This window comes from Lactuca serriola, chromosome 5 (genome assembly GCF_051521515.1).
Source record: "Lactuca serriola cultivar US96UC23 chromosome 5, Lser_US96UC23_V15, whole genome shotgun sequence".
Classification (NCBI taxonomy): domain Eukaryota; kingdom Viridiplantae; phylum Streptophyta; class Magnoliopsida; order Asterales; family Asteraceae; genus Lactuca; species Lactuca serriola.
In genome coordinates this window covers 333,242,193-333,314,281 of record NC_136412.1, presented here as the reverse complement: position 1 = coordinate 333,314,281, position 72,089 = coordinate 333,242,193, and the positions used below count along the sequence as shown (strand labels likewise).

General features: G+C 37.2%; 1 protein-coding gene and 3 long non-coding RNA genes across 7 annotated transcripts in view; 1 reads left to right on the top strand and 3 right to left on the bottom strand.

Annotated features, from left to right (window-relative positions):
• LOC145055260 (uncharacterized) overlaps positions 1 to 1,415 on the bottom strand; it is a 5,796-nt gene extending 4,381 nt beyond the window's left edge. For 2 of the 3 annotated variants that reach the window (XR_013685120.1, XR_013685122.1), the window contains exons 1-3: positions 984 to 1,415; positions 795 to 891; positions 57 to 140 (exon numbers count right to left, since the gene is read on the bottom strand). This is a non-coding gene — a long non-coding RNA (uncharacterized LOC145055260). Of the gene's footprint in view, positions 1 to 56; positions 141 to 216; positions 348 to 794; positions 892 to 983 lie in introns of all 3 variants that reach the window. The other variant, XR_013685121.1, reaches the window with a different exon arrangement.
• A 45,608-nt stretch (positions 1,416 to 47,023) lies between these two features.
• Positions 47,024 to 57,694, bottom strand: LOC145055261 (uncharacterized). Its single transcript, XR_013685123.1, has 16 exons — positions 57,473 to 57,694; positions 57,299 to 57,389; positions 56,256 to 56,726; positions 56,094 to 56,177; positions 55,208 to 55,275; positions 55,031 to 55,127; positions 54,700 to 54,796; positions 54,496 to 54,584; positions 54,104 to 54,184; positions 53,628 to 53,990; positions 53,516 to 53,562; positions 52,763 to 52,865; positions 51,806 to 52,690; positions 51,433 to 51,720; positions 50,839 to 51,325; positions 47,024 to 50,654 (listed from the first exon to the last, which is right to left on the bottom strand). It is a non-coding gene; the product is annotated as an uncharacterized LOC145055261 (long non-coding RNA).
• An 848-nt stretch (positions 57,695 to 58,542) lies between these two features.
• On the top strand, positions 58,543 to 59,962 carry LOC145051993 (uncharacterized). Of its 2 annotated transcripts, XR_013683893.1 has the most exons (4): positions 58,543 to 58,656; positions 58,834 to 59,064; positions 59,146 to 59,207; positions 59,371 to 59,962. It is a non-coding gene; the product is annotated as an uncharacterized LOC145051993 (long non-coding RNA). The 2 variants fall into 2 exon arrangements; XR_013683892.1 differs by having other exon boundaries at positions 59,146 to 59,962.
• Positions 59,963 to 64,780: 4,818 nt separating this feature from the next.
• On the bottom strand, positions 64,781 to 69,920 carry LOC145055259 (pumilio homolog 2-like). Its single transcript, XM_079003554.1, has 9 exons — positions 68,591 to 69,920; positions 66,796 to 67,976; positions 66,552 to 66,693; positions 66,360 to 66,467; positions 66,064 to 66,276; positions 65,858 to 65,968; positions 65,564 to 65,758; positions 65,283 to 65,457; positions 64,781 to 65,194 (listed from the first exon to the last, which is right to left on the bottom strand). The coding sequence occupies exons 1-9, from the start codon at positions 69,260 to 69,262 to the stop codon at positions 65,157 to 65,159; spliced, it is 2,835 nt and encodes a 944-aa protein (XP_078859680.1). The 5' UTR covers positions 69,263 to 69,920; the 3' UTR covers positions 64,781 to 65,156.
• Positions 69,921 to 72,089: the final 2,169 nt, after the last annotated feature.

The following is a 72,089-nucleotide window of genomic DNA, read 5'->3' as shown; positions in this document are numbered from 1 at the left end:
TAAAGGTATCCAGTAACAAAAATTTCCACCAAAAAGAAAGAGATGAAAATCCATACTTTTTTCACATAATCAGTTCGGCTGAACTAAAAGGTAACCATAAGATGCTTGTTCAAGCATATCACAACTGAATGAAGAGGTTCCTGCAAAAAAAAGGAATTTTTTAAACAATATTTTCATATATAATGATTTTATTCACCAAAGAGACTTGATTATCACCCCATCAGATATATAAAAGAAAACATCAGCATCATTAAGAAGAAGAAGCAGGGTAAATGATTCATGTTAAAAAGATCCACAAACATGTTGATACTTAGAATCCATGTCAGTTGAAGAAACAACAAAAAGGCCTGCACATTCATTTGGATATTAAACAAGTTACTTAATAGGAAAGGAAAGCATTATAACATGTGATGAATGTTGTGAACATCTAAACAGATTTGATTGTGAAAGTGGAACATCTCATGTACTTTAATTTAATTGGAAAGGAAACATAACTTAATTAAACAGAAACACACAACTTGATATGAAACTTTTAGTTAGAACCAAAGTACACTTCTATTTCTAATTGAATTAGAAACACAAACAATAAATTATCTTTCCCTAATTGAATTTCTAATAATTCAATAAGTTGTTTAATATTTTAATTTGGTTTGTGATTATTTACTTCTCTCTACATAATTTAATCCGACAACATTTTTACCCTCAAAACAAAGCAAAACAAGTCTTTAGGTTAATTAAGACATTTCATCAAACACCTAAACTGCACAGATAAACAATCTACAACTACGAAATACCTTTTGGGTTTCAAAACTATTTAAATTTTACAGACATCACAACTTGCTTGACCAAATCATCTTCGTTTGATGGATGCTTTGGTTTCAATTTGGCGACCTGATTCAAAAAACCATCGAATCAAAAGTTGCCATACACTTAGCCTAAAACACGTCACATTATTATTGAAAAGATACAAATAAACACAATACCTAGAAATCAGAGGAAAAAGATATATACTCTTTTTCTTGATCGATGATGATGGTAAACCAAACTGACTGATGAATCCATTAATGAACGAAGAGCGACCTGAATAATCTTCTTGGCCTATTGAAAATACCTAACAAAAACAAAATCAAAATCAATAATACACACAAAAAAAAATTCAAGAACTTTAACTAACAGACGAGGAGGAAACACAGAGGATTGTTGAACGCCGGATAAAGAAAGAAAGAGGAAGCGGTGGTGTCGCTAGAAGAAAAAGAGGAGAAGGTGGTGCCTCCAAATAAAACCCTCTTCTTCTTCTTCTTCAAATAAACATGTCTCCGGTGGTGTTTGAAGAACAGCCGGATGAGTGAAGAAGGTATATATTAAGCGCCAATACACCGACTAAACCCTTTCGACTTCCGAATTCCAACGGTTATTTTTTATAAAACCTTTCCAAAAGTAACGCCTTCCTAAATTACGATACTAACGCTTTAAATCATTTTCCATTTAACTTTAAACTGTAAATTTATCTTCTATTGCAAAATTGGTACCTTTGTCTCTCATTTTACATTTTAACCCATTTTTTAATCTAATTTGGTCCAAACTTCTTTTAGAAAAATTTCCAAATATTTTTTAAATCATTTTTATAAAATTAGTTATTTTACTTAAAAAGTGATTTGTGTTGTATGTATGTTTCTAAAATTCATTTATTATAATAAATTATATCTTTTTTAATTCGTTTCTTGTATTTTATAAAAAATATTTTTTACAATTTTTTAATATTTTTTTATCAAATTGGTTTTACAAAAGTAGTTTTTTTTAAGTTTTTTTTTAAAAGAAAAAAAAAGATTTAGATCTTCTCTTTGATGCATGTATTTTAAGATTTTCCATGTATTTATAAATATATTTTTTTCAAAAATCCACTTCTATTTTTTTACATATTCATTTTTATGCATTTGTAGTTGTAAAAATATGTTAAAAAGTTCTATTTTTTAACATATTTGTTTATAAATAAATAAATAAACTAAAAGTGCACCATAAGGAATGCACTTTCATGATATAACTTAATGTAACCCACCCTATATCGTAAATTACAATTATGTCTTGTTTGTTGCACATGTTAAATTTTCGACAACGTATATTATACATCATGCAATTTCCTTTGTTTTACAATTTTGGACCAATTTTTTTTTCAAATTTTTGCAAACCCGAATTATTTTCAGTGGCATCATCGGAAGGGTTCTGAGTGGACTTGGGAGCCGGAGTCCGAGATGCACGAGCAGTACCCTTAGTTATTTCCAGAAGATGACTTCGAGGGCGAAGTCTGATTCTAGTGAGAGAGAATTGTAACATCCCTATATCAGGTATACCTCATCAACCCTTGTTCTTTTGGTAATTGTCAAGTTTGGCCCTTTATTAGAGAAAAGGTGGTAAGTGAGTACGCGGGGCGTACGCGTGTGTACGCTCAGCGTACTCATGTACGTGTTTTTGACGCGAAAGCCACCTAGTACGTTGGGCGTACCAGAGGGTACGCTGGTCGTACTAGGCCTAGAGTGAAAACCCTAATTAAGGGTGTGTCCATATTTAAAGGACATGATGGCCTCATTTTTTGTCACCACTCCCATACCTCAACCCTCTCAAACCCTAATTTCTCATCCCTTGAGCTTGTGTGTCCATTTGTGAGTTATTAAGTGTTCTTGTGGTTTCTTTGGAGTGAAAAAGGAACTTTGAAGAGGAAGGAGTGGGGGTCCAGGCTTTGGATTTGAGCTTATATGTGGTTTGAGCTTCAGTTAGAGGTATAAAGCTCAAAGCTTTCTCATCCTTTTTTATCTGTGCTTTATGTGTTCCATTTTAGGGTTTTTGGTCCCAAAGCTTGAAGCTTTATGAGTTTTTGAAACTCCAGAGCCTAATATCTGTCCCTTAGAGTGTTTTAATGGAGTGGTTTCATAAAAATGGAGTCTTGGACATCAAAACCACCCCATGCATGAGATATGAACATTCTTGAGAATAGAAAAGCGGGAGTTTTGGTGTTTGTGACTTTTTCAGCCATGCAAAGGCTTAAAGTCACAGACTTTATGGAGTGTGACCCTTTATGGAGTCTAGATCTGAGATTTGAGCTAAGGTCTTAACAAATTAAGACCAAATGAGTAGGAAGAGCAAAACTGGGACGTACGTTGAGCGTAATCCCAATACACGCAGCGTAGGGTCGAGAATCCCCGATGCATACATGGCGAAGGAGTACGCCCAGCATAGAGGGCTTGTACGCAAGGCGTACGCGTTGCCATTAACTTTTAGTTGACTTTTAGGGTTTGGTCAATTTGTGGACTATTAAGGTCATGGAAGGGTAAAATGGTCTTTTATCCTTTTGTGAGTTTGTAGAAGGGTTTAGTCTAGCTTCTTTGAGAGCCGTTATTAATTAGAGATAATTATCATATGTGTTAGGCGGAGGATAAACCGGTGATTTGAGTTCGAGGTTATCCGATTTCTTACGAGGCGAGTCTTCTCACTATACTTACCTAGAGTGGTAACTTTGTGTGTGACTGAAGGGTCTTATGTGTTTATATTGAGTATTGTGATATCCTGCATTATGTCTTTGTGATTTATGTTGTGTATTATTTTGAGCTTACTGAGTTAGGACCGGAGGGTCCACCCGAGTTGTGGGACCGAAGGGTTCCACTGAGACACATTAACCGGAGGGTCTTATTTGAGTATAGCCATGAGAGACTAATGAGTTATGTGTGGTATTTTGGGGAACTCACTAAGCTTCGTCCTTACCGTGTTTTGTGTTATGTGTTTCAGGTACTTCTCGGGATCACGGAAAGGCACCGGCTTGATTGTACACACACGAGTTGGAGATATGTTTTGGAGGATCCTGGATTGTGTTTTAAACAATTAATGAACATGTGATTTTGATAACTCGATATTTGGGGATATTTATGGTTGTGATAATGAAATTAATGTGATTTTTAACTGAAAATTTTGTTTGGAAATATACGGTGTTACACCCTGCATGCTAAAAGAAGGTATTTTTGAGTGCTCTGGAGTACGCATGGTGCAACTTGGAGAAGAAGGAACTTCTTGGAGAAGTGTTGGTTGAATTGGAGCTTGTAGATCTGGACTTTGTTCACCTTGATCCATCTTCTAGAGGTATAAAGTTTGAATCTTGATGATGCATTTGTTAGATCTCACTAGTTTTGGATGTTATGAGTTTTTGGTAAGCAGGGCGTACTCCACTGGAAAGAGATATTAACTTTTGGACCTTGTCCATTTGAATTTGACTTTCACCAAGTTGGACCTTGAGGGTATTTTGGGTATTTTGGGGAGTTTGATTGTGTTTGGTCTTTTGGTTGGAGTAGGTGTTGGTTTGAGAGTTGGGATCCGGAATCAGGACCTCATCAGCTTTTCTCCGGATTATGAGTTGAGTTTTCCTCACTATACTTTCGTGTTGAAGGCACCAAGGCTGACCCATTGGATTGCTATCCTGGTTTATCGCATGTTGGTATGTTGTAGTGATATGTTAGATATGTATCCTGGTATATAGGATGATGTTATTCTTAGTGATCTGTAAGATTTTCCTGATTGTCTATTGACTGGTTATATGTTTAGCTATGTATATGTCGTCGTGGTGTGGGTGGGTTGAGACTGTATTGTTTTGTGTTGTCAGTTAACAAACCCGATAATGTTTATATCAATATGTTGTTATGGTTTACTAGGCTTATATGTGTATTGGATATGTATATGTTAACATGATATGTGATGGTGTGTTGGGTTGAGGCAGTCAAGTTGTGTGCTGAAGGCCAAGAGACCCAGGGCGCCCCGGATAGACTGCAGGCCAGAGGGGTGTACCAGTCAGGCTGAAGGCCCGGAGAACGGACCATATAGGCTGAAGGCCCGGTGAGACGGTCCGTTATTGCTGAAGGTTCTATGAGCGGTCCAGATAGTTTGTAACCCTGTGAGGCAGCCCACTCATGCTGAAGGCTCTATATGCATGTTATTGTTTGCTAGGTTATCTGTTTTTGTGGCGGTATTCTGGAGGAACTCACTAAGCTTTGTTTTACAGTTTGGTTTATGTTTTCAGGTACCTTAGTGGATAGTGGCAGGGTAAAGGCGTGACCGTACACATCCTTGGTTTTACAACTAATTGGATCTTGGGAGACTCTGATTTTAAATAATGTTTTGGAGATTATATTTTGTAAACACTTTTATTAATAAATGGGTCGCTTTTTAAAGGTTTAAATTTGTTGAAAATTTTGGATCGTTACAAGTTGGTATCAGAGCCTTGGTTTGAGTGAATTGGAGGAACACCCGTGTGAATCCAGTCTCAAACTAAGGAAATAAAAAGGTTTTTAAAAAAATGATTTTCAAACTTGTTTTCAAAATAATAAAGAAAGGATGTGATGGATACGTAGGCCCCAAATGACCACACTGTTATTTTATATCGTAATATGTTAGAACAACATGCTAGTGATAAGCTAAGGATCTTAAGGACTCGCATGATAGAATTGCTTGATTATATGATGCATGATAGGCATGTTTATTTCTTATATGAAATTGACATCATTATTGCGGTCACTTAGTGTGTGCATCATAGCTGTACATAACAAAGATTCTATATTCTAAGAATGTTTGATTTAGCTTTACTTCATATTCTTGCCTGATTAAGGGCTTAGAGTAGAGTCAAGTACTCGAATGTTTATGGTATCCAACGTTATGTATGATTACAATGCACGCGTGGCTGTAGGGTTGGTGGAAGTTTCATGAGCGGGTGCAGTTCATAGTGGGTCAGCATGAGGAATAACTAGCCACTCTCGAGAGTGGGAGAACAGGACGGAGGTGTATCCGAGATGCTAGGAGATAGATATCGAGAATTTCATGTGAGGATCTATCTGATTTTATTGTGTCTTAGTTCCAATTGACTCCTCTGCTCGAATGTTGCTTGCTTTGTGCTTTGTGGGACCCATATTGATGTGAGTTAACCATCAAATGAATATATTAAATTACATGCTATGAAGGTTAAATAATCTTAGAATGACGGACTTGAACCTATTCCACAGCTCTTGTTTGAGTCCAACCGTTGTATGGTTGAGTCCTTTAGTTGAAGATTTTTTAAGCTTTGTTGCATGTAATTGTATGCATGAAGTGGTTAGCTGACATTAGTAGGGGTTATTCACAGCTGATGGCAGGGGAGGTGGGGGGAATCCTAGGGGAGCCTAGGAGGTATCTTAAAACGATTTTTCATTGTTGAGCAGGCACCGGGAGTATTATTATGAGTAGGTCTTAGAGGACCCGGGATAATAGGTGTGGAAGGTAGTATTGGGCCCATACTATTGGAAGCACAGAATCCATACTCGAATCAAGGAGAGTTTCGGGATCCTAAGGGTTAGTCGGGGAAGATGCCATGGTTTGATACCATGATTCATGGCAGCGATTCTGTATTTGTTGATCTTATGGTAGGGTTGCACACACATGATGATGGGTCTGGAAATTGTTTTGGGCCCTAGTGGCGATATCGGGTTGTGTTGAATGGTGCATACCTGAATGAGTTTTTTACTCTCAAGGTTGTTGCTCAAGGTCGTGCATTGAGTCAGTGGACTCAAAAAGGAAACGATTGTTATGATCGGCTAGGTGATTACAGTTGGAAGTTGAGTGGTTGATTGATGATTTGTAATGTCGCCACACTTCTTAATTCCAACGGCTCTTTTATAAAACATTTCCAAAATTAAAACCTTTCCAAAATTAAAACCTTTCCAAAATTCCAGTGAGTAACAAAGAAAACATTTCCACTTATCTTGTAAGACCCTGTTTATTTATTAAATAAATAAATAAATTAATGAATGGCTGGTAGCCCTGAAATAGATAATTATATGTCAAAGGATGGTCTCGAAGGGCTAATTGTCATAGTTCTTGAAGTTGGGGGTTAAAAGTGTAAGTTCCAGACTCAGTTTATAATTATTTATGAAGTCAGGGGCTCCGTGGTAATTATTTGGATTTAATTTAAAAGGGAATGAGGTGGAAGGGCTGATTATGTCATAATTAAGATATTGGGGGCTGTTTGGTAAATTTTGTCCCTAAGGTGTAAAGGATTTTAATGTTGAGGGTTTAAATGGTAATTTCTGGATTTAATTTGCAGTGATTTTGGAAAGCAGGGTGCAAATGGTAAATTTTGGACTTAAGTTGAAGGGAATTTAGATGGCAGGGGTTAAAAAGGTAAATTAGGTATCCGTTTTGCACGAAATATGGCAAGGAAGGACCATTCGTGTAATTATGGGAAAATTGGTGATAACCGGGTATAAAGCTTCGCTATTGTTTAAACCCTAAACCTAACACTTCTTTCACCAGCCGCAACCATCCTTATGCCCCCTCCATTTGCCCGTCACCGTCTCAATGACCACCTCCGGTCGCGGTTGCCTTGCCAGACTCGACCACCACCATAACTTGTTGTCGCGCGTCATGAACGGAATAGGAGAACCACCGAAGGTCGCTGGAACCGTGCCCGCCGACGTCAGCTTAGGCCATCGGGACCATTGCGGTGGCAATGACGTTGTGAATGGGTCCGCTCGATTGCGCCAATGCCACCCTCTGTGTTCTTCTCTCTCTTCTCTGTTCCTTTGCTGTTGTGGCTGTCGATTCGAAGCAACCATCGACACTGGGGAAGGTTTTGTCACCAATGGTCGTCGCAGCTGCCATCGTTGCACGCCACCATCGCCGTTTGCGTCACCAGATGGGGCCGTTGGGCTCGTCTTTAGTCAAGAAGAGCGTGTGTGTGTGCGTTTGGGTGGCTGGTGTGGGTAGCTATGAGCTGGGAAACCAAAAGAGACCACTGCCACCACCTTACGGTGGTGGCTACCACCGTTAATGAAGCTGTTGCCGCCGTTTCTTGTGTTGTTGTCGTCGATGCCTACCATAGGTGGGCGTTGGGTTTAGTTTCATGTCATTTTGGGTGTGTGTGTGAGTTTCAGCGTGTCACACAAGCTCGAATGTCTCGGATTGCTGCTGCCGGAGAAAAAATCAAGGAAGAACCACCATGCCGCCGGCTATGGTGGCTGCCGCGTCAAGACCGCCATGGAGGGTGTGTATGTTGCTGTGTGTGTTTATTAGTGTTGTGTGTGTAGTGGAATATGACATTGTAATGTGTAATCCACCGGAATAGTAGAGAAAACCCTAACCACAACCGTGAGGTGGTGGCTGCCGCCACCGGCCGCCGTGTCGGGTGGCGGTGTGTTTGCCTTGTGAGTTTGATTCGTTTGGGGTGCTAGCAACCCTAATGGGCCTAAAGAAGCCCTAATGGGCTTATTGAAACCCTAATGGGCTCAAAGGAGCTCTAATGGGCCCAATGAAGCTTAATGGACTCTAATGGACCCAATAAAACCCTAATGGGCTTAATAATATTTTAGTGGGCTTAATAGGCCCAATAAATCCCTAATTGACATAAAAGGCCAACTAATTGATAAATGGGCTAATATTTGGATTGGAAAACCCTAATGCCAATGAAACAATAACTTTAAGAATTAATCGGGTCGCACACACACAAGAATTATTTAATAACTTGAGATATTAAATGATAAACTTTGGCAAAGATTAATCTAAGCGATAATGGACTTAATGGATTAAGTCCTTAATGGGTTAAGTAGGAAACTTAACCCTAATCATCATTTTATGTGAAACCCTAATTTCACTTGGGTTTATTGTTGGGCCTTTTTATCGGGCCTTGATGATTTGGGTTATTAAATGGACTATCCAAGATCAAGCAAATGGCTAGAGTAATTTAATGGGCCTAGGGTAAGGCCCATGTAAGGGGCTTGGGCCCAATTTGGAAAATTGGGCCATAGATGGGCCTGAATGATTATATGATGTTGGGCCTCAGAATGAGACCATGTATAGGCCTAGGCCCAATTCGGAAAATTGGGCCATGTGTTGGGCTTTGATTTCCTAGTTGACTTTGGGCCTATGGATTGGGCCTTGGGCTTGAATAAGCCAAGCCAGGGGTAATGTAGTAATTACCCAAAGAATATACGTATGGTTATGTATTGGGACCCAATTATTAATTGGGTGTTATTTTGGTGTTGACAGTTCGGGAATCTGTCAGCCCGCAGCTGGGGTCGAGTCTACGGGACTTCAGCAAGTGTGGGATTGTGTCTTCGGGACTTCAGCAATGTGAGGTGAGTTACCTTCCAGTAGCGGTGGGTCTAAGGCCACAATGCCGGCCCACCAGTAGGAGACGTATGATAGATGATTGTCTCTGTGATATCATCTAGGTTTGCTACTACCTGATATGTTATATGCTAGCAGGATATGTTATATGTGATAGTAGTAGAGTTCGGTTGTTAGGACCGGAGGGTAGTCAGACACCCCAGATACGTCTGACAGTATGTGATGTTATGTTTATATGCTAGCATGACCTGTTATATGAGTTTGAGGTAATAGGAGGGGAGCAGTCCCCGAGTTCGGTTGTTAGGACCAAAGGGTAGTCAGACACCCCAGATATGTCTGATAATATGTTATGTTATGATATGTGATAGTAGTAGTAGTAGTATTAGTAGTAGTAGGGGGTGAAATAGTCCCCGAGGTTCGGTCGTTAGGACCGAAGGGTAGTCAGCACCCCAGAACGGCTTGACATGGGTAGTCAGCACCTCAGAATGGCTTGACACGGGTAGGACGGCACCCCAGAATGGCCGCATGGATAGTCAGCACCCCAGAATGGCTTGACACGGGTAGGACGGCACCCCAGAATGGCCGCATGGGTAGTCAGCACCCCAGAATGGCTTGACACGGGTAGGACGGCACCCCAGAATGGCCGCATGGGTAGGTCGGCACCCCAGAAAGGTCGTACCGGGTAGGTCGGGCACCCCAGGAATGTCTGGCAGTATGTATGTTATGTGATTGTATGGTATGTGGCATGATGGGGGAACTCACTAAGCTTCGTGCTTACGGTTTTCAATTTTGGTTTCAGGTACTTTGTGTTTAAAGGAAAGGAGACGGCTTGATCGCAGCGCATCACACTATGGTTTTTCGCACATGAGATCTTTGGGATTACACTCTGATATTGTTTTATGATAAAACGTTTGATTATTCCTACTCGGTTTTGACAAGACATGGTATTACAGATGTTTTATCACACTGTTGGTTTTATAATGACGTATTTAAAACGAAATTTTTGGCCTGTATTTTTGGGATGTTACATATCTTACGCTGCGTAACCCCCCTAACTTTTCACTTTTACCATTTTAACCTATAAATTTATCTTTTATTGCAAAATTGGTACATTCCTCTTCCGGTTTTTATTTTGACCTACTTTTTTTTATAAGTTTTATTTCTAATTTGTCCAAACTTCTTTTAGAAACTTTTACACATATTTTTTATAACTTTCTTTTTATATATTTCTTAAAACTTAGTTTTTTTATTAATTTTGTTATAAGTATGAAATCATATTTATAAAATTAGTTATTTTACTAAAACAATTATTTATGTTGTGTTGTATGTTTTTTAAATTCTTTATTATTATAAATTAAAATTTTTAATTTATTTTTTGTATTTATAAAGACTATTTTTTACAACTTTTTTTTTATTATCTTTGTGTTTTTATCAAATCGTTTTATAAAATTAGTTTTCTTTTAAAAATAATTTTTACAAAGATTTAGATTTTTCTTTTCATGTATTTATTTTAAGATTTTTTCTATCTTTAAAAGGGGTATCTTAAATGTACTCCTGTGTGTGTGGGTGTAATGTATATGTGTTGACCTCCACACACACACACATGTTCCATCATATGGGGATTTTTTAGCAACACCTACAACATGTAAAAATTATACTCTTTTTAAAATATTCGTTTGAAAAAAATCAAAAATGCACCTTAAAGAGTGCATATTTATGCTATAACTAAATGTAACCCTAAATCCTAGAGAGTAAATTATGTCTTGTTTATTGTACATGGTATATTCTCCGCAACATATATTCCGACCCATACATTTTCCTTTGTTTTACAATTTTGGACTAATTTCGTTTTCAAATTTGGTCCAAAGCTTTTTTACAAATTTTCCCTAACTTTTTTCTTTCAATTAATAAACATTTTGACAAAAGAATTTAGCATTTGAGAAAAGTTTGAACATGTTTGATATTAATGCACAAGTATAATAATGCTAGTTACAACTTATTATTATACAACCAACATATTAAATCATGTGTTTATTCTTTTTTTTAAGAGTTGAATTTTATTAAACTAGCAAGAAGTTATAACAAACAATTACATGATAATATAAGAAGAATTATGAAGCCAAGTAGACCAACTAAACTTAGCTTTGTTACATCTATTTGAAATCTAAAAGAACGCCTTATCAACTACATCATCAAAAGGCAATGCCTTTTAAGGATAATAGTTCCAAAAATGGTAGCATTTCTAAAAATCCAAATGCCCCAAAACGTTGTCATAACAACTGCATCAAAAAGCTTACGTTGACCTGCCCTCAACGTGATCAGACCAAGAGATAAGAGAGTGCACATAAATTTGTTCAAGAAGACGTAAACCCCATCAAATAGCAATGTGTCTCCATATATCCTGTTAATACATGAAAAGTGCCCCTTAGTCAATCTAGTCTTTTGAGCATTTTCGAAGTAGTCTAGACTTTAAGATGAAGGTATTTCCGACATGTATAGATTTCCGAGAAGCTATTACTTCGGAATCTGATCAATGTTGTAACGTTCTAAATTTTCAAATAAAATTTTCATTTTTAAAACCACACAAAACACAGTTTCACATTTCTCTAACCCAATTTTATAAGTTGTTCAAAACACAAGACAATATAAATGTTTGACAATATTCCAGAATCCTCAAAACATAATCTCTAGCTAGTGTGTACAATCATTTCAGCGCCTTCCCGCGATCCTGAGATGTACCTGAAACACATTTCACACAACACTGTAAGCACAAAGCTTACTGAGTTCCCCAAAATACCATACACAAATAATTAGCCTCTCATGGCTATATCTCGATAAGGACCCTCCGGTCATATGTATCAGTGAAGACCCTCCGGTCTCACAGCTCGGGTCGGACCCTCCAGTCCGGTATCTCAGTGAAGACCCTCTGGTCTCACAACTTGGTTTGGACCCTCCGGTCCTAACACAATATTACCACTCATGTAAGTATAGTGAGAAGACTCACCTCGTAAGTAAGCAAATATGTTTCGTACTCAATGGTAGGTCTAGACTCTGCCTACATATATCATAATCATTTCTAATTAACAATTTATAATAACAACTCCAAAGATGTTCGACTGTTCCTTTACTAACTCTCGGAAAGGGTGAAAGACCATTTTACCCCTTCATGGTCTCCTAAGTCCATAACTTGACCAAACCCTAAAAGTCAACGAAAGTCAACCCTCAAGTCAAGTGTATCTATGCGACTCGTCGAGTTCCTTCATTTCTCTAAAAAATCGGGAAAATCCAACTCAACTTGCCGAGTTGTCTCATCAATTCGTCGAGTTTGCACACCGTCCAGGATAATGGGGGAAACCCTAACCAACTCGTCGAGTTGGCTAACCAAGTTGTCGAGTTCCTTCAGCTCAATGACTCATTCAGATGCTTTTTAGCGAGACTAAAGCCCCAAACTCTAGATCTAGCTTCCTAAGGCTAAAATACCACGTAAAACTGCAAGCTTTACGTCCATGCATAGCATCTAGGGCTAAGTTTGCCAAAATAAAGCTCAACAAAGGGTTTAAGGCATGGAAATTGGCCAAAGCTTGAATCTTTAGTCCTAAGGGACCTAGTATCGTCCAGATCTAAAGTCTTAGCTTCAAGGTAAGCTCAAAGCCAATAAGGACCCAAGGGAAATGCTAAAAATGGCCATAACTCTTTAATGGAGAGATATAATAATCAAGTGATCAAGTTAATGGCTTTTTTTTACCTCCAAATGGCCGCTAACACTGAAATAATGTTGAATCCAAGGACTCCTTCTCGTTCCAATCCTTTTGCTCCTCAAGCTCCTTCAAAGAATGCACCAAAACACACACTCTTAGCCTTTCTCTATCTCTCTCTCTCTCTCACACACACACACACACACACATATGATAATAGCTCAATTAGGGTTTCTCTCAGGGTGTTAAGGTGATGAGGGAGGCGAGGTAAAGGACTTAAGGTCCATTAAATAGGATGCAAACCCTGAAACTTATGGTTTTCACGCTCAGCTCCTACTCGTCGAGTTGGGTCCTCCAACTCGTCAAGTTGCCATGCCAAAATGAATATAAAACAATTTAAATTTGTACCTGGGAGTCGGGATGTTACAAATGTATTATGACATAAGTGAAAGTACCAGTTTGTTGTTTAATGGTAGTAACGTAGTGTCGTACATCCGACAAGAGCAACAGAAACGGTTGTGTCACGCTGTTGATCTTCAGTCCATGTACACTTTCCAGATATTTGTCTTTTGCAACTCCTTTGCCTATAAAAAGAGTTTCGACCTTTGTAATAGAAATAACTTTAAGGAACAACGTCACTTCTATAAAATCAAATAACTATCAACTCCATTTCTCTATAACATTCTTATTGTTCTTATTTACTTTACATTGTTTATACTTTATATTAATTATCTTGAGCACTTTGTTGAGTTATGTATTTCAAGGCTTGACTGGTGTATCCAGATTTGAGTGGATCTTTTATTATAAGCAATCATTGACGTTAGATTAATTCAAGGTTTAAGTTTTCAAACCTTGTCCATGCAAATATTTAAACCTACAATTAGTATCAGAGCCTAAGTGATTGTCCTTTGAATCCATAAGAACATATTATAGTTGGTTGAAGATCACCTTTCTATCTAAATCATTATGTGTTCAGGATAAAAGTTCTTTATATACCACTTCAACTCTAATATTTAAACATCAATGGATGCTTCTAATCAATCTCAACAAATATATTCAATGCAAATTGCAAATAGCATGGGTTGCCCATCGCATTTACCATTGCTAGTTGTCAAAGAGTATGATCACTGGAAAGTCAAAATGGAGATATTTTTGGTTGGAAAAGAAAAAGGTGAAGAGATATAAAGGTTAGTGAAAGAAGGTCCTCATGTTCCTGCTAGGAAAATGGTCAGAGATGTTGTTGCTACTCTTTTGGGCCAAGAAGAGCTCTAGCCAACACCTTTAACCGCAAAAGATGTCGAGAAACTCCATGCATGCCAGATTGCTTTTTCCAAAATGATGTTTGGTGTTCCACCATCTCTCCTTGAGCACCTTAACTTGTGTAAATCCGCCAAATATATTTGGGATACACTTCAAGACTTGTTTGAAGGATCGGAAAATATGAAAGACAAGCGTCTGACGCCTGTAGTAAACGACTTCAACACTTTCACTACCATACATGGTGAATCCGTTGCCTCTACATCAAATAGGTACAAAATCGTTGTGAATAACATGATTGCACATGGTGTTATTTGCACTCCGCTTGAGTACAATCTGAAGTTTATCAATAGTCTCAGAAAAGGATGGGGAAATGTTAAATCTTGTCTTTAGAGTAATGGATCTCTGAAGAAACTGAAGCTCTACCAACCGTTTGATGAATTGCAAGGCTACAAATCTAATGTTGTTCAAACAATGAGAGAACTCTTTGGAGGTCCTCCCGCTCTAGTCGGTTTGGTCAATCCACTTATTCAGAACCTATTCGTCTCGGATCCCTTAAGAGCTATTATGACATCCTTAATTTAAAGGCCATAAAATACTGATTTATTTATGCTTATATAAAATCAGAGTATCCTTTTTGAAAAAAAAAATACTGCGGAATTTGTTCCCAAAAACATGATAATGATATTATCAAAACATTTCCAAATAAATGTATTTATATTAAAAATATTGGGATGTCATCATCAATACAATACATAAGCATAAATGGAAACAATACAAGCCTTACAAACATTTGTAAGGCCTATAATCTATAAATCTATCATCAATCATCACACCATTATTGAATATGTCACAACATTATTGCTGAATTTTTAGTTACCCTTAAACTGTCATATCTACTAAGTTATGAGTCCGTTCGGGCTGATTTTTTTGAATTGTAGTTCACTGTTTGACAATAGCTATAGACTCCGAAAACACCTTATTTGCATATGTACGGAGTCATTTATAGCCCACCAAAAATGATATATCAAAGCTTTTTTTATAACATTTTTTTGATAAATCGTTCCTTTGCACGAGATTTGGCTACCCCTGGGAGTGATTTGTAACTTGTCGAGCAATGGTCTCCTTTCTTGAGAAGTTCAAGGTCAAAAAAGAGGACTTTGTAGTTTATTGCAATGCGTCGAATCAGGGTTTAGGTTGCGTACTTATGCAGCGTGGGAAGGTGATAGCTTATGCATCCCGACAACTAAAGACACATGAGGTGAATTATACAACCCATGATCTAGAATTGGGAGTTGTGGTCTTCGCCTTGAAAATTTGGAGGCACTACCTTTATGGTACAAGGTGCACCATTTTCACGGACCACAAGAGTCTCCAACACATCTTAAATCAAAAAGAGTTGAACATGAGGCAACGAAGATGGGTAGAGCTATTAAACGATTATGAGTGTGAATTAACTACCACCCAGGCAAGGATAATGTGGTAACCGATGCCTTGAGTCGGAAAGAATACTCGAATCGTCGTGTAAAGACTCTCTCCATAACCATTCAATCCCACCTGACCTCATAAATCAGAGCGACCCTGTCCGATGCCATGAAGATAGAAAACAAAACAAGCGAAGCGTTACGTGGAATGGAAAAGAATTTCGAAGTGAAGGAGGACAGAGCATATTACTTCATGAACCGAATTTGGATCCCTAAACTTGGAGGATTCAAAGAAGTAGTCATGAATGAAGCCCACAAGACATCGTACTCCATCCATTCGGGTTTAGATAAAATGTACTTGGACATCAAGCAACATTATTGGTGGCCCAACATGAAGGCAGAGATTGCCACCTATGTTAGCAAATGCCTCACGTGTGCTAAGGTAAAGGTGGAATATCATAAGCCCTCGGGATTGCTACAACAACCAGTAATTCCCGAGTGGAAATGGGAAAGGATTGCAATGGAATTTGTGACCAAACTACCCAAGAAAACAGACGGTTTGGATACCATATGGGTAATAGTCGACAGGTTGACAAAATCCGCTCATTTCCTGCCAATCAAAGAGTCAAACAAAATGGAATGTTTGACAAGAACCTACATCAACGAAATCATGAGACTCCACGGAGTGCCAGTATCTATCATCTCAGATAGAGATAGTAGATTCACTTCACGTTTTTGGCAATCACTTTAGAAAGCGTTGGGAACACATCTCGACATGAGCACTGCTTATCACCCACAAACGGATGGTCAAAGCGAGCGAATCATCCAAATGCTTGAAGATATGCTTCACGCGTGTGTGATAAACTTTGGAAAGTTGTGGGATACCCACTTGCCCTTAATCGAATTCTCGTACAACAACAGTTATGACTCAAGCATCAAAGTTGCTCCTTTCGAAGCACTATACGGGCGTAAATGCAGATCACCGTTGTGTTGGGCTGAGGTAGGTGATACTCAACTAGCAGGTAGACAAACATCAAGCAATTCATTAACGGGACCAGAGATCATACGCAAAACAACAGAGAAGATAATTCAAATCAGAGCTCGGCTACAAGCATCACGAGACCGGCAGAAGAGCTACGCTGATAAACGGCGAAAGCCCTTGGAATTTCAAGTCGGGGATCGGGTGTTGTTAAATGTCTCTCCCTGGAAAGGGGTTATTCCTTTTGGAAAACGGGGAAAACTAAACCCACGATACATTGGACCCTTCGAGATTCTTGCCCGAATCGGTCCAGTGGCTTATAGACTACAGCTACCTGCCGAGCTCAGCAGTGTACACCCCGTGTTCCATGTTTCCAATCTGAAAAAGTGTTTATCCGACGAAACCCTCGTCATTCCATGTAACGACCCGTGTCCGGTATGGTAATCCCTTGGTATTTATTTTGTAATTTTGCAAGAGGGACTCGGCGAGTTCATAGCCTGACTCGCCGAGTAGGGTCGCGACTTCGAGCACGTGTGAGCCGGGGACTCGGCGAGTCCATATCCCTGACTCGGCGAGTCCATCCGACTGGGTGAAACCCTAAATCCCCGGGTTACCCACTATTTAAGTCACCTTATAGCCCCATTCTCGCCTCCCTCACCCTGAGAACACAGTGAGAAAACCCTAATCCACCCTTGAGAGCTTATAAGTGTTTTTGGTGCCATTTTGTGAAGGTGTGAAGAAGGAGAAGAAGAAAGAAGCAAGGAGAAGAGTGGTGGTGCGAAGATCCAAGGGCAAATCTGAGTTATTTGAGGTATTTCCGGAGTTCCCCTCTTGTTATATGCTTTAAACTTCCATTAGGGCTCTCCTAAGAGCTAGTTGATGCTTGTCCCAAGCCTTATGTTTGCATGGATGCCTTAATAAGTCGAAATATCTTTAGATCTGAATGATGGGGCGTTGTAGAGCCCAGATCTACTGCCTTTTTGGAGTTACTTTGCATAATAACCCTAGATCTACCCATTTTGTGCATCTTTTAGCCTTATTTCCCTTATTCATGAGGTTGTACACGTAAAGTTGGAAACTTTACGTGGTAAATCAGCTTATTGGACTCAGATCTATCAATTGAATGTGTTGGATTCAAACAAAATCGAGTAAAAATCAGTTGCATGGCGGCAACTCGGCGAGTCGGGAAGAACGACTCGGTGAGTTGGGTCGCGAGTTCCCGATTCCATCATTTTTATCAGTGTCGAGTGGATCCAGTGAGTTAGAGAGTGGACTCAGCGAGTTGAGAGTAGACTCATTGATGGAGGGACTCGGCGAGTTGTTCATACAACTCGGCGAGTCCAAGGCAATCTTCTTAAGCTCAAGAACAACTCGTCGAGTTGTTCATAGGGACTCGGCGAGTCGGATGAAGATTGTCTGAGTTCTTGGATCGGGAGAGTACTCGTCGAGTCGATGCCATACTCGACGAGTAGCAGCGAGTTGAGTCGAGGAGTGAGGATAGGGACTCGGCGAGTTGGCGGCCCAACTCGGCGAGTCAGGTCAACTATGGGTTGACTTTGACCGAGAGTTGACTTTGTCTGAGAGTTGACTTTTACCTGGGGTAAAAGAGTCATTTTACCCAGTGCAGTGTTTAGTATTTGATTGAGTATGTTTATGGACTTGTAGCCGGGGAGATACCGGAGCAGCAGCAGTTAGCCCTCAGAGCTATTCACTCAGCAGCCAATTCACGAGGTGAGTTCCTTTTCAGTAGGAGTGGGTCTAAGGCCACAATGCCGGCCCGTTTAGCTAGCAGTAGTATCCAGATCTTTATCCGACGCAGTAGTTAGCATGTTTGAAGCCTTCGTGGCTCAGACAGGATTATGTGTGTTCATGCTAAGTGATACGTTATGTTATGATCAGTTAGCTTCGGACTCCGGTTCGATGTCAGCTTCGGACTCAGGTTCGATGTAGGGGACAAGGTCCCGGTCAGCTTCGGACTCCGGTTCGGTGTCAGCTTCGGACTCAGGTTCGATGTAGGGGACAAGGTCCCGGTCAGCTTCGGACTCCGGTTCGATGTCAGCTTCGGACTCGGTCTGATGTGAGCTTCGGATTGCGGTCCGATGTAGGGGACAAGGTCCCGGTCAGTCAGCTTCGGACTTCGGTCCGATGGAGGGGGGCAAGGCCCCAGTATGTGCTTGATATATATCTTATTGTATGGTATGTGGTAATTTGGGGGAGCTCACTAAGCTTCGTGCTTACAGTTTCAGTTTTGGTTTCAGGTACTTCCGCTAGCAGAGGGAGGAGCTCGGGTTGATGGCATTGCACACACCACAGTTTCAGCTTTCATCCTGGGAGTTGATTTAGTTCCTGATTTTTATATGTCATGGATATAATACAGTTTTCCGTACCGTGGTTTATTATTATTTTGAGATGCATTATGTATGGTTTCATGATATGACACTCAAATTATGGTTTTTGGTTATGTAAAAAAAAAAAAAAAAAAAACGAAATTTTTGGGTCGTATTTTTGGGTCGTTTCATTCCACTTGAAGAAATTGAAATCAACGAGAATCTCCTGTTCATCGAGGAACCAGTCGAAATCATGGACAGGGAGGTGAAGCGTACTAAGCAAAGGTCGCATTCTGATTGTGAAAGTACGGTGGAACACGAAGCGTGGGTCAGAATTCACATGGGAACGCGAAGACCAGATGAAGCAGAAGTACCCTCACCTATTCTCGCATTCTCGAATCTAGCTTTAAAAAGAATTTTGGGACGAAATTCCCTCTAACGGGGGGATGATGTCACAACTAGGAATTTTGATGCTTTGTAACAACAACAATGATAACATTTGTGAACCAAAAATGTGAAAGCATGTATGATGCTTATTCAATAACAACAAAACTTCCATCAAACATTCTATACAAGCACTTCAAATAGTCAACAAAGAATTGGAAACCCTAGAAATCCCGGTTTAAGTCCATTATGGACTAGGACTTCCTTATTGGGCCTAATGGGCCAATATGTTTCTAATTTGACTATTCTAGGCTTAGAACTCTTATATGGGCTCTAAATGGACCCGATTTCATGAAACTTAACATTTTGGGCCATAATAGATCTAAAATGGACTAGTTAATCTTTAATGGGCCTTATTGGGCCACAACAAATCCAATTAGCTTTAATGGACTCAAATCCATTCCTTTGTGCTAGATTTTGGCCATGAATCACCTCCAAGGACCAATTGGGTCGAAACCATCAAATTGGGCCTCATACTATAGAAATTAAGCACAAAAGGCCCAAAACACTTCTTCTCTCTCTCACTCTCGGCCCAAAGTAAAAAAAAAAAGAGATCAGTGGAGGAATTAAGGGGAAGATGACACCTCACCTTTGTTTATGGGACAACCAAGCTTAGTATACAACATACAACAATGTAATCACATGTATCTATGCAAAATCCCTCTTTTTCTTCCTCCTTCCCCTACACTCGGCCGAAACCAACTCAAGACACATCCACACACTCTCAAAAATCTCTCTCAAACACATAAGAACACCCTCCTTCTTTTTATCCAAATTTTCGAGAATTAGAAGCATTCCAAGGAGTTTTTCATTCAAAAATCATTTCAAGTTACAAATCTTTGGTAAGTTCTTACTTAAATCCAAAGTTTAACATCTATACCTCATCAAAAATCATCTTTTAATTCATTCAACTTCATGATCATACTCCTTAGAAGCAATCTAAGCTCAAGGACTTCTAAAGAAGCTTGTTAGGCTGAAATCTTCTCTCAAATCTTCATCAAAACCAAATCCAAACCTCAAGGTGAGTCCATACCCCTCTATTTTCGGTTTTCATATGTTTTATGGGGGAGAATACAACTAAAATGTGTAGATCTATGTGTATTTGTATGTTATGTGTGATTTCTTGTGTATATGTGGTAAATATGTGCCAAAATGAAAGATATTTCGAGATCCATAGTTCATGAGGGAAAAATATGTGATCTAGGATGTATTACACATAACTAGTTAAGAAAATCTACCATATAAGGGTTAAAACAAACAAGTTACAACATAAGACTCATTATTGGGTTATTTTTGTCAAATAAGCAAAGGTTTGGGAAAAGATTGTCATTCATGGTTTTCTTAAGGACTAAAAGAGTCAAAACAGTAAAAATAAATATTTTTATGAGTATCATACTCTTTTAAGGGCTAGAAATGTAATTTGTAGCATAATGGGCCAAATTTTGGGCTTTACGGCCCAATGAGCCAAAACATGCGAAAATTACAACCTTCAAGAGGTTGAAGTGATAAACTTCTCAAAACAGGGGGTAAAAGGGTGAATAAAACAAATTCAGTGGTTAAAATGATGTAATTTCCAAATAAGGATCAAAATTGTAAACTTTTTGGAATTTGGGCCAAAATTGTAAAAGTTGCAAAAAGTTTGGGCTTTAACCAAAAAATACTTTTCTGGAAGGGCTAAAACTGCCAAAGAATAATTTTTGAGCTAAAAATATCACTTGAACAAGTCTTTGGGTCAAAAGTGTCAAGAAAATGTTTTAAGGGCTTAAAATGTCTCTTTTTTTTGTATAAAGGACTAAAATTGTCAATTTTACCAAAGAAGGGCTGAAAGGGGTTCAAACCAAGATTTTGAGTCAATTATTTTATTTTTAAGATATTTGAGTTAAAATAAAAATACCAAACTACAATTCATGAAAATGGAAAGATGAAAATACGTATAATTCCAAACATCGTTAAAAATAACCGACCAGCCTTGTTCCGGTGCGAAATTAACAATCACCCAATCAAACTTTCCAACAATTAAACTATACCTAAAACAAGTAAACATTCGAATCTTTGGGCTTGAAAGTTCCAATCATGCTTGTTGGGCCTTTGTGACCCATTAACATGATTTTTGGGCCCAATGGATAATAATAAATTTTATTGGGCCTTCTATGACCCAATTTCATATTTAAGGGACCCTCAATGGCTTTTAAGTGTTATTGGGCCTTAGTGGCCCATTAGCATTGTTAGTAAGGTCCAAGTAAATCAAATGCGAAATGGGCCAACGTGTCCTTCGTATACCTAATAGCCATAAATAATTCGGGGGATTAATAGGACCTTGTAATCCTCTTCTCCCCATTTATTAGGCCTACCTTCAATTCAGTAAACATATACAAGTCGTTAATCAATAGTAATCAAATTCATGTTAGATTTAGTGAGTAATAGTGGGCGGCACCTCTATGGGTTGTCTGTAGTCTATAGTTTTAATCAAAGTCTCCTGGAGGGAGAGCGAGAGTTTGTGTATAGATCTATACGGGGGTGACTCCCCCACACCTCGGCTGTTCGCTACAGTTAGACTCGGCCAGTCTAGGGTGACAAAATCTTAAGATCAATTATGGCGTTCGTTAGAATGCCAAGACATACGAACTAGTCATTATCATGTATGGTTATAACGACTTACAATTAAACAAATCTAACACTATCCGAGTAATCAAGGAAAATTTATAATCATTCGTCGTGACGGTATAACAATTTGAAACAATTATCTTTTTCTTTATCGGAAAACATCGGGTTATTCGAGGAAATCAACACCATTCATTTGTATTTTTCAATAACTATAGTGCAAAACCTTTCATTTATATACGCTTTGAAATCATTCATGCATAAACTAATGGATCTTCACACTTTGGTATGAACAATTGTCTTTTTCAAAAAATATCGGATTTTCTGGATTTTATAAACTATACAAACATTTTCAAAACAACCATGCTTATGAACTCACCAACATTTCATATGTTGATGTTTTTCAAAATAACTTGTATTCTCAGGTAACAGGTAGGTCGAGGAGTAACATCGAGTATGTTAGGGTATTATGCTTTTGGAAAAACTATCAAACAATTTATATTATGGATATGTAATGATTAAACAATGTACTTGATGTGAACAATGTCAGTTGTAATGTATTGATGCATGATGATGTTTATGTTATGATTCATGTATATTCATTGTGATGATATTCAATTTGAGTCACGCAAGCTCTCAGACGTTTCCGCCGTCTGGTTCGGGGGTGTGATAGGTTGGTATCAGAGCACTGTTTATAGTGAACTAGCATATCTAACCACACATTGATATGCAACTATAAACCAAAGAAGGGACCAAAAACAACTCTGAACAAAACGAATAAAACACAACGATAAAACACCCCTACTTGTACGATATAGGAAAAATAACATAATACCAAATCAAATAAGGTGATGTTGGCATCTCGGTTAAGTCAGGACTGTTCATAGTAGTATTAATGGGTGAATGTATCATGATCAACTACATTTCCTCTGAGGTACAACTATCACGTCCCCCGAGGAAATCGTGAAGCTCGGTAAACCTAAAAACATACCCCTTTATCACCAAGAAGAGAACATCAACTCAATTTATACAATAATTAAAACATCATAGGAATAATATTAGTATATTTATACACTCTCGCAGACAGTATGGCCGGTTTCCATCACCCCGAAGATTCGTATTTCCCTAATCAGGGGAATAACGGATGGTTGGAAGAGTCTGCAGAGGAACCTGAAGAAGACCCCGAGGAGGAGTCTAAAGAGGAACCTGAAGAAGACCCTGAGAAGGAATCCGAGGGGGAACCTGAGGCGGAAGTCGAGGGCGGACCTGCTAAGCCGGTGGTGGAACTGGAAGAAGAGGAAGTCGAAGAAGATCTCGAGGAGGAACCCAACGATGACGCAGATGGTGATTCGGACGTGGAGTCCGAAGTCATCAACCCCCTTACCCGATTAGGGTGCCCGCTCATCGGATGGGCCCCACTGGTCCTACACCCCCTGGGGTATCGACCTTTGGAGATGGAGCAGACAGCAGGGACAGCGACCCCCGTTCGGCATGTCACGCGAGTTCTATGACTTGAGGGAGGCAGGAACGCCTGATCGCGCGCTCCCGGTCATGGTGAGATGATTGCGGAACACTGGCGACCTAGTCCGGAGCATCGCCGACCGGATGCACCAGATGCGGACTAGAGTTAAGCGTGCAGAACAAGAAACGTGAGAGGTTATCCGAGAGTTCCACATGAGGCAGGCGAGGTGGGAGGCTCGACTCCGAGATGCGGAACGCCATGTGGCTCGCCTTCAGGGAGCGTCCACTTCCTCGGCACCACCCCCGGCACATCCCACCATGACTAGGACTAGTCGTATCCGTCTTTAGTATTATGCTACTATGACCTATGTTATGTACCACCGACTCTATGTTTAAGTGATTACACTACTCGTAGAGTCGTTATGCTGACGAACTTATATCCTATATGTATGCTCTCTCGAGAAAATTTTCATTATATCAAAGTACGGATATTATTATTGGAAAATATATGTGTTCTGTTGTGATGTTGTTATCTGTTATGTGCTATCCTTCTATGATTATATGTTGATATGTGAAACTACATAGATAGATAATATAAACCTAGTCATAAGTCCACGAACCCACAAAACTTAGGCACTCAACATCTAATTTTGGGTATCTATCCTAAGGATTATCTTCGGGATAGACAATAATGTTGTGGGGGATTCCTTAGCACTATATGTCAATAAGGCGACCATGGGGGGTGGAGTACACCTGGTGAACACTCAGTTCAAAAACACATACAGGTTGCGAGCCTACTAGCGTTCCACTGGACTGTCTAAAATAGTTTGTGGTCGTCATCTATACTCCATTAAACGCCTAGATCATCTTTAAAGTCAAGGCCTCTCATCATCTATTTCATCTTTCATCTCTCATCATCTATATCTTCTTTTATCTACCCATCTCTACCCAATATATTTATAGGTATAAAATACATATACAATTTAAATCAAGTAAAACATGTATAAATTGTTCATCTTGCATGGATATAGATAATAGGCACATATAGCATGTAATTATCTTAAATAATTTATATTTATGTGTAAGATGAAAGTAACTATGCATTCACTTGTTTAAAGTGGATGACTAGAAAGTTGAACAGCGCTTCGCTTCATCACTAGGATTTTCCTTTGATATGACTTAGGTCTAATTATCTCTAAGTCTTAGTTTACTATCTCTCATGACTAATTAATAGTCTAGATTTCTCAATAATCCCAATGTCTACTAATCTATAGCTGATAAGAGACAACCAGGTAGGATCATATTTGAGGTAGGGTTTATTTGGTATACAAAGTATACTGTTTGGAAATCCCACTTTAAACACCTCATTAAATCCAGCCTCGACATTATCCTCGTAAGTAGATCGATCAGTAATATGAAGTTGAAACCACTAAGGATGGGCTATAGAACTGGAAAACCGGACCGGAATTGGATTCAGACTAAAACCGAAACCGGTATAACCGGAAATTTCTTAAACGGCCCGGTTATCGGTTCTAAAAATTGGCCTCTTTTGGGTTCCGGGTATTCCGGGTATGGGTCCAATGGTTACAGGTCCAACGGGTTTGAGAACCGCATTTGAAAAAAAAACAAAACCGAATTAAATGCACTAGAACCGCTTTATTAGGCCCTCAACCGGAATTTGAACGGGTAATAAAAAAAAGTCGTTGTCATAGTGGGGATTTTGATCATTAATCCAGGTTGGGTTTGACATCGAACAAACGAAGGGTTACTGTGATCGACATCAACTATTAGGGCTAATCAATATCGTTTTTCTTGTGTGATTAGTCAATATTGTTTTTCATGTGTGATCGACGACAAGAGTAAGACTTCTAGAGGGACGTCAAGTAAAGCATTAGCATTCTACTCTTCTCTTTGTGATAGAAATTAAATAAGCATGCAAAGCATTGTAAGCAAAACCTAGACAATTTGAAAAACCAACATACAATACAATTTAAAAAAGAACCAACTAGGGAGGGTAGTGTTAGCACTTGGAAACATGACGACAAACGAATTAAAAAGGCTATGTTGAATTTGTTTGTAGTTGGTGGTCTACCTTTTAAGTTTGTAGAAAATGAGGCCTTTATTGAATACACAAACACACTAAACGGGAAGGTGGTTATACCTGGTCGAACAACAATTTCAAAAAATGTGTCACTTTATTATCCAGAAGAAAGGAATAAGTTGGTAACATTCTTATGTAATCCCCTTAACACGGTTCATTTGACCACTGATTTTTGGACAAGTACGAGTAAAAGGATGCATTATATTGTCATTACCGCACACTTTATTGATGATAATTGGGAGATGCACAAACGGATAATCAACTCTAAAGAATTAGATAGTCAACGGGGCGGAAGATACCGGACAAGAAGTCTTGAAATGTATTCAAGGGTAGGGTATTAAGAATTTCATGACTTGCACGGTTGATAATGCAAGTTCTAATGACAAAGCAATAGAGTTTCTGAAAAACAAGTTACCAAACTTGTACAATAAAGGAAAACACTTTCACATTAGGTGTATGGCACACATTATCAATCTAATTGTGAGAGATGGGATGAATGAAAATGATGAGAGTGTTTAATGTTTGCAAGATGTCGTAAGATATATTAGAAAGTCCACACAACGGATTGCTCTATTTAAAAAGTGCATGAAAGGCGTCGGGGTGGAATCAACCAAATTTTTGTGCAACGATTGTCCCACCGGTTGGAACTCAACCTACGACTTATTGAAGATCACGGTGGATATAGAAAATGCTTTCTACGAGTATGAAATGGAAGGTAATTTTTTTTTTATTTTCTGCATTGTCGCTGATTTTTTAGCCCTATTTAAACTGTCATATTTGCTTCATTAGGAGTCCGTTTGGGTTGATTTTTTTAAATTGTAGTTCACTGGTTGGCAATAGTAATAGACTATTGAAACACCTCATTTGCATATGTATTGAGTCAATTACAACCCTCCAAAAATGATATATCAAATCTATTTTGAATCTGTCACAACATTATTGTTGAATTTTTAGTTACCTTTAAACTGTCATATCTACTTCGTCATGAGTCCGTTCGGGTGATTATTTTTTTGAATTGTTGTTCACTGGTTGGCAATAGTTATAAACTCTGTAAACACCTCATTTGAATATGTATTGAGTCATTTCCAGCCGTCCAAAAATGATATATCAAATCCATTTTGAATATGTCACAACATTATTGCTGAATTTTTAGTTACCCTTAAATTGTCATATCTACTAAGTTATGAGTCCGTTCGGGCTGATTTTTTTGAATTTTAGTTCACTGTTTGGCAATAGCTGTAGACTCCGAAAACACCTTATTTTCATATGTACGGAGTCATTTATAGCCCACCAAAAATGATATATCAAAGCTTTTTTTATAACATTTTTTTGATAGATCGTTCCTTTGCACGAGATATGGCTACCCCCGGGAGTGAAGATTTTGTAACTTATCGAGCAATGGTCTCATTTCTTGAGATGTTCAAGGTCAAAACAGAATTGGTGTCATTTCTTGAGATGTTCAAGGTCAAAATAGAATTGGTGTCAACAACTTCAAAACCATTGGCAAATCGGCTTTTTGGAGAAGTATGTGGCATTTGCAGGCATATACGGGTTTGGTCGAAAAACAAACGATTTTCTTCAATTGGGAATGATATGATAGATAAATATGAGAAGTATTGGGGAGATTTTGAAATTTTGAATGACTACATGTACTTTGCGACTATCTTGGATCCGCGAATGAAGACAAAATTTCTTAGACATGCTTTTGAAACATTGATCAAGTACAAGATGTCGGAAAATAAACCCCTTTCCGAATTAGATATTACTGCAAAGGCTATGTCTTTAATTAAGGATATTGAAACGAGATTTGAGAACTTTTTTAATGGTTACAATCCCAACTCTAATGTACCATATGAAACAGGTGGTAGTCAAGATGCCAAGCATATTGATGATGATGCCGACTTTGTGGGTGACTAATTTGTTCAATCGGCGAACTCATCGGCTTCAAAGGAAACAGAATTAACACGATACTTGAATGAAGGAAAAACCCAAGATGTTAAAGCCTTTGATATACTGGTTTGGTGGAAAATAACGCATCTCGTTACCCAATTCTCTCGTAGATGGCAAAAGGTATAATTTTAATTACTTATATTTTTTATTATAATGTAGTATAATTTAACATTATATGTTTATGTTATTAGATCTTTTGGGCATTCAAATATCTACCGTGGCATCCGAGTCCGCTTTTAGTACAAGCGGTTGCATAATTGATAGTTACTGAGTAAACTTGTCCGCACCTATAATAAAAGTTTTGGCTTGCACCCAAGATTGGGTAAGGAAATCAAAGAAGCCGATTGTTGAAAACATCGAAGACATATTTAAAGATGATGACATAGCTAAAGGTAACAAACAAATTCATTTTATTATCTAATAACAAAACATTGGTTATATGCTCACTTTCACATTAAATTTTTTTCTCGTATGTATTAGAGTTGGAAGACATTATATGCACCCAAAATGGAAATGGCAAAAGGCCGATAGATATTAACAAGTAGTTATATTCTTTTTGTTTTTTTGTTGATAAATGACTATTGGTTTGTAAGTGTTTGGTTTGGTTGATTAATGTTTTTGAACTTGAATCAAAACTTGGAACTTGAATCAAATGGTGGTGAAGTGATGACGTTATTGTTTGGAATATTTGAATTTATGTGGATAAGAAGATGCATTTGTTTGGTTAATGAAGATTTATACTAAATTGATTGCTTTCGTTTTATATGTTAGTATTCTCTATCAACGATGTAACATCCCAGTTTTGAAGACCAAAGATTTCATTTTGATATAACGATTTAGAAAAAACATTATTAAGGAACATCATCGAGTCACATCATTTCATAAAACCATAGTCACATGTCTCAAAACCATATCATAAAATAGTAAGAATGTCAGAGTACAATCCCAAGAATCTCATAAAGCGGAAATCATGTGTGTGTGATGCGCTACAACCGTGCCGACTCCTTCCCCTTCGATGAAGAGGTACCTGAAAACAAAACTGAAAACTATAAGCACAAAGCTTAGTGAGTTCCCCCATCATACCATATGCCACATAACTAACATACTTTCAGACGATTCTGGGCTGCCTGACCTACCATGTCTGGCATTTGTGGGGTGCCGGCCTACCCTGTCTGGCAAAATCTGGGGTGCCGACCTACCCTGTCTGGCAATTCTGGGGCGCCGACCTACCCTCCGGTTTATCTTATCCAGCTACGGGGACTATTTCACCCATACTACTACCACATAATAACATAACATAAACATATTGTCAGGTATATCTAGGGGGCCGACCTACCCTTCGGTCCTTATGACCGTAACACGGTGACTATTCCCCAACTACTTACTATTACATAACATCATATCATGCTAGCACATAATCATAACATATAGCAACATACCAAATAATTATCACGAAGAAAATTATCTCTACTATAACTCTTACTAGTTGGTCGGCCTTGGTGCCTTAGATCCACTTCTACTGGAAGGTAACTCACCTCAATGCCGTGTTGTAACTGAACTGTCCTCGGTGTCGGGGTCAACTCCTATTAAACTCCTACACATAACAACCATACTTAATTACCATTTCATACTCGTAACCCTTTCAAGGTTCAACTCAAGTCAAAGTCAAAGTCAAGGTCAACCCCTGGTCAAAGTTGACATCTGCTTGACTCAACTCGTCAAGTTCCCTCCTACATAGTCGGGACTTTTAATCCTAACTCGTCGAGTTCTCCTTCATACAGATTCGGGACCTTTTTCTCATGACTCACCAAGTTCTTCCTTTAATTTGTCGAGTTCTTTGATCTTCTAGTCCATATTCACGTCCATCTTGTTGAGTCCTCTTCTAGACTCAACCAGATTGCTCATAAACATAAAAGTTTGGGGAACCATGACCCGACTCGCCGAGTCCTACGAACAACTCGCCGAGTCCCCCAAAGTCCAAGTCTATATAGTCGATTTCAGTCAGTCTTATTGCATCCAAAGCATAGATATGGCCTCCTAGGGCCGATATAACACGTAAAGTTACAAACTTTACGTGCATGCATGCATGGGTGTTATGAAGCTAAAACACCAAAACTAAGCCATAAAGTAGTTCTAATGCATGGGATAGGGCCATAGCTTAATAAAGGTGGCAACTTTATGCTTCTTGAGCTCAAAAGTTCCCAGATCTGAAGTCATTAGTCTATTATGCACTCAAATCCCGAGAGCGACTTAGAAATGGCCCAAAATGACAATATGCAAGCCCTAAAGAAGATCTAAGTAATGGAAAGCCAAGTTATAAGCTTTATACCTCAAAGAAGCTGGAAATGCAACCCAAGATCTGGATCTACTTCCCTCCTCTTGAATCTCCAAGCCTTTCCTTCCTTCTCCAAGCTTCAAATCACTAAAATGGCACAAAATAGCTCAAGAACACTCACAAGCTGATTAGGGATTCGAGAATAGGGTCTGAGGTTGATGGAGGCTGGAGTGGAGGCCATATAAGGTGTTTAAATAGGTTGCAAACCCTAAAATTTAGGGTTTCATTCAGGTAGATCTACTCGTCGAGTCGGGGCTTCGGACTCGTCGAGTAGACTCTTCCACCCGCATCCAAGATTCGCCCCTACTCGACGAGTTTGTGGCCACAACTCGTCGAGTCCCAGTATAAACAATGCAAAACTCATATTTAAAATATGTACCGAGAACCGGGTGTTACAAATCTCCCCTACTTATTTTAGACTTTGTCCTCGAAGTCTGCTGTTGCATCTGGAAAAAGCTCGGAGTAGTGCTCCCGCATCTCGTCCTTCGGCTCCCAAGTCCATTGTGAGCCCTTGCGATGCTGCCATTGCACCTTCACTAGCTCGACCCCCTTAGATCCTTCGACTTTCTGTCGAGGATAGCTACTAGTCACTCGATGTAGTTCAGACTGTCATCCACCTGAATATCCTCTAGAGGCACCACTGCAGAGTCGTCTACCAGGCATTTCCGCAGCTGGGAGACGTGAAAAGGTACTATGAATATGGCTAAACTCGGCTGTCAGATCTAGCCTATGCGCCACCTTGCCCACCCAGGCTGCAACCCTGAAAGGTCTAATATACCTAGGGCCCAACTTGCCCCGCTTCCATAACCGGATGACACCTTTCCAAGATGATACCTTCAGGAGAACCATATACCCGACCTGGAACTCCAGGTTCGAACCGCGCTTGTTGGCATAAACTTTCTGCCGACTTTGAGCAGTCTGAAGCCTGCTCCGAACTTGCTGGATCCTTTCAGTCGTCTTGAGTACCACTTTGGTACTCCCCATGACCCTCTACCCAACCTCAACCCATCATATCGGGGTTCTGCACTTCATCTCGTATAACATCTTGAAGGGAGGACGGTCAATACTCGCGTGGTAGCTATTATTGTAGGAAAACTCTGCCAAGGGAAGGTAGGTATCCCAGCTACCACTAAAGTCTAAAACGCATGCCCGTAGCATATCCTCCAAAGTCTGGATGGTCCGCTCGCTCTGACCATCCGTTTGCAGGTGTAAAGCGGTGTTAAAGTGCAGACGAGTACCTAACTCATCCTGAAACTTCTTCCAGAATCTGGAAGTGGACCGTACATCTCTGTCAGAAATCACGGAGACTTGCACTCCGTGTCGTGCTACTACCTCTCGAATGTAGATGTTGGCCAGCTTCTCGGCCGAAATAGGGAGAGTTTCTCATCGCCCAAAGTTTCAATCGGACAGAAATTTGGAATCATGCAACTTGGTTGCATGATGAATGAGAAATTCATATTTGGAAAATAGACCAATTCGTTGACAAAGTGTCAAGTGAAGGACTAGGAGATCAAGTACACAAAGTAGTGTGTTGATCAAGTTCACCATAAGAATAACAAAGATATTCGTCATGATTTACTAAAGGCTTAGTAAATATGATTATACTTACAAGATTAAGTGTAATTCTAAATTGATTAAAGGGTTTAGATCAATAGTAGAACGAATAAGAAGAATCAAGTAGGCAGAAAGATAAAAGTTTCTCCATTCTAAGAAGATGGGAGAGTACCTTTTATGCTTTATGATAGGTCTTAATGATTAAGAACCATATCTCAATTGATCCTCTAAGTGAGTCTTAGTACAATTGTATGTCTAAGAAGAGGAATCAATAATTGAAGAAATGGTTAAATCAATAAGTCAATCATACTTCATTCCAATAACAAGTCTTAAAGTTAAGATTGTGACATTGAGTGAAAGGTATTAAGAAGGTTTGTAACTTTCATTAAATGTGGAAAGTTGTGATGTCTTGGATAAGACAAAGACCAACTAGGACCAATTTATGAAGTCTTTTGATAAAAGCTACACTAACTCTTGAATATTTGTTTGTCAAGAAATGGTTTTTGACAAGAGAATATTATATGTCAAGGAGTCAGTGGGAGTCTTAATGGTCTTGAAAGGTTTCAAGAACAAATCAAATAAACCTTATCGATCATCACTACCACACGAGTTGAGGTTGACAACCTATCGTATTGACATTATTTTGATTATGTGCTGTTCCAATTGAGTTAATTATGCATATGAGTTCTATGAGTTCTCATCTTGAATGCATAAAAGGCAAGGCACCTTAATCAATGAAAGGTACATTGATAGGAAAGGGTGAGCTGCTTAACTACTTGGAAGACATGGTGGGCAGCTGTGCTACCATAAAGGCAAGAAATCGAGATCAAGAAAGTTCGATCCATAAGAGTTTGAATTTGTCGGAAACCTTGGTTTTGACAAATTCACATGGATAGGAACACATACACCGCTCAAATCTAAGTGTCATAAGATTTCCTCCTTCATGAAAATGATTGTGAGGAAATGCTTTCACTAAGAAAGATTTTAAGAAGATAGTGATTGTAAAATTGCATTCTCGAATTCAATTATGGTTACGGCATCCCTTTCCATAATTTGAATTGTGAGGTTTGGCAATTAGTCTTAATTGTTTAGACACACATATGAACTATCGAAGGCAAAGGTGTATAAGTTCAAGAAGCATTGATAAAGGATTATCAAAGCACTAAGTATTAGAAACATGAACTTAAGAAATTCAATAAGTATTGTTTTCTGAAAGTTAAAATGTTTATGAATACATGTCGAAGCTAGTGGGAGCATAAGTGTTATGTTTTATAATAATCATCATGATAGTGGGAGCATAAATGTTATGATTGTATGATTATTAAGGAAAGTATTGCAAGGTTAGCAATATTAATTATAGAAAACAAGAGTCATACTTTGCAAAGTCGCAATAGTTGAAGAGTTGTTTTGCTATAATTAAGGGAGAGAATATTATGCTTCATTTCAAATCTAAAGGATTAGGTTGAGAAATGTTAATAAATTTAGTCAAAGGTTCAAAGTGTGTTCTTAAAATTTCGATTATGATTACGGCATCCCTCTTCACAATTCGAATTTTGAGAACATAGCAAATAAAACATTATGCGTCGTGTCCCATACGCTTCGGGTATAGGATCGATTGCAAATGCTTAATGTTTGACCATTCTAAAATTTTCCAAATGTCGAGCGCATTTAGAGGGAAAAGGGACTAGAATTGGTTTTGACTAAAATAATTAAACAACTATCAAAGGACAATCCAAGTTCGACGAGGATTGGTCGCTTGTGAGTAGTTGGAAGTATAGTATTGGAAAATATGGAAATATTTCCATATTGGATGGACCATATCGACATCATTATGAATAAGATAAGATTCTATTAAGAATGAGTTGTCATATGGAACATATGGAAGTGTGTCCATATTGGGAATTAAATATTGAGAAATCTATGACTAGATTAGAAACTTCTATGCAAAAGGATGTTCAAAGAAAGTACTTTGAGTGAGAGACATCACGTCTATGGAATTGTCTTGTGACAATCTCCGATAGAAAACTTTGTAATATCATTGGCAATAGTCTTTGTGACTTTGGTGCAGTGACATTACGAAAGGATAGTTGCATAGAATGTTAGAATCTAGCATATTCTATAAGTAGCAAGAATTTGATATTCTTTAACTTATGAAAAACGGATTTGGAGTTGTGAAATGAGAAGGATTGGAAATGTGTTCAATGTGATCTATTTCACAAAGTAAGAACCATAGGTAAACATTGTGTGCATGCTAGGAGCATGGGACAAGTGTTGGAATTCAAGTAAGAAGTTGATTACCCGAAACGACAAATAATGAGTAATCAATATGGTGCTAAATAAAAGGTGTTTTATTTATACTCAAAGGTTTGAGGTCATATGGGATTAGTATTATTCTTGTGTTTCACATTTGCATGTTTTGACTTCCAGAATAATTGAGGTTATTAAGAATAATCGAATTATTCAAACGGGCCATAGTCGTTCATATGTTGGAAGTAGATATGAATGAAGACTGTCGTGAATTGGTGTGTGGAATGTCTAGAAAAGTATTAGACATAAGCAAATGTTTGCTGCAACGTTCATGAGTGCTTATGAATGTGATTTGAGCATTGGATTAGACCCACGCTCACTTGGATCACTCCATGGATTGTATCACGAGTGATTGGTGAGACGATAACATCTTATATTCTTGAGACCGAGATGTGTGAGTTGTATCTTGCAAATCGGTTACACATTGATAATATGTAAACGCACCAGTAACTTGGTGTTATAAAACATATTGTTGTGTGTGATTCGGTGCGTGAGTACAACCAAGCATTGTATCAAAGTTTATCCGTTCCTTTTATCCAAAGTAGGATAAAAGCGATATCTTTGGGCCCCTCGATGGTTTAGTGATGACAAACGTAAATGCTCGGCCGGGCTAGGGCTAATTTGATTTGTTCAATTAGTCAGTCGTCATAAATCAGAAATCGAGAAGTAGTACAAAGAGAATGATTTGAAATCATATCTCATATGATATCTAGAATGGAGGAATATATGATCCCTTATCTAAGGACACGCGTATCTGATATGATCAGAGTTGACAGCGGCTTTGGAAAGCTACGATTGCAGATCGGGATCCGAAGTCATACGCAGAATAGTTGTTAGACTTATCCAAGTGGGAGACTGTTGGATTAGTGTCTAAGTCCATAACTATTTTGGTATGTACTTGACCCGATGGTGCATGGTCCTTTTGGGTTGCCTTCACCAAAGCAACTTGATTGGAGAAATATATAGAGAGAGAGGATAATATGATTTATTAATATGTTATAAGAATAATATATTAAAAGAGAAATCATATTTGTTTAATTAATATTGGTCAATAATTAATTAAGAATTAATTTTGTGATCAAATGTAATTAATTAAACTAGAGGGGCTGATTTGTAGTTATGTGATAGTTACAAAATAAGGTAAGAATTATCTTATAAGTATGGTGGACGAATTTAAGGTTGGAAAGCCTTAGAATTCGAGTATGATAAGGATTCAAGGATTATCTTATTAGTTGCTTAATGGATAATCAACTAGATAAGGATAATGACTGAAACCCTATCTCTACACCTATATAAACACCCCTAGGGTCATGAATTCGTGTATCCCTTCCCAAGAGGTCCCAAATACGAATTCTAACCTCCCTCCTCTCTCCTTATACCTTCTCCACTTGCTTATGGTGTTTGTAAGCCATTAGAGGAGTGACACTTGTGACTCTTTGCTTTCCAAGGTCAATTCAAGGAGGAATTGGATTGTTATTGCTACATAACAATCAAGGTATGTTCTTAAACCTATTTACATGTGAATTCTGATTTCCATATGCTAGAATTAGGGTTCAAAGTCTTGGATTCAAGTATGTACAATAGAGAAACCTAGATCCGAGCTTTAGGGTTTGTATGAGCACATAGGATGTCTTATGACCAAAACCCAACAATATGTACATCTTTGTCGCCCCAGGATGGATAGAAAACCTGGATTTGTGGGCCTCTTCCATCAAAATCTGTCGTACTCCTCCACAGTACAGAACCTAGACCCTCCCGTGCAGAGTCAATAGCCCACGACTGTCATAGTCAAACGAGGCCACCTGGCCTATGATCCGCTCACACTTCCGGCGCTCCTCCTTCATACCCTCAACTTGCGACTCTCAAATCCACTCCAAAAGTGTAGTCACCACCGTCATCATCCAACAAATATCTTTGATCGGGGCTGCCTTGCGACTAAGCGCATCGGCCACAATGTTGGCCTTCCCCAGGTGGTAGAGGATCTCACAATCGTAATCCTTTACCACACCTAGCCATCGATGCTGCCTCATGTTAAAATTCGGTTGATCTATGAGGTACCTCAAGCTTGTGTGGTCCGTGTATATGGTACATCGGACCCCATAGAGGTAATGTCGCTAAATCTTGAGGGGAAAACAACCGCCCCTAACTCCAGGTCGTACGTCGGGTAATTCGCCCCGTGAGGCTTCAACTGCCTCGAGGCGTATGCGATAACATGCCCCATCTGCATCAATACCACACCCAAACCTGAAATGGACGCATCGCAGTACACTACAAAATCCTCCATGCCCTCTGGAAGGGCTAGGATCGGCGCCTCGCATAACCTCTGCATCAAGGTATCAAACGATTCCTATTTCTCAGGCCCCCAACGAAAGACCACGACCTTCTTTGTCAACCGGGTCAACGGTACGGCTATCTTGGAGAAGTCCTGAATGAATCTTCGGTAATAGCCTGCCAATCCATGGAAACTCCGAATCTCGGATGGAGACTTCCGAACCTCCCACGTCATCACGACCTCTACTTTGGCCGGGTCAACCAAAATACTAGGGCTGTTCACTATTCGGATAAAACCGGATTATCCAATTAGACAATTTGGATTGGACTATTTGGTTCGGATATTTAGATTTTTGGACTGGTTTTCAACAAAACTGAATTATTATTTTGGATTTCGGATTGGTTTTGGTTTATAAAATAAGAACCGAATAGTCCAAAAGAACCGAATAAACATTCATTATTTATCTATTTATTATATATATCTATAATTACTTATTAATTTTGTAATTTATTTTTTCAAATAGGTTTAATACGTTTCACCTGATAAAAAAAACATTAATATGCATTTTCTCTCAAAAGTTTTGTATCTATAAAATATTTTACTATAATATATCTTCTTATTAGTTGTTTATAAATTTCAAATCACAACTAAATTATTTGTTTTTGCTTCTTGTTTAAAGTTGGGTAATATTATAATTATATGTCATTTTAAAATGTTTCAGTTTTTGAAAACCGAATTATAAAAACCAATCCAACCGAATTGTAATTGGATCAGATCGGATCGGATTTGAATTTAGTTTGGACAATTCGGATCAATGTTTTGAAAACCGAAATCAATTTGGATTTATTTGATTGGATTGGATCAAACTGATCCATCCAAACGAACAACCCTACAAAATACCGTTTTGGTTGACAAGGTGCCCAAGAAACTGCACCTCGTGCAACTAGAACTTACACTTGGAGAACTTGGCGTACAAGATCTCCCTCCTCAAGGTATCCATCACCTCTCGCAAGTGCTCATCGTGCTGCTCCCGTGTCTTGGAATAAACCAAGATGTCATCAATGAAAACTATCAAAGACCGATCCAGCATCGGTCTGCATACGTGGTTCATAAGATCCATGAACACGGCAGGAGCATTGATGAGCCCGAAGGGCATCACCACGAACTCGTAGTGGCCATAGCGAGTCCAGAAAACAGTCTTCTGTACATCATCGTCTCTGACCATCATCTGATGGTAGCCTGAACGTAAATATATCTTGGAAAACCAAGATGCCCCTGTAGCTGGTCGAAGAGATCGTCAATCCTCGAGAGTGGGTAATGGTTCTTCACCGTTACCTTTTTCAGCTCCCGGTAATCTATACACATCCGATGCAACCCGTCCTTCTTCTTCACAAAAAGGATCGGGGCTCCCCAGGGTGAACTGCTCAGCCTAATGAATCCGTTGTCTAACAGCTCCTGCAGGTGTGTAGACAACTCCTACATCTCAGGAGGAGCCAAATGATATGGTGCCTTGGCTATCGGATCCGCACCATGGACTAGGTCGATCCTGATCTCTACCTGTCTCTCCGGAGGTATCCCAGGCAGCTCCTCTGGGAATACATCCGAGTACTCTCGCACCACTGGGACATCACTCACAGTCGCCTTACCCGTCTCCCGGGTATCCATAATGTAGGCGACATGACCTACGCAACCCTATTGTACGTAGTGCCTAGCCCTCGTTGTTGAACACATAGCTGGTCCACAGTGCGGTCTCTCGCCCTGAATCACCAGCTCTTCCCCACTTGGGGTCCTGACCCGTACCAACTGCCGCGCACAATCGATCACCGCCCTGTTAGGGCTTAACCAGTCCATGCCCATGATAACCTTGTTCCCACGCAACGGAATGGGAACCAAGTCCACTAGGTAACGCTCCTCATAAAGCCTCAAAACACAATCTATGAAAGCCTCTGATGCTCGTACTGATCGGTCATCAATAATCTTGACCTCTAAAGGGCAATCCAACAAGCCCGAAGACTTAGGGAACCTCTTGCTAAGTGCAAGAGAAACAAATGATCGAGTAGCCCCCGAATTGAATAACACCTGTATTGGGATACCGTTCACATGGAACGATCCTAAATAACACATAAAACATACACATAAATATCATAACTGACATGAAATAAAAGTTAGGGAGAAGAAATCATACCAGTCACCATATTCGGTGCGGCACGCGCCTCCTCGGTGGTCAGCTGGAAGGCTCGGCTCCTCACTACTGGAGCATCTGACTTGCCCTATCGGCCATCTGTGATCCGCAGGGTAGAGGGAGCTGGTGCCGTTGATACTAGTCTCAGGCAATCGGCCTTTTATGGCCCTTCTGATTGCAATGGAAGAACATCAGGTCTGATGTCTGGAATGTGGGGGTCTGGGCAGTACAATCCTTGCTAAAGTGACCGGTCTTGCCGCACTTGTAGCAGTCCCATGATCCCAATCTACAAACTCCCTCATGCGGCCTGCCGCATTTCCTGCAACGACTATGGCCCGGATGGCCCTTCGACCTAGTTTCGGATCCCTTGGGTTTCTTCCCCGAAACCCCAGTAACATGTCCATCCCTTGACTTCCTCTTCCTAAGATGCTCTATATCAATCTCCCTCTCCCTCGCCCTCACGATCATGGCATCCAATGTCGAGCATGCTGAGTAGCTGACATGTTTCCGAATGTCAGCCCTCAACATGTCGTGGTACCGAGTTTTCCTCGTCTCCTCATCCCTTGCATACTGCGGTACCAGTAAGGCCCTCTCCCCGAACTTGGCAAAAATCTCCGTCACCGTCTCAGTAGTCTGTCTCATGTCAAGAAACTCCCTGGCCAGCTGCTGAAACTCCACAATCGACACAAACTCAGCCCTAAACCTGGCCACAAAATCCGACCAAGTCATAGCCTTAATGGCTGAGGCTCCCAGTGAATCACCAACTGACTCCCACCAATATCTAGCTCTGTGTCTCAGACAACCTGCAACATAGCGGACCTTCGACCCCTCCGGGCAGAAGCTCGTCAACTGTGCAGACTCGATGTCTACAATTCATCTCCTAGCAAAAATGGGGTCCTTCACCCGGTGGAATTCTGGCGCACCACATCCCCTGAAGTCCTTGAAGGAGAGTGTGTGGGTCCTTGCCTGGCCAGATGCCATGTCACTCCTAAACGCCCTGAGGTGATCCTCCATCAACTTGATAATCCCTTCCTTGATCGACCCAAAAATCACCGGTGTTGACTCAAGGATGCCTCTTGTGATCTTAGCCGCGATGAACTCGCGTAGTCCCTCATCAACTGGCTTAGAACGTGAATCCGAACCTGATCCTGACCCTGATCTCGATCCTCCTGCTCTGTGACGCGTAATCACCACCATTCTGAAACAAAATACATAAGTGTCAGGATCATACATAACCTCGAGAGGACTCACACATTCTACTAGTTCCCTGGTTCTATCTCAGCGCTCCTTGACTCGAGTACGGATCCTCTGCTTTCAGTAGTACGAGCCCATACTACCTTCCACATCTATCCGTACTTTCCTCACGGATTTATTTGACTTTACCAAGTCCCTTTCACTACTACTGCTCGCTGCACTAATCTCATCCTAGGCTTACCCTAGGGCAACTCTCCGACTTACTCTTCGCCATCAGCTGCATAAGGAATCCCTGCTACCTTCACCTAACTAGTTTGCGTATACCATTACATATCGCTAAGACCAAATAATTATTCGAATGAGAGATCCTACCCTACAACGGTTAGACTCAAACAAGAGTTGCGCAATAGGGCTAGACCTAACCTTATGGAATTATTTAATCCTTGCAATATGTAACTTAACGTATTCGTTCACTAGTTAGTTAAAGATTGCTAGAACTCCTAAAAGCACAAAGCAAGCAACATCCAGGCTTTGAGTAACCAAACCAAGCATGTCTTATCCAAGCTATCATATGACTGACTAATCAGTTCTAGCATAAGCACATACAACAGGCACATAGGGCATCTTCCTAGATCCTTAGTCCTAATCTAGCATGCAGTTCTCATCATCATATCATATCATAACAAAAAAATGTATGGGTATCTTGGGAAAAACTTACTTGAGCTCGGTCGGTTGCACGCATCACACACCTTGTTCTTTCTCAAAACTCTTTACTTTAACTTTTGGTAAAACTATTTTCTTGTGAAAATCTTTCAAACCCTCGATTTGAGTCCAAACACTCCCGAAAGTGTGTCTGAATCCCTCAAATCAAGGCTCTGATACCAACATGTAACATCCCAATTTTCAAGACCAAAAATTTCATTTTGATATAACGATTTAGAAAAAACATTTATAAGGAACATCATCGAGTCACATCATTGCATAAAACCGTAGTCACATGTCTCAAAACCATATCATAAAATAGTAACAATGTCAGAGTACAATCCCAAGAATCTCATAATGCGGAAATCCTGTGTGTGTGATGCGCTGCTACCGTGCCGACTTCTTCTCTTTTGATGAAGAGGTACCTGAAAACTATAAGCACAAAGATTAGTGAGTTCCCCCATCATACAACATACCACATAACTAACATATTGTCGTGTGATTTTGGGGTGCCCGACCAACCCTGACTGGCATTTCTGGGGTTTCGACCTACCCTGTCTGGCAAATATTAGGGTGCCGACCTACCCTGTCTGGCAATTATGGGGCACCGACCTACCCTCCGGTTTATCTTATTCGGCTATGGGGACTATTTCAACCCTTACTACAACCACACAATAACATAGCATAAACATATTGTCATGCATATCTGGGGTGCCCGACCTACCCTTCGGTCCTTACGACCGTAACATGGGGACTATTCCCCCTAGTACTTACTATTACATAACATTATATCGTGCTAGCACATAATCATAACAGATAGAAATATACCAGATAATTATCACAAAGACAATTATCTCTACTATAACTCTTACTAGTGGGCCGACCTTGGTGCCTTAGACCCACTTCTACTGGAAGGTAACTCACCTCAATGTCGTGTAGTAACTGAATTGTCCTCGGTGTTGGGGTCAACTCCTATCAAACTCTTACACATAACAACCTTCCTTAATTACCATTTCATACTCGTAACCCTTTCAAGGGTCAACTCAGGTCAAAGTCAAAGTCAAGGTCAACCCCTGGTCAAAGTCAACATCTGGTTGACTCAACTCGTCGAGTTGGTCCACCAACTCGTCGAATTCCCTTCTACATAGTCGGGACTTTTACTCCTAACTCATCGAGTTCTCCTTCATACAGAGTCGGGACCTTTTGCTCATGACTCGTCGAGTTCATCCTTGAACTCGTCGATTCCTGCTTCATATCATTTGGGACATTTGTCTTGAACTCGCCGAGTTCATCCTTGAACTCGTTGAGTTCTTTGATCTTCAAGTCCATATTCACGTCCATCTTGTTGAGTCCTCTTCTAGACTCAACCAGATTGCTTAGAAACTAGAAAAGGTTGGGGAACCATGACCCGACTCGCCGAGTCCCCCAAAGTCCAAGTCCATATAGTTGATTTTAGTTGGGCTTATTGCATCCAAACCATATATTTGGCCTCCTAGGGTCGATATAACATGTAAAGTTACAATCTTTATGTGCAGGCATGGGTGTTATGAAGCTAAAACACAAAAACTAAGCCATAAAGGAGTTCTAATGCATGGGATAAGGCCATTGCTTAATAAAGGTGGAAACTTTAAACTTCCTGAGCTCAAAAGTTCCCAAATCTGAAGCCATTAGTCTATTATGCACTCAAATCCCGAGAGCGACTTAGAAATGGCCCAAAATGACAATATGCAAGCCCTAAAGAAGATCTAAGTGATGGAAATCCAAGTTATAAGCTTTATACCTCAACCACGCTTGAAATGCAACCCAAGCTCTAGATCTACTGCCCTCCTCTTGAATCTCCAAGCATTTCCTTCCTTCTCCAAGCTTCAAATCACTAAAATGGCACAAAATAGCTCAAGAACACTCACAAGCTGATTAGGGTTGCAAGAATAAGGTCTGAGGGTGATGGACGCTAGAGTGGAGGCCATATAAGGTGTTTAAATTGGGCGCAAACCCTAAAATTTAGGGTTTCATTCAGATAGATCTACTCGTCGATTCGGGCCTTTGGACTCGTTGAGTAGACTCTTCCACCCGCGTCCAAGATTCGCCCCTACTCGATGAGTTTGGGGTCTTAATTCGTCGAGTCCCAATATAAAAAAATGCAAAACTCATATTTAAAATATGTATCGGGAACCGGTTGTTACAACCGAGCATTCATTCAAATTAAAATTCTTAAACTAAAAAAAATACATGACTTTCTTCTATATGAGACTACCTAGTCTAACATTCAAAACAATTCAAATCAAAATTCTTAAACAATTAAGAGCAAAACAGTACATGTTCCTTGTCCTTGAACATCTTATCTAGTTAACCCATCTTCAATCTCTGTATATAAAACAAAAATAAACATATTTAGTATTGAAATTTTTTTACCAAATAAATTAAAAACACATAGCTTATTACCTAGCTATATTATTCGGATTTTTGGCACACGTACGACAATTTTTAGTAACACTACTTGTACCGTGTCTCGATGGATCGGCCTAAAGTATAGCAAAGCAATACTTACACTTTGCTTGTCTTCGTTCAACCCCATCATCTTCTACTACCCACAACATATGTGTTTGCATTTCTACATAAATAAGATTTTATATCAACCAAATAGCAATCATTATCATGTATTCTCCCCCAAAATATAAAAGCTTTAAAAAAGGGGGGCCGTAAGCACTCACCTTAATGCATGATTTGTGAACTAGAGTCGAGAGTGCGGTTATCTTTGAGAAGCACTTTGAGAAAACACGATCTAGAAACGATCTAAACCATGGCTGTTTTGGACTTGATTTAAACCCACAAAACAAAACCAAAACTATATTATTGAACTATAAAAACACCACAAAATATTGCAACCCAAGGGATGACACAAAAGGTGGTGGAATGGTGGGCTAATGGTGGTGGTTTACCGACGGTTGAAGGGGCTGCTCTGGTGGGGAGTTCTAGGCTGAGAAAGAGAGAAATGGAGAAGGAGAGGTGAAGGCTGATGAATTGTGAGGAAATGGGAAGCCAAGGGCTTCCTTTTAGAGCCTAAGTGAGCTCTTACATGTCCATGCATACCATGCTTTGTTAGAAAGTCAAACACTCAATGTAGCCATACTTTGTCCTTTAGAAGAAGAGTAAACACAAGATGTTAAGGTGGAAGAATAGAAGGGGGAAGGCTACTCACGTGGGTAAGGAGGGTGGGGTGCCCATGGCTGATTTTTATCACCTCTTGCAAGGATGGTGGGCCATGATGATGTCACACATAGCAAAAAGTCCCAAAATTGCTTCTAGATTTGCATGCCAAAATCCCGACACCTAATATTTTTTTTGAAAGTGGCTTATGATAGAGTAGAGTTCAAGGATTCCAAAAACCCGAACGGATTAATTTTTCGAGTTGTAGAACTCCGGGAAATCGTGTTTAAAGTTTCGCGTCTAAATGACCCAAAACGCTCGATTTTTCGACTTTTGCAAATATTTTCACTAAAAATATTTCGAGTATGAAATTAAATATTAAACCATAGCCTGAGTCCAATAACGCTCTCAGAATTTCCATCTGATGTGTGCAAGTTCCTCAAGGAATAGAAACGATTATAGCAGTTTAAAGAAAATTAGTGTTATATTGGTTTGGTTTCGTATAACAGTCGTATCTTCTACATACGAATTCCATTTTGGACGTTCTTTATATTTTCATAAACATGTGAACATGTACTATGAGACTAGAGTTTTTGCTTCGTTCACAACTGCTTAATGCGGAATTTTAGTTTTTCAAACCTATTAACTAGAGTTGTTGTTTGAGCTGTTTGATTCGTTTGTGATTTTCCACATTTGGAAGTAAGATACCATGGTATCTTATAATAGTTGTAATGACACTATATATTATTCAAAATATGCATTAAAGCTCAATAGGTCAGATTACAAAGAGGTACACGGTGAACTGACTGTCTACAGTTTTAGACCTAAATTTTGGGATGTCATACTAAGATTATAGACTACATAATTCTATTGATATGATTGAATCTAAAGAGCAAATGGCCCACAATTTTCGTCATCCTTGGTCTAAAGCACCTGGTCTCGAAAGCAAGTCTCTGAAACCTATTTCTAATACCCTGAAGGAACTTTAAAATTTGACATTTATAGGAGACATTTTGAACCATACTTATTCAGATATTGTTGTCTTACCGTTGTCGTCCCTTCACGAGACTTCAGACAAATATCAATCACTAATTTCTGAGTTCAAACCAATCACTATTACATGTCATGATCCCATGCAACTTCCACCTCTAATATCCATGGGCCTGAATTAGTCTTCAAAAATTCCACATGGCACTGGGGGTACTAGAGTTTATCTTCCCAACTTTGGTCCTCCAAAAAACTGTGTTGTTGAGGAAATCATTCATGAGACATGCAGACATGACTCAGATCAACCTAACTTATTTTGGGTGTCCATTGATAGTGATGTTAATAAATAAATCAGACGTGATGACGACTCTTCGTCCATTTTGTCTATTCCACACTCTAGAGTTGTCTCAAAGTCCACATTAGCTCGGATTAAGCCATGTTTCAACAATCCATTTGTAGGAAAATATTCTAAGCCATCATATGACTCTAGGAAGAAGCTCTGGTTAAACAAGAAGGATAATGTTCATATGGAGATTGGGCTCAGAAGGCTCTTGAAAAAAGAAACTATGTCTAAACAAAGCTCTAGGTTCCTTGAGAAATCAGATAAGAAAGTGTCACAAAAAGTAGTTAGTTCCGCTACTAGGAATCACAATTCATTCATGCCAGTTAAAATACTTAAGAGACCATATATTCATGTTAGCTCGAATATTCCTACTTCTACAAAGAAACATTCTGCAAATATGTTAATATTGACTCATCACCAAAGAATAGTAAGGGGTTGTTTGTTTACCTCTTAATGCCTCTTAAAAACAGAGATATCTGAATTTTTTCCATTAAGAGTGTTTGACAACATCTTATTGTTTGCCTCTTAATTTTTCAAAAGGCTCTTAATATTTCAATGTGAGTATGCATTTGAAAAGAAAAAAGAGGCACCCGTATTTCATTTTTCCTAACCTATCTTCTTCAGGCTTCACCCTCTTCTCTTTTTCTTGCAGCCATCCTCTCCGTTGCACTTCACAGAGAACCATGTCGGCCGTTTCACGCACCACCTCTGTCGCAGGTCATCTTCGACCCCACCGCCCCCTTCTCCTCCCACTTCGTTCTGCCTCCCTCTGGCTAGAGACGCCGCCTTTATTCCCCTCGCACACCGACTGCCGCTGCCTACTCCTTCCCCTCAATCACAGTGAAATTATTACTGTTTATTCTACAAAAACATGGAACCGGTTTTAACAAATAACAATTTCTGATGATTTCGTTTATTCATATTGTTTTTTAATTATGATGTAAATTTCTAGGTAGAAAACATGAGATTGCATGGTTCCCAAATTATCATTCTGTTATAGATGAATTCCGTTATAAAAATGTTGTTTATTATTTCCATTGTCAAAAGATTAAAGGATACAACCTCTAAAGTGTTTTTGATAAAGATGCTTAGTGTTCACATAATTGTTTGAAGGTATTTGGTGTGTTGATTGTGTATGCAGGACTATTGGATTTTGTACAATGAATTCTGCACATGAGGTGTTCAATGGAATGCTTGAGAGAAGTTATGTATGTTATGGTGAAGAAATTATAACTATACATATGGATATGATTTTTGTGTGTGCTTTGATATTCATTTTAGTTTAAATTGACAAAAATTGCTTATATATATTATTAGATTTCAAAACATGTCAATTTTATATGTATTTCAAGTTGTTTTTATTAGGAAGGTAAAATGGTTATTTTATCATTTGACACAAAATTCAGATGTTCCAAACAAACAACGTTTTAAAAATTCAGACCCTCTTAGAAATTCAGACCTCTTAAAAATTCAGATTCTGCCAAAGAGCCCCTAACTCTCTTCGAAAAGTGTCCTCTCCAGTATTTACTGCCACCTCGAATGGAAAAAAAATTTAAGCAAAATCAATCTCCAAATGTGCCAACAAGAGATGTGAATAAAGGAAAAGATACTCATAACTTTTATGTTCGGAACCCCTCAAAAGGTCCAAATCTGAAATGTGAATAGAAGGCTAAAGGGAAATTCAAACGAACAATTTGCCATTCTGCATACTCAAAATCAAAAAAGACTTGGTACAATTTCAATCCATTCTGTAATCAAGATCATGAATTCAGACCACTAAACCTTTCAATTTGATTTCTTACAGCTTTGTTTCTGTGTCGTGATTATGAAATTGCCACTCTTCTAATGATAAGAACATTGCTATTGACCCTTTGAATGTAGAGCAGAATTTTGTACATGATGATGTTCCCCATTAACTTTACTTAAAACGAGCACATACAATGTTATCAATCTTTTGAGTGAAAGGACAGAAGATGTCTATCAATGGAGTTAACTGAAGCATTTTATATTTTTTTTCTTATTTGAAATCTTGTGTTTACTAATCTTAAAAGTTCATACTTTGTTAGAATCTGATATTTTTAATCCTTGTAGTTTCTCAAAGTTTGTTGCCATTAATTACACATTGATGTTTGACTTTGACTGCTACAATATAAAATGTTGTTGCTTTTTCTAAAGTTGTCAAAGTTTGTTGTCATTTATGGAGGTTTGGTGTTTGGATGCCTCCTGCTTCTAATTCATATAGATATCTCAACATTCATTGGATTCTGAAATATAGTAGACCTATTCAAGACTCAATCCTCATACCGAAGTAAAGGAGCAAAGCACAAAAAATTGTGGGCTGAATTTTGACCTTCAATGTCAAATATGTTGTTTTTTAACTTTGAAATCCTTAAGAAATACTAAAAGAACTAATCAAACAGGAAGGTGAGAGATATTATAGACACAATTCAAACAAGTTAAGAACCTCAAGTTTCGCTGATAAAGATTCAGTTTCATAAACTATCATCTTAGCCATCTCTTCATCTATGTCAACATTTTTTGACAAAACTGACAAAAACAAGGTAATCACTTATCATCTTAGCCATCTCTTCATAAACAATCCTCGAATCCTTTGTATGTTGCTACAACCAAGTAGTTCAAACTTCAAACTTGAAAGCATGTGAATCTTATTGTTCATGATTAACAACAATTGCAATAAATAGCAAACTACTTACATTTATTTGTTTACCATTAACACAAACCATCGATAATGATTAACATTCTCAACAAAAAACTATTTTTCTCTAGTCCTCTTGTTCCAAGTTCATCGTATGGAATCTGCAAGATCACTTTCACTACATACACTAACAAAACTAACCCATGAATGTACATATGAACATAACTTTCCATGCAGATCAATCGTAAAAGCAAACAAGTTTTTGTACCATAATTCAAGATGCTAACAACTTTTTAGAAGCAGTGGAGTATGTAAAACTCATGGAAGTGTTGTGTAGGCTAAAAATCAATGGACAAATAGGTACTTTTAAATCTTAAACTTTTCTAAAAGGGAAGTATTGTAACTTTCATGAAAAGTGTTGTATTTAAACATCTTATACTTTTTTTTTGCTTGTTGATCAACTCATCAAGTTCAGGGAGAGCAAGGAACAAGCATGAAAGAAAACAAAGAGTCAATTTTGATGAGTTGATAGGATGCTCAATATGTTGTACTTCTTCATCTACTCAATCTCCTTCATCTTAACCAAACCAAAGTCGATCAAAACCCAAAAACTAAATACTCTGCATATGTGGGTCAGGGTGATAAAAGTTGGAGGGCAAAATAGACATTTACCTGTCAAAATGGTCATTTTCATAAATTTAACAGGAAAATGAAAGATATGAAGAAGACATTGGCAAAATGGTCATTTTCATAAATTTAACATACGGTCTGTTAAGGTTGAGACCCAAAGACCAAGCATATTTATCACAACATGAAATGAGTACCATGTTTTCAAAAAGATTCTATTTTTATGGATTTAGGGTTTAGTTTTTCTCCTTCAGCATATATGAATGACGATAGTTTTTAAGGAAAGAGTGAGACTTTGTTGAAAATTCAGCATGCTCCTTGAAAATGGAAATAAAAGAGATGACAGGGACAAAATGGTCATTTTCATAAATTTAACATCTAGGTGACGACCTAGGTACCAAAACGTAATGAAACCATAAAATAAGAACCAAAATTTATTTCCCTACTAAAATGAGCAAAATTATTGGTAAAGAGATCCAAGTATGTTGCCAATTTTTATAAGTTTAACATCTAGGTGACGACCCAGGTACCAAACATGTTATGAAAAAATATGAAATAAGTAGCAAAATTTAAAAAAGATTCCCTTTTCGACCTAAACCACCACCAACCTGACAATGACAATAAGAACATGTTGTTTAACTGTAGCAAGAAACTCCTAGACTAACTCCACTATAATACGAAAGAGGAGGGAATGCTAGACTTGAAAATAGTAGGTCACATTTAAAAAATCATAAATATATTTTGCCTTATGGCATAAACAAATGCATACGAAAACCTCATAGATGTTAATAACAATGAAAACAAGATCAAATTATAGCACAAAAGACTGTATAACCTTTCTCAAACATCCACAGATTTCAGCTTTCGCCTTTATAAGGTACCCAAAAAAGTATATGTTAGTGTTACTACAATAATAAACAATCAAATAGAACATAAATACATTACAAAAAAACTAAAACAGTACTGTAGAGGAATAGGACATTTCCATAAATTTCTTGATCAACTTCAAATATTTTGAATATAAAATGCTATAAATGTTAACCAAATTGAAACAAGTTCAGATTTTCAAAATACTTAGATTTTTAAAATGCAATGTCTTAATAGAAAAACAGTAGAAAGTACTATAATTGGCAACCGGAATCAAACAAACTTAATATTTTCAAGGCAAAAGGTCGTGTGTTAGACTATTGATTGCATTTACCATTAAATAAAAAGTATTTTTTTATTAGTACCCTATTAGACATCTTAGATGTATATTAAGTAATCAGCGAAGTAGAATTTGGTTTCTTACCTTGGCATATCATATATGGTCATTTAGTTTTTTTTTCTAGATTTCTATATGCTCTTCTTGACTGCTCCAGTTATCCTATCAAATAACCACAAATTAGTATCTGAAATACATAAATTATGATTTGCTTACAATCTTCAGAAATTCATATAACATGGGGAAGAATCTATGTGTTGATAAGTGTGGCAGATTAGATTAGATGACCCTAATAATAACCATACAAATACAAAGCGATTTCACTGCTTACATAGGTAAACTTTTTCGAAAATTAAAAATTAAAATTGGTGTCCACTTGTATAACATATTATAGCAACATCATCAAAGGGTGATGATTGTTACTTCCCTAAAGCGCACCGATTCATATGGCAAATAAATCAGTAATCAATTGATAGAAATCATGAAAGATTAAAAACTCAAATCAAAGAAACTCATGTTATTGGAGATACATGTTTAAGAAAATGATACAACCTTTAACCCCGGTTTCTGATGGAAGAGATGCAATTGATAAGAAATGATTAACCATCATACCATTATCAAACCCACAGAAGGAATCTCTAAGTCTCTAACAAAAAGCTCATCAGCAATTGAAATGGCCAAGTGATTGATTAGCAACTAATATCACAAATTAAACCGTTTGAAAAATGGGTGTAAACTTACAATATGGAATGTCAGTGGCACACATTCTGCAGAAGAGTGATTCGCATCATCCGGACCTGCAAGATCAAGATTGGGCATTAACTTCAGTTTACTACATTTGCAGCATAAAGAAAGACGATTTATGTCAATGTTTTATATTCAGTTTTAGTGAAGAAAGCCTAACTAATATAGTGATACTTTGACATGTAGATAGTAGATACTTGCACAATAAGGAGCCAACCAATGCGAGGATGATCAAGAAATCTACTGACTAGCTTCAAAGGATAATCTGTCACCAAAAGAGAAATATGTCAAGGTTTCATATTCAAGCAATATCTAATGTTTGATAATGAACCCAACAAAGTAAACACTCCACTTTCATGTCTTCAATTTCTTTGGAAGATCAACATTGTACCCATGTTCTACCACTAACATAGCAACAAAATCAGTAACTATGGTGTGAAATGTAGAGCAAAAGAAGAGGGTGTATTTACACTAAGAATGTGTATATGAATATGAAATCTAGAGTTGATAAAAAAAACACTACCATGGAACAACAAAAATGTACATTGATTTAGGCAAATGTCTCTTGTTTTGATGACTGAAACAAACTAATATCAAATCCTAACCTTCGTGAGTGTCCTTCAAAAAATAATCCCCAAATGTCTGAAACATATCAACTATTCATGTCTTATTTTTACAGCTTCTCCTATTAAACTAATTTCGTTTCGAGTTTTCAGAAAGTGGACCACATAGATGCATTCAACAATTCACACATTGATTCCAAATATTTTATACTTAGGATCCATGTCAGTTGAAGAAGAAACAAAAAGGCCTGACATTCATTATAATCAAAGACTTACATGTAACTAACTTAAATGGGAGAATGAGAAACAATGCACTTTACATGTAACTAACAGGATGATCAAAGGCTTCATGGTCTGAAAAGGGTACACATACACATACACATACACATACACATATGCTGCATACAAGTTCAACTTCTTTATTGAAAAACTGGAACCATGCATGTTGATACAAAATCAGGTTGATAAGCTGCATGGTAAAGTAAATAAATACTGTTAAAATAAGTAATAACATTGTTCTAATTGCTCCTTTGTCACCTACTTGAATAAAAAAAAAAACATTTCTCAGAAAAAACTACTAAACAAGTCACTTAATAGGAAAGCATTGTAACATGTGATGAATGTTGTGAGCATCTAAACAGATAAATTTATACCTTAGCATTTGGTTGTCAAACATCTGATGCATACAACATTCACAATTTGAACTTGTATAGCCTGTAGGGGCTAAGTCATGTATAATTAATTAGTTTCTTGTCTAACAAACTATGCATCTGTTAGATGGACCTCTTCTTTATAATCTAATAAAATTCAAAAGAGACCGATTTCAATTAAAAAGTCCAAACAATAAAGACAAAGTTTTTTTTAAATGAATTACAGCCAGAGCGGGGGAGAGAGTCCCCATTTATGTCAAGAAGCTCTAAACATTCATGTGGGTTTTGTTTTACTCATTTGGGATAAAAAAAAATACATGAATGCCATGTTCAAACTTTCATATATAGGAAGCCAAATATTTTCAATATGACAAAAATTCAAAAAATCAAAATCCAAAATTTAGAAAACATGGAAGAATCTGAACAAAACCTTAGAAACAGGGCAAAGCTTAAGAGAAATGACCATAACCAAAGCCACATGTCCATTTTTCTGCATAAAACACAGATAAATGAAAAGATTGCTATTACAACAATACTGTAATAAAAATACAACAAATCTATCATATCAAATTGAAAAATACAACAAATCTATCATACCCATCATATCATATACTCTGTTACATAGTCGTGGAACATAATAGGTCTTAATTCCACCATCATCAAAAAGAAACAACCGTTTTGTCATGATATGATTAAGTACAATAAGGAGATCATTATCATGAACTTAATTCAGACAGAAGATGATGAAATTTGATAAAATCCAACTAAGCCACCAATATCATCTGGTTGGACCTTTCATATATGTGTGAAAACAATGGCATTTGATGGATACAACTTTAATTTCAAGACTTCCACCAGCAACATTTGCAGTCAGGTTTCTATCCCCTAACCATGTAGGAAAAGGAATAAGTTCCACTTAAGGTAAGAAAAGATTAAACTTTGGTAGACTTGAAAAGAGAAAAAAAAAAACCTTTGGTGTCCACTTGTATAACATATTGTAGCAACATCATCTTGTTTTGATGGACGAAAAGAAATAGGTAATGGTTGTTACTTCCCAAAAAAGCACCAATTCATATAGCAAATAAATCAGTAATCAATTGGTAGAAATCATGAAAGATTTAAAACTCAAATCAAAGAAACTCATGTTATTGGAGATAGATGCTTAAGTCTGTTATTACGATAACAAGATAGACTTAGCAAAAAGTTCTAAAATGTGATTCAACAAAAGGATTTGAAGTTACCTGAATAATAAGCTTAGAAAATGATACAACCTTTACCCCCAGTGGTTGATGAGTTCTTGAAGGTTGTAGCTTCATTTCAATAAAGAATCTTATCAGTGCAACCAATAAGAAATGAAGCAAATGATTAACCATCATACCACTATCAAAATATGTCAAGGTGTCATATTCAATCAATGTAACCTGTAAAAGTAAACCTTCCATTTTCATGTCTTCAATTTCTTTGGAAAATCAACACTCAACAAAATCAGTAACTATGGTGTGAAATGTAGAGCAAAAGAAGAGGGTTTACATTAAGCACGTGTATATGAATATGAAATCTAGAGTTGATAAAAAACACAGCAATGAAACAACAAAAACATACATTGACTTAGACATTTGTCTCTCCATTTGATGGTTGAACAAACTAATATATCATATCCTAACCTTCGTGACTCAAAACATAATTCTCATATAAAATATTTTTATTCACAAAAGAGAACTGATTATAACCTCATCAGAGATACGAAGGTAAACACCAACACCCTCTTTATATATATTGACCACTTGTTTTTAACATTTCAGCCCACCAAAGATCACATCATGTGGCATTTCCCTTCCCTGATCTCCCATTTTCGCTAAATAAAATCACACATTTTAAATAAATAAAAGACTTGACTAAATAACAAATATCTTTTGTAAAGAATTACCAGCCATACTAAATAAGTGCTGAAGGCATTTTCATTGCAATATTCAACATCTTCTTCTTTTTTTTTATTGATTCTACATGAAGCATGTTAATCCCATGCTTTCCTGAAGATAGATAAAAACACAAGCATGAGTTTGGAACAAAGGGGTATTTCTGGAAATACACAAATAGGGTCATAGACTTGTATCTTTTGTAATCAGTGGATAGAAGGCGGTAATTTGATAAAGCAAAGTTCATAATTTCATAACAGAAAGGCATAATAACCCAACACCCTTATTGGAACTCAAAGTGTACCTTTTAACATTAACACAAAAGCTAAATAAGAACATAAAAAGCATCAAGTGTTTTATAGTTTTAAGGGTAAAAACATACATGCTAAGACTTTGATTCTCAGGGGAACTTCTTTACCTTTTCTCCACCATAACATAAGCTCTTTATTTGGTTTCTAAAACCTTTTCTTGTTGCAGAGTAATGAATGGAATATGTCAAAGGAATTGGTATTTGTCATGTGTATGATTGACAGGAAATCAAAAGGATTTCAATTCCATTCTTGTGTTGTTTTGTGTTTATTTTGCAAATCTATCAAAAGAATTGAAGTGAAACACCCTTTAGTGGTTCTTTTATAAAATATTATAATTGCTAATTACCGAAAAAGATTTTATACTATATACACATCAAACATAAATACTCCAAATTCATAAACATTAAACAAAAAAATATGACACTAATGGTGAAACAATTGGCATTTACTTACACATCTGTTGGATAGAACATAACAGGGGTTGTCTTCAATGTCTTGAGCTGCACATACCATAACCTTTTTATTTTTCAAAGAGACTATTAAACAAGGAAAAGAGAGCACTTACATTGGTTAAATAAATCTTTGAGCTTAATTCCATCCTACATATATATATGCAACAAAATTATTGCATTGGCTTTGATTGATGACTAGAAGCCACAATTTCCAACATATGTTTCATTACCACATCAAGCCTTCCAAGAAAAGCATACCAACTGTGTCAGAATCATTCATATTCGATAATGAAGTTTATCCATTATTAGTAAAACAAAATTATCTATTGAAGTATTGATATATGATCCAGTAACAAAAACTGCCACCACAAAGAATGAGATGAAATCCATACTTTCTTAGCATAATTGGTTTGGCAGAAATAAAAGGTAATAATAAGATGCTTGTTCAAGAATATCACAGCTGAATGAAGAGGTTCCTGCAAAAAAAAAAAAAATTGAAGTTTTATTGCAATATTCTCATGTATTGATATTTTTATTCACAAAAGAGAATTGATTATTAGCTCATCAGAGATATGAAAGTAGTACACACCATCACCCTCTTTATATTGACCACTTGTCACCATGTGGCATTCCTTTCCCTGATGTCCCGATTTGATAAATACAAGCACACCTTTTTAAATAGATAAAAGAATTGACTGAATAACAAATATCTTGTGTAAAAAACTACCAGGCAAACTAAAAAAGTGTTGAAGGCGTTTTCCATAAATTTATACTCTGTTACATAATCCTGGAACACTGGCATAATACAATAGGTCTCGGTTATGCCATGTCATCCAACAAATTCAATACAGTGTAAAGTTTTAATTTGTTCCCCATTAAGTCAAATAGAAACAACAGTTTTGCCATGATGTGATGAAGTACAATAAAGTTATCATTATCATGAACTTAATTTGGAAACAACATAAAATTTGAGTTTCTTACTGCAACTGAGCCACCATAGTTTGCCAATATGATCTGGTTGGACTTTTCATAATTTGTTGGTGTGCCAAAGGAAGATAAGATTTATGTAACTGAAATAAAGCATGGGGAACAAACTAATGGTGACACAATTGGCATTTACTTACACATCTGATGGATGGAACTTAATAAATTTGAATGTGACTCAACAAAAGGTTTTGAAGTTACCTGAGCAATAAGTTCAGAAAATCATACACTTAACCTTTAACCCCACCCAGTTGTTGATGGAAGAGATGGGATCAAGCTCATCTAGCCCTTCAACCACCTATAATATTATATTATCATTCAATATGAGAGTTTGAAGGTTGTAGCATCATTTCAGTAAAGAATCTTATTAGTGCAATTCATAAGATATGAAACAAATGATTAACCATCATACCCCACTATCAAAACAACAGAAGTTATAAATTAAGTGAGTTCATAACAAACGCCCTCCCATAATATAACCTAAAATGACAGAGGATCTGCCTTAATTCCCAAAATGCCCCTGCTGTCTTACTAGCTTTGTAGTGCTCTTGTGGTTGTCTGTGGTCCCCTCTCCCATTGGAATCTTTTTGTGCCTTTTGTCTCTGATAGGTGAATTGCACAATAGTTATCTGTGACAAAAAGATCAGCAAATAAAATGTCAAAGTGATTGATTAGACACTAATAAAAAACTTAACCATTTGAAACTTACTATATGCAATGTCTGTGTGGCACACAAAATCTGGCTTGTACACATCATCCGGACCTGATTGGCATTAACTGCAGTTTCATACATTTGCAGCATAAACAAAGACAATTTATCTCAAGTTTTTATATTCAGTTTTAGTGAGTAAGTACCAAAATTGAAAAAAAAACAGCTACACTCATGGACCAAAATTCAAAAAATACTTAAAAAAAGATAGATAAATCATGCATATAGTGTTACAGAATCAGTGATATTCTGTAACACTTGTGTCTAAGGAGGGTAAAAAAGTAATTTCATCCAATTCGGCGTATTATATTAAACTTTAATAACTACTTCATTTTGAACTAACTTACTGTCCTATAAGAAAATGGATATGATCCCAAATATAACTCCATGTTGTTTCTTTTCAAAACAGAAAGAGTGTTTCTGTATGCATGAATGGCATGGTTTATCCTATACAAAAAGGCACAACTTCTCAGAAGAATATAGAGCACAAAAACTTAGAGAGCAGAGTAAAATATACATTCGGTCCCTGATTGTATACCTAATTTATCAATTTGGGTCCTTATTTGAGGTTCTGGTAACATTTCTGGTCCCTGTTCCAAGTAAATTGGCTATTTTTTGCAAATTTGGTCCTAAAATTGTTGTCATTTTAGTAGAAACAAAGACCAAAAAAGTTATCAACCTCAAAAAAAAAAAAAAAAAAAAATCAGCTACATTCAGGGACCAAAACTTAAAAAATACTTAAAAAAATAGATAAATCATTTATATAGTGTATTTAATTACTGTTACAAAATCATTGATATTCAATAATGAAAATTATCTATTAAAATATTAATATATGATCAAGTAACAAAAATTGCCGCCAGAAAAAACGAGATGAAATCCAAACCTTTTTAAGATGATTGGTTTGGTTGATAGAAAATGTAACAATAAGATGCTTGTTCAAGCATATCACAGCTGAATGAAGAGGTTCCTGCAAAAAAATGATTTTCTTTTTGAACAATATTCTCATATATAATATTTTTAATCACAAAAAAGATTTGATTATTACCTCATCAGTTATACAAAGGTAACTACTGACATCTCTTTATATTGACCACTTGTTTTTAATATTTCAGCCCTTTGGCATTTCCCTTCCCTGATGTCCTAATTTGCTACATAAAAGCACACTTTTAAAAAAATAAAAGAATCAACCAAATAACAAGAATCTTTTGTAACGAATTACTAGGCATACTCTGTTACATAATCCTGAAACACTACAGAATATATAGTAGGTCTCAGTTATTCCATGTCATCCAACAATTTCTAGTTATCCTACACGAATGAAAATACAGTAATCAAGTCATAAAGAAGCAGCAGTTTTGCCATGATGTGATTGAGTACAATAAAGAAATCACTATCATGAACACTACACAATAAAAAGCACCGATTCATATAGCAAATAAATCAGTAATCAAATAGCAGAAATGATCATTTGAACCTTCCTTATGACCCCAAAAATCAAATTTCAATCTCTAAAATCCTGCAGCAAGAAAATTACAAACATAAGTCCAAATATTTTTGTAGCAAAGACAATCAAAAAACTGTTTCACATATGCAAACGCATCCAAGTGTATTTTAAAATAATTGGAAAGGAAACATAACTTAATTAAACAGAAACATACAGCTTTATGCACAACTCTTCGTTAGAACCACAACACACTTCTGAGTTAAAAATACAAACAAATACATTATCTTTCCCTAAGTGAATCTCTAATAACCCAATAAGTTATTTAGTATTTTATTTTGGCCTGTGATTATTTACTTATCTCTACATAATTTAATCCAGTAACATTTTTACCCTCAAAACAAAGTAAAACAACTCTTTAACTTAATTCAGAGATTTCATCAAACACCTAAACTGCACAGAAAAACAATCTACAACTAAACCGTACTTTTTTGAATTCAAAACTATTTAATTTACCGACATCGCCGCTTCCATGACCAATCATCTTTCGTTTGATGGATGCTTTCATGTTTTGGATTCAATTTGACGACAAAAATCCAATAAACCAACAAAGAAAAAAAAAAGATGGAGGAGAAAGAGAAAGAAACCCGGAGCGAAAAAAGATGTGTGCTCTTTTTCTTGATCGATGATGACCTTGAACCAAACTGACCGATGAATCCAGTAATGAAGAAGAGAGACCTGAAGAATCATGGCCTATTGAAAATACCTAACAATAACAAAATTAAAATCAATAATACAAATAAAGGAATCATGAACGTTACCTAAGAGACGAAGAGGGAAACGCAAAGGATTCTTGAACGCGGGAACAGAAGAAGAAAAGAGGAGAAGGTGGTGCCTCCAAATAAAACCCTCTTCTTCTTCAAGGAAACATGTCTCCTGTGGTGTTTGGAGAACAGACAGATGAGTGAAGAAGGTATATATTAAGCGCCAATACACCGACCCAATCCTTTCGACTTCCGAATTCCAACGGTTCTTTTCTATAAAATCTTTCCAAAAAAATAACATAACGTCTTCCTAAATTACGATACTAACAAACAAAACTTTTCCATTTATCTTAAGCCACATGACCTTAACTTTGACTTTTGCCATTTAAAATGTAAATTTATCCTTTATTGCAAAATTGGTACCTTACTCTCTCATTTTACATTTTAACCATTTTTTTATCTAATTTGGTCCAAACTTCTTTTAGAAGGATTTACAAATATTTTTTACAACTTTCTTTTTATATATATTTCTTAAAACTTAGCTTTTTAGTTATTTTGTTACAACTATTAAATCATTTTTATAAAATTAGTTATTTTACTTAAAAAATTATTTGTGTTGTATGCATGTTTCTAAAATTCCTTTATTATTATAAATTATATTTCTTTTAATTCGTTTCTTTTATTTTACAAAAAATAATTTTTACAATTTTTTAATATTTTTTTTTATCAAATCGTTTTTATAAAAGTAGTTTTTTAAGTTATTTTTTACAAAGATTTAGATCTTCTCTTTGATACATGTATTTTAAGATTTTCCCCATATTTACAAATATATTTTTTTAAAAATCAACTTCTACTTTTTTTACATATTCATTTTATGTATGTGTAGTTGTAAAAAGGGAGAATTTCGTATATACCCTTACTAAACAACTAAATATCGTATTTGTCCGGCCTAAAATATAAATATCATATTTGCCCTTATTAATGTTTTATAATATCATATATACCCAAATGTATTTTTTTGTTAATTTTTATAGATTTATAATCCTTTTTTATAACCTTGAATCATTATAATTGACAATAAATATGAAATGGACAATAATGCCCTTACTTGTAAATTCCAATACCACAGCTACTTACGATCGTTGCTTCCTATCTCACCTTAATTCTTATCGTTCCTTCCCTGTTATTACTTCCGATCGCAGCTTGCTTCCCCTGTAATTCACATCATGCTCATGCATAAGGTAAACAAAATGTGATTTATTATTTTTAATCATTTGGAATGCGAATTTCATTTTTAGGGTTCTTAGTCTCAGTTGTTCAAATTCTTTTTACAATTAGCTTAGTTATGTTGTATTTGAGAGCTCAGTTATGTTGGCTTTCATTGATTTTGTCATTGATTCGTCCTCTTGTTCATCTAGGTTATGCAATTGTTCATCTGATGTGCTTAATGTCCCAAGCTTGACAATTCTCATTAATCTCTTCGTGTTCCAGACTGATACGTTTTCGGGATTTAGAATATGGAGGTGATCAATTGTTATCCCCTGTTCTTTTTCATCGTTTCTTGATGCCAACTGGTTGGGGTTGTAATCTTCCACTCCCTATCATTTTACCAAATTTTGATGGAAAGACAACTTCCCTAAAATTTGGAGGTAAGTGAGCACCTGCGTTTTGAAGCCTATGGAGTTCTGCAAGTGTCTTATCTTCTTCTATTTTATTGTTTTGGATTTCAGCCAATGGTGGGCATGAGAGTCAAGCACTTAAAGTGCATGCAACATCATTTGCCTCTTTCAAAGTAACCATATTTACTTTAATACTGCAACTGAAAAAAAGATAGTTGCTTTCTATATCTATTCATATTGTAACCGGTTGCATAAGGTTGATTGGATATTTATACATTTTAAATAGTTCTCTGGAAATGATAATCCTTCTATTCTTATTTCTTTTGCCACCACAAGCTCCAACTTTTCTGACATCTGAAGCTTCATTAGTCGGGGGTTTTTATGATGTTAATAGACGTGGGCAGGTCTTACTTGCCACTGCAAATGAATCAACTATTGTGCCTTTTGTTAGTGGACAGGTAAGTTCTTAATGTCATTTCATCATTGACCAATTTCACTATTTTATTACTATTAAAATCTTAATTTGATGTGTTAAACAACCTCGAGCTTGCTATCAATCTTGCAAAAAGAGGAAACCTACCTGGTGCATCATTGTCCAATTACCTGATGTGTATTGCTTGTGTGCGGCAACAAGGGAGAATAAGAGGTTGCTCCTTTGTATTAAGAGCTTGCAATAGGGAAGAAGCCAGGATGCGATAGGGAAGCCCAGCAAATTTGTGATTGTAATGAGCCTCAACACATGTAACTGATCATGAGGAATTAAATGAATTAAACCTCGTCTAAAGGCCAATGAATTATAACAATGATTTGTAAAGGAAGGGCGATATTGTCCATTTGATTGTTGTTTTTAGTTTTAATGATTTAAGGTTATAAAAAAGGATTATAAATCAATAAAAATTAGATCTGGGTATATATGATATTATAAAACATTAAGAAGGGCAAATACGATACCTTAAGGAATGCACTTTCATGCTATAACTAAATGTAACCCACCTTTTATCGTAAATTACAATTATGTCTTGTTTGTTGCACATGTTATATTTTTCACAACGTATATTATACATCATGCAATTTCCTTTTTTTTACAATTTTGGACCAATTATTTTTTTTCAAATTTTTTCCAAACCTTATTTTTTACAAATTTTCCATAACATGTAACAAAAGAATTTAGCATTTGACAAAATTTTAGACACATTTGATAGTAATTTCAAGCAAAAGGGGATGATATTAATAGTTTCTAATTAACTTTTTCTTTATACACACAAAAATTTATCATTATACACAGAGATAATATTACTAGTTACAACTTATTATATAATCAACATATTAAATCATTTCTAAAACAAATAGATTTGATTAATTCTATTTTTTATTATTAAAAACTTAAATTTATTGATAATTTTGTTTATCCATAGTTTCTATTAATGTTTTAGGTTGCATATTATAATGTTTAAATAAACTAATATTTGGCTTCTATTTAACATGTATAACTAATTATGTTCGTAATTTTATTTTCTCTATATAATCACCAAAATAACCATATGAAATACCTACATATTTACTTTCAACCAAATTTTAAAGCGATTCTCAACATGACCACTTTGTATGATTTCGAACTGAAATGCTCTTGTATGTATTTGTAGTAATCTTTACATTTTAATTAATTTGTTTTAGATTTCATAGAACATCATTTTAAAACTAAACATTAAACACAAAACATGTATTCAAATAAACATCAATTCAAAAACCTAAGATGTTTGTATGTTACATGTTCTTCATAATATTTGTGTCTAACGTCGACACTATGGCATAGAGCAATCAACGATGGAACTTTGTACGGTCATAAGTCAACATTTCTAAAAACGACATACAAAATCCCCCACACAACACACTGATGTGGTACCCCTACAATACTACTACGTATTTGAAGCTCTCATGTGACATTCGTAGGTTAGGACTAAATTGTAACATCCCGAAAATCAGGTATATTTATTATCTCTTGAAATTTTATCAAAAATGACACATTTGGTCCCTTGAAGAAAAAGTCTCTCGGATTTGGTCGTATGCAGGGCATACATATGAGTGTGTGCAGCGTACTCATGCAGTGTGCATGATCACGGGTGGCCAGCTAGTACATGGGGTGTACATGTGGTACGTCGAGCATACTAGCCCAGACTCCAAACCCTAATTTCATGGGTTACTCCCTACATAAAGAACATTAAGTCCTTTTTTGGTCACCCTTATCAGCCTCCAAACCTTCCCTAAACCCTAATCCCGAGTTTGAGTGTTTGTGTGAGCCTTGCAAATTCATTTGGGTGTTTTTGGTGCATTTAGTTGAAGAAGGAAGCTTGAGAAGAAGAAGTGGGTGTTAGCAAGCTTGTAGATCCAAAAAGCTCCCCTCTTGTGCAACATTTTCAAATATAAAGTTTGTACCTTGACAAGTCTTTCATTAGATCTCTATGTTTGAATTTTAAAGAGTTTTGTCCCCAAAGATTGGACCTTTATGAGTTTGGGCCACTCCAGGGGTTTGTAGTTGTCCTTTCATGTATTATGGGACTTGTGGATTCATAAAAATGGTAGTTTGATCACCTCTTTTGGTTCATGCATGAGCAAAATAGATTAGAATGTGTTGGGAGTTTATGAATGTTGCTTTGGGAATTTTTTCTAGCCATGCACATGCTTAAAGTTGATGACTTTATGATTTTAGACGTCTTAGAATGGTCGGATCTATGTTTGGGAGTAATTGTCTTAAGGGTTTAAGACACAAGTTGGTAGAAATGGGAACAGACGGAGTACGTTGGGCGTACTCCTAGGCCCTGGCTACACCCCGCATAGTCGGTCCCAACCTCGTCATTTCACTGATCCGGTAGTTCGAGTGCTAGGTTTTCATGCCGTCAGTATCAGGTGAGTCTCCTCACTTATTCTTACAAGTGTAGTAGGATAGTTCTATTTATGATGACCAGTTGGTTCTAGCCGTTATGGTTATGTTATGCTATTTATATGTGACCGAGGTTGCTGCTAGCCAACCAGAGTTGCTGATAACCCACAAGACGTGTTGTTAGCTCGCTGGGACTGCTGATAGTCCTCAGGGTTGCGAATAACCCCTAGTTGTTGCTTTTATGTTGTGATATATTGTATGTGGTATCTTGGGGAACTCACTAAACTTTGTGCTTACAGTTTTTTATTTATATGTGGCAGGTACTTCACAAGATCGCGGGAAGGCGAATGTCTGATTGTACACACGGGCTGGGAGATTTACTACTTGGACATGTTTATGAACTCTGATAATTATGATACTAGTTGTTTTAGGATAACTATGTATTTGATAACTTGGTTGTGAAACTTTGATTTTGGTAATTTAAAAATGAAAATTTTGATCTAAAATCTGAGGTGTTACAATTCGGTATCAGAGCCCTGGTTTGAGGGATTTGGATGAACCTCTAGGTGATTTCAAACTCAAACTAAGGATCTAAATTTTTTTTAAAACTTAACAAGAAGTGAAAAATTTTACATGAGGAAAACTCAGAAAAGCAGTGTGTGCAATCAACCAGCGATTGAGCGGTAGCTTCCCAAAATACCACAATTTATATTATAAGTAGTGCATAGTAGATATATCTATACTATGAGCTGATAGAATTGCATGCTAGTTAGTGGTAGGCTAAGGAATCTTGCGGGAATAGGATGATAAAGTTACTTGATTTGTGATTCCTTAGCCTAGGAGTTCGTTCTTCTGAGATTGAATCTGTCCTTACTACTTGCTTTGTGTATACTACATAGTTATACATAGTTAGGGTTTCATAGCCTTAGAATGTCTAATTTAGCCTTTCTTCCTGTTCCTTGTTTGGTTGTGGGTTTGAGGAAGAATCATTTATTCGAATGTCTATTGAGTCTCTTATTATGTACAATTGGCATACGCGAAGCAAATGGCGAGGGCAGCGGAGATCTTATGAAGGAGAGCAGTATTGAGAGAACTCTAGAATTAGAATGTAGATGCTTAGTGGTGACAAACACCACGTATCAGACATTGGCTTAGCTGCAGGCCAATTCCAGGAGGAAAGATATTGAGATGGAGACTCAAACTAGGGAGGAAAAGGAGACCCAGGGGAGAGATAGGAGGCATGTGCAGTCGCAGCCAGCGACTAAGCGACCCAATCCCACGGATCAGAGAATCGGAGGCCAGAAAGGCTGCACTTGCAGGAAGTGCGACAAGGGACACGAGGGACCATGTAGGTCGGGGTAGCTTGCTACCTGTGTGGCAAGGAGAGGCATTTGGCTAGTATTTCCCCAAGGGATTTCAGGTTTGTTTCAGCTGCAACCAGAAGGGCCACGTGAAGGCAGATTGTCCACAGTTTGCATCTAACAGCATTTCTGAATATTTTTGGAATCTTCTTCCAAGTCTGGAAGTTTTATTGGGTTAGTTGTGCATTAGTAGGATGTGTTCAGTTTCAATCAAGGTGCACGATCTTGTTTCGATTGTTCATGAGGATGTTTCTGATGATGGTTAAGGTCCGTTTAACATGATTATGAGGACTTCAAATGGATTGGATAAGATATCCTGAGAACACTTGGTTTGGCTTTCAGGCATGGTTCTCATCTAACTTATTGCTTTCTGGTTAGATCAAGCGTTCAACCATCTATCTGATTTTTGGTCACGCGCAATCATGTGTTCGTTTGATGATGTGTTGGTGGCAGCCTAGTCTGTGGGAATGTTGTTTGTTTCAGAATGGTATAACTCTTATGGTTTATTATATGTGTTGAGTGAGATATTTATTGGGTTCCTGTAGGTCGATGGGATGATGGTTGTGTGCCTATAGTCCCACTCCCACTGGGTGTTGGCCAGGAGTCTTCATATTTGTGGTTGGGTGATGGAAAGAATGGTGAGGAACCGTGACTTCTCATTCCAGTGGTCGGATGGGGTCACGGCAAGTCGTGAACCAACATGGATTGCACTTACATGAGTTGGGACGGCAACGGTGTCACGGAGACCCGTGTGTTTGGTTCGTTAGTCTTTGGCATAGTTGGGGGTATTTGAGCAGTATGGAGATGCTATTGATGGCTGAATAGTAGACAAGTTTTGATCACACTAGGATCGATTCTGAAACAAGATATGTAGGATCTTTACCCGATGTGATCATATCTCTTTGGTCTTTATTTTATAACGAAATTTTAGTTTTCTAAACCCTAAGAAATACATCTATTTTGCCCAAAAATCTCATTTAGAGACTAAAAAATTATTCAATATGTTTGAAACCAGGCTCTCCAACTCAAATCAAGCATCACAACTTTATCTATTTGTCTTGAAGTGGGTAAGACCAACGTGACATGCCAATTAATGTCTATGTGATTTTATGTCGTTAATTGTACAAGAATTATGGTCACGGCTTAAAAACGTCAAATTGTGTCTAGATCAACATCAAAACATAATAGATGCTACAAAAGCTTATTTTAGTAGGATATTCTCATCCGATCCGGATTTCGCAAAACATCAAGCAATGTCATTTAAGTTTGAAAAATAAAAAAGTAAATGGCTGTCTGATTCCATTACCTAGAACAAAGAAAACATTTATAAAAAAATCTTGAACTGAAATCTGGTTTCTGGAAAATGTAGACATAAAAGTACTAAAAAAATGTTAAGATAGTTATATACACAATAACTAACATATCAAACGTTTGGACCAATCTTGTCCTAGAATTACTAGCATTTAAAGTAAGAGAAATTGAAATACAAGAAGCATGAAAAGAGAGAGGTTCAAAGTGACATTTTTGACTGAATAAGAAAACTGTTTTAAATACGATAAGATACGATACATAACAAGAACAATCCGACTCTCTGCCTAGAAACATAAACACCCACGGGCAACATTTTTGTACAGTCACAGTCACAGTCACGTCACAGTGTGTAACACTCATTTTTACACCCTTATAAATTTAGGAAACCCGTGTAGCCCCCTCGACTATGTATAAAACTACAGCATTTACAGTTTCTTCTAGTACATTTGCAAATCTAGGCTCATATATAATATAGCCTCAACCAACCACTATTTTCAGACAGAAAGGTGTATAGCTCTCAAACTAGCCTCTCAGTTAATTAGCTGTACATCTCTTCCTATGGAATGATGCTCCTAAGCACCATGTGACAACTGGGCTGCAATCCTCCTTTCTGCAATTGTCAATTTCACCAAAATTTTAAATTCTATTTACTCCAAAAGTTTTAGGTCAACATTTTGACTTTTAGAAACATAACATACCTCCAGCAGCAACAAGCTTCTCTACACGAGCAACGATATGTTTCCCATACGTGTATTTCTTCAGTGCATTCAGATGAACTTTGATTCGTGTCAGTATGTGCTCACGTTCTTGATCACTACAAGTTTCCAGTACCTTTTGCACCACGTAATTTGCAAACTGATCTTTCATCATCGCCTGAATCACATAATTACATTAACACCCTGTTTCTTGTTTTTCATCAACTGTTTCTTGTCTGGATATAAAAGATAATGTTTAAAAACTATCTTTTAGGAAAACAAACCTGAAGAGGCTCGTTTTCATCAGTAGTGCCAAGCATCTCATTCACAAGGAGTTGGCGTTCACTAGCATCACCAAAAGTCAAACATTTCTCAACAACATTTGATGCAAATTTCTGTTGACTCATCTGAACAATCTTTCCAGCCAACTCATGGATTATAATCGAACGCTCATCTGGCTTTCCATGTTCCAGTACATGCTGTGCTCCAAACACAAAATCCATATATTTTATAAACAAAATATCATATAGAAAAATGAAATATTAAAATCAAAATAAGACCTATTTTGTATTCTGCACCTGTACAACATAATTTCCATACTGATCTTGTGCAAGCATGCTTACACATGCGAGAATCTCAGTCATCACCTTGTTTTGTGTTTCTTGATCCTCACAATGCTCAAGTACCCTCTGCAAAAACATAAATAAGAGTACATGTTTTTCTATTTCTTGTATTTAGCTTTTAAAAAGTTGAGTGAAAACAACTAAAAGAACAGAGTATCAACCTGGATGACACGACACCCATATGGATGGGTGGAAAGGGTGACAACTTGATCAAAGAAAGTGGTGATGATGAATTGAATATGTTGTTCAGGAACACATTCAATGCACTTTTGAATAACATGGTTTCCATTCTGATCACGTACACATCGCATGATATGTCCATCAAGTTCTTCCACCATTTTGATCTTTTGGTCCAAGTCAACAACCTCAATTGCCTAAAAAAGTCAAAACATTTAGACAAATTCATGGACAAAAACTCATGTCAATTACCATTTACCAAATGAAAACGATAATTTACCTTCTGGATTACACGACAACCATACATCTGAAGGCTGAGTGTCAACACATGCCCTAAAAGCTTTCCAGCCAATTCTCTTCTTTGGGTTGGCATTCCATGCTCAAAGAACTGAAATAACAAAAGTCAATCCAAAAATAGAAAAAAGTCAACTCTGTTCCATCATGGGCCCCATCTTGAACGATATTATTATACCTTCTGAATCACATAGTTTCCAAAAACATCAGTCATCAGTGTAAGTGCCTGTGGAAAGATCTCTTGGAAAACCATGTTTTTTTCTTCTGTAGTTGCAGTTTCAAGTTTCTGTTGAATGAAACGACTCCCATACTGATCCGCACTGCTCATTCAAAACAATATCAACTTTTAATATAGAATTTAAAAACATCTACTCATTTTCATTTATAAACTTATATACATATATTTATATACAGATGTATACCTGAATTCAACTACATGCCCAGTGATTTCAGAAAGCTCAAAGGACTTAGTCTTATTGCTCTTAAATTCTTCAAGCAAAGAAGAAGCAAAGCTATTATCACCACCATCAAGATGCCAAGGCCCCATAACACCACCACCACCACCACCTAAGTTCCTCATCTGAGGGGAGAATCGTGCATTGAGTTCACCGAGTCGAATCGGGCTACCCGGCCCCCGAGGCGAGTTCGGAACCGGGCTTATCAATGGACTCCCGGGATACGATAATCCCATTCCATACCCGTGATTCCCATAATACCCATGGTGGTTTGGACTTGCAGACTTTCCACCAAACGGATACTGTGACTTCTGTGGTGATGATAAGCTTCCAAGATATGCTTTTTGAAGCAAATCCGTATACGAATTGCCTAAATAACTGTTCCTATCGAGACCCGGATCATTCAGAGCAGCTATCTGAGCTGCATATTCGGTTGTTCTCAGATACTGAAGATACATCGGGTCGATAAAAGGCGTGTTTCCCCCGATTCTGCTCTGTGATTCCATTCCGAACCTTGATTCCATTCCTGGGAAAGCCATGGCGGAGGCCGCGGCAGCAGCGTTTTCAAAAAGTGGCGGGAGGTTCAAATTGCCGACTTGACCGGACACCATTTGTGGCGAATTGGTGGTGTACGCGGTTGTACCATAGTTGGAATACGCTGGATCCCAGCCTCCATAGATGTTATTAGAGGATCCATCAACATACAGATTATTACTGTTACTATTATTGTTACTGTTACTGTTATTGTTATTATTGGATGGATAAGCATCATGGTAATCTGGATTCTGATCAAAGTGGGCCCGATTCTTGGCTTCACCCATGCTTCCATTTGACAGGTTCATGCCAGATAATGCAGTCACCAGATCTTCTGAATCTTTTGAAGATGACCCGCCATTGAAGAGATTGTTTTGACCGTTTAGGTTTCTTTTTTCGACCCGCCCGCCTCCGATTGGAGTCGGGACCGGGCTTGGAACCCGGGCGATGTGTTGCGGGTCGGGGGTCCCGCTTCTTGATAAAGAAGCTGCTAATGCTGCAGCATAAGAGTATGATGTTGGGAGTGTGTTGTTGTCATCGTTGTTTTCAAAAGTGTTGCGGCTTGCGGGTCGAGATGGGTGCCCGGAAGGTGTAGTCGAACGGGTCAAATCATCCTGCATGTTTCATGAATTATATAATCAGTATATTGCGTTTGAACCAAAAGGGAGAGTGAAATTACTTATTTACCCTTGATTTATCTACTGCTTCTTTGAACAAACATAATTTGTCACAACATCAAACTGTGTTTTGTTATTACAGTTGATTAGCTGATTCTGATCACTCAATATCACATAATCAGAAAATGAGTGATCAACCTAAAAATAACATTGTTTTTAATTCATGAAAAAAATGATATAAAGATTCAAAAAGTCAACATAACGAGCAAGTAAGTTTTGAAAGCGATTATTGCAACTTGAACAATCAGAACAAGTAATCAGTCTAACCAATTTTTTGTGAAGCAACTTTTTACTGCTTCTCCAGATCTAATTATTTTTTGACTAAATAATCATAATCAACATTTATCAAGATACTCGAAACAATATCAGTTTAAACACACATCCAAACATCACTTGAATCTTGATAACAAGCGTCACAAAACCATTGCTACAAGCAACTTTATCATCATTCAGTGACATTAAACAATGTCTTCAAACACATCAAATAGAAATCAGAAGATAAAAAAAAAAATTCATAAAAATTGAAGAAGAAAACAAAAAAAAAATATCACCTGGAAAATCTCAGCAAGGCTCTTCTGTTTGCTACCTAGCCCTAAACCAGGCAACCCAATCAATCCATCACCACCCCACTCAGCTGAAACCTTAACTTTCTCTGCCTCTGAAACCTCAGCCTCTTGTTTCTTCGAGTTAAAGCCAGGCGGCATAGAAAAAAGAGACACCCCACCACCACCGCTGCCGCCACCACCACCACCATCAGTCCGGTTGGATTTCCTCCTATCCCCAATCCCTCCTAAACCCACCCCGCCGCCACCACCACCACTTTGCATTCTTTGGGAAAACCGCCAGTCCTCTTTTGACAGCAATGGTGGCGGCAACCTAGGGTTTAAATTAACGTTTGAGTAATAGTAGGATAAATAAGCGGGATCAGCCCTAAGTTCATCCTCCGACATAAATCCATTGCCACCAGCAAACTCAGAGAATGCTAAATGATTGTTATTATTATTGCTTCCATTGTTATTACCAAATAAACCACCAACTGCGCTCAAAGAACCCTCCACAGTAGGTGGCGCTGAGCCACTTCTATACATGTTTAACTCCTTTTCATGATCATCAGCTTCTCGCCTGTGTTCGTGAAGCAACAATCCTAACTCGTTCTCCAACTCGTCTCCAAATGAACCATCATTCGTGCCGATCATGGGTCTCCTATTCAATTCAGATAACATCTTCAAGGATGAAAACTATATGCGCATACCCCAATTAAACCTATAAATCTAAAAAGAAAGATACCCAGATAAAAGAAATGATAATATACCCTAAACAATCATAACCCGGATGAGAATATAAAGAAATTTGTGGATTTAGCTAATAAAAATCGAGTTTTTGATCACTCACGTAATAAAAACAGACAAACCCTAAAAACCCTACAACAAAATTAAAAATTTGAGCTTCACTATGATCTAAAAACCTAAGAATCAATTCTTGAAACCCGTAAATATCAAAACTTTGATCAAGAAAACCCCAGAAACATGGTCACTCGTTTATAATCTACAGGCACGATACTCGATCGTCAAACAACGAACATAAATAACAATTAAAAAGCTACAGACAGAAGATACAATAAGCGTAATTTTGGCAACTTTTTATCACTGTTTTCACATTAGATTGCAAGAACAGCGAGTATAAAAGAAAGGGTTTCCAAGAAACTAAGAAAGATAGAGGCGAAAGAAGAGTGATAGTGATGAGGGTTTGTTCGAGTTATATGTATCAAGAAAGGTAAGAGTGGGGGAGAAGAGGTTAATCAGGCGGCGAATTGGTTCTTACTGAGAACCCTTTTTAGGGTTTTGTTTTCAACTGCTTATTGTAAGAATGACTCAACACAGTAACTTCGCTAAATTTCGTTGAGAAAATCAAGTAAATCTTGGGTTTCTATTTTTGGGGTAAGAGAATCAAAATTTCCCCCAACCAGTAACCAACACCACTTGATTTATTGTGGAACCTTGATATTTTGTAACTAATTATATTTAAATAAATGTGATAATATTACAACAATGAATAAGTATTTACAATAAATGTCAAACGTATTGTTTTTTCTTTTATCTATTTTACGAAATCTGAAGAAAATAACTCATTCATGTAAATGTAAATATAATGGATGATACTTGTTTACAATGAAATTTATATATAATAATTTATAAAGTTTCATATTTCTAGTTTGATATGGTTTAAGAGAGAGACAGAGAAAGAAAGTGATGTTTGTATGTATATATAAAAACGAAAATTTTGAAGAAATCGCCATATGAATCCTTTAGACTCTGCCCCAATACTATGTTGAGCCAAACACTTCCCAAAACTGAAAAAAAAAATGTGGTAATTGGTAGTAAACATGTGATGACTGAAATGCCAAAAATACCCAAAGTTGTTTATGTGATTTCTGAAAACTTCTTAGTTCTTTACCAAATTTTGAGCATGATTAGTAGGAAGGAAGTTGTCATATTTAGGATTTCATTTTTCTTTTGGTAGGCGTATGAATGTCAATTTTAGTATATTTTTTCAAAATACACACATATTATAAAACACACACACACACACATACACACACACACACATATATATATATATATATATATATATATATATATATATATATATATATATATATATATATATATATAAGGGTTAAACTGAAATAAATCAACAAATTTCTAGAAGTTTTAGTGAGGCCCGGGGTATCTGGGAGTCGGGCAATTAGAAGTTATCCGGTAAGAGTTCTAACAATGTAATTTTTGGACTTTTGTCAGTAAAATCTGTGTAAGTTAAACTACATTTTTTATTGCTTTCAGTGTAATTTATATTTATATTCATAGTCGTTGTTATGAATTTATAAATAAGATTTATCAATAATTTCAAACATTATGATTATTAAGGAATCTAGACTACCATTAGTCACCATGAATATATGACTAAAACTTAATGACATTCGTACCTAGGTCACATCAAAGGAAAAGTCAAGGTGTTAAGCGAAGTGTTGCCAAATTCATTAGTCATCCACTTTAACAAGTGACTGCATAGTTACTTCCTGATGGGTTTTGAGCATTCTAACATTCTTATGGTGTGTATGCAACCCTAGCAACATTGGATCTATGGTTTTTCTACTATACATGCAAACTTTGATTTTTCCAAGGTTTCATTCTAACTAGCATATCATGGGGTATATGTAATACAAAAATCTAGTAGAATGACATACTTTTCGGACCTTGTGAGCCTAGCACCCCAAATGTGAAGCCTCAAATGTTTCACATAACACCACCAACAATTGGAATAACTTGAGAGAAGATTATATTGCACCAAAGTCGGCTAGCCCTCACTTGTGTATCCTTTTGTCCTGATTTTACAAGTACGAGGCTTCTTTATATAATGTGCTCATCAGGGTTACACCATGTAACTCATGTCTTTCCACATTCTTCATGATCCATGGGTTTTAACTTCCATGGAGTATCCATGGATCACCACATGGGTTTAGCCCATCATGAAGAACTATGGATCATAAGCCCACTTTATAAGAATGAATGATTTATCAAATCAATCCCCATTTATTTAATTAGTCTCTTTTGATCACAAAATTAATTCCAAACTAATTCTTGATCAATACTAATTAAATAATTCATATTAATATATTAGAACTTATAATATATTAATAAACCATAAATATCCTCTTCTCACAAAAGTTTATCCAAATTGTTCCGATGTCATGCAACCCAAATAGACCATGCAGAATCGGGTCAAGTACATACCAGATATAGTTATAGACTTAGACACCTTATCCAACTATCTCCCACTTGAATAATTCTAATAACTATAGTTGCAAGTACGACTTCAGGATCCGACCATCAATCGTAGCTCTTTCAAAGTCTCGTGGAACTAAGTTGTGTCATTTTAGATAAGTGATCATATAATCCTCTGTTCAAGATATCAGTCAAACAAATACATAGAACAACGTCGAACTTATTGTCCGACAGTTTGTTTCCCGATTTCCGATTTGTTTGACATAGA

Bases quoted from the DNA above. Each gene is read 5' to 3' on its own strand.
- LOC145055259 (XM_079003554.1), bottom strand. From the start codon at position 69,262: ATGTTATCTGAATTGAATAGGAGACCCATGATCGGCACGAATGATGGT. The intron at 65,759-65,857 runs GTGCAGAATACA...TTTGGAGCACAG, and splicing joins ATGGAAATTATGTTGTACAG to CATGTACTGGAACATGGAAA. The intron at 65,458-65,563 runs GTTTGTTTTCCT...TATGTGATTCAG, and splicing joins ATGAAAACGAGCCTCTTCAG to GCGATGATGAAAGATCAGTT.